The 59,655-nt window shown below is 52.4% G+C and overlaps 1 protein-coding gene and 1 long non-coding RNA gene across 9 annotated transcripts; one reads left to right on the top strand and one right to left on the bottom strand.

The window, feature by feature from the left end:
* Positions 1–6,488: 6,488 nt before the first annotated feature.
* LOC125398217 (uncharacterized) lies at positions 6,489–11,605 on the bottom strand. The gene is made up of 3 exons (XR_007231332.3): positions 11,411–11,605; positions 10,609–10,754; positions 6,489–10,435 (listed from the first exon to the last, which is right to left on the bottom strand). It is a non-coding gene; the product is annotated as an uncharacterized LOC125398217 (long non-coding RNA).
* Positions 11,606–11,815: 210 nt separating this feature from the next.
* Positions 11,816–57,970, top strand: Kif21b (kinesin family member 21B). 8 transcript variants are annotated; one of them, XM_087906472.1, is made up of 36 exons: positions 11,817–12,146; positions 25,278–25,500; positions 25,807–25,989; positions 27,992–28,141; positions 28,228–28,362; positions 28,699–28,869; positions 29,233–29,348; positions 29,837–30,032; positions 32,018–32,207; positions 32,942–33,005; positions 33,103–33,321; positions 33,687–33,768; positions 34,144–34,261; positions 35,057–35,248; positions 36,883–37,082; positions 38,799–38,906; positions 39,419–39,487; positions 40,474–40,706; positions 40,902–41,049; positions 41,272–41,466; positions 41,562–41,663; positions 42,673–42,838; positions 43,014–43,065; positions 43,245–43,302; positions 44,116–44,321; positions 44,400–44,477; positions 46,251–46,364; positions 48,193–48,231; positions 50,236–50,372; positions 51,221–51,401; positions 52,449–52,613; positions 52,887–53,004; positions 53,710–53,880; positions 54,436–54,635; positions 55,120–55,309; positions 55,699–57,970. In XM_087906472.1, exons 1-35 carry the CDS (start codon positions 12,106–12,108, stop codon positions 55,217–55,219), a joined length of 4,920 nt encoding a protein of 1,639 aa, XP_087762598.1. In that variant the 5' UTR covers positions 11,817–12,105; the 3' UTR covers positions 55,220–55,309; positions 55,699–57,970. The 8 variants fall into 8 exon arrangements, with proteins under 8 accessions (XP_087762605.1, XP_087762598.1, XP_087762599.1 ...); XM_087906473.1 differs by having other exon boundaries at positions 11,818–12,146; positions 33,690–33,768; XM_087906479.1 differs by lacking the exon at positions 35,057–35,248 and having other exon boundaries at positions 11,816–12,146.
* The last annotated feature ends 1,685 nt before the right edge of the window (positions 57,971–59,655 follow it).

The following is a 59,655-nucleotide window of genomic DNA, read 5'->3' as shown; positions in this document are numbered from 1 at the left end:
AAGAGCAGGGAATGGAATCGCAGCAAAGATAACAAGGCATACCTGCAGTGTATAGCTAAAGCAAAACAAAGCTGGGGCTGCCTTGCTGGACCGTTTCCCCTCCACAGGGCACTCTTTCCTTCTGCCCATGCCTTCATTAACTGCAGGCCAAGTGCCTGCTCCTGTGGCTGTTGCTATAGTAACAAGGCTGATTTGCTGTGCAGCCTCCTGGTGAACATCCCCCCCCCCCCCGCGGGCTTCTGAGTTCCTGGGGCCTGCCCTGGGATGGTGACACTTGGTGACCTGAGCATCCGGGCCCCAGCTAGACCCCACAGCTTCCTGGAGCCCTGTCAGTGAAGCAGTTTCAACCCCCTACCCCTTTCCTTGAACCTCAGCTCCGATAGTTTGCCTTGTCCACCTCACCCACAAACAGAAGCCACCGGAAGGCCCTCCCCTCAGTCCCTCTAACCATACTGTCTACCTACCCCCCTTCTTCTTGACCTAGTGAAAGCTGGATCTTTGCTCCAAGCAAATCCCTTTTCCTCCCCAGTCATTCCACCTTCTCCTTGTCTCTGCACTGGGTCCTGTTTGTGTCGTCTTCCAAGTGTGGCTCAGATCTCCCAGACACCACCCTCTCGTGGGTGGCTGTTGCTCAACCACAAGCGGCCATCCTTACCTCTGAGCTTCAGTGTGCCCGTCTCTCTAGAATCTTCCTGAGCCCTCTGACCATCCTCCAAACCTCTGTTGTGCTGTCATTTCCCTGGACATTGGCAAGCTGTTTAGAACCTGGCTCCCAAGCGTAGACAACCACCTTCCCATTCCAGAGGGAACGGCATCCCTACTGTAACTTCATTTTATCCCAGCTAGAGGCTAAGTTCACTGAAAGCTGGAACTGGGCCCACCTTGTTCACAGTGTTCTTTATCAGTCACCGGTGGCCCAGAAGCTGCTTGTTAGGGAGGTGATACAGAGAGCCAAGATGTGTAGACCCTACCTGCTCAGCATCACCAGCTCAGCCACCTTGGATATCCATCTAAACTGGGGACAGGTGAGAGGGAAAAGCCTGTCTTATCAGGTATGGTGGCTCTGCCTTTAACCCTAGCACTGGGGAAGGAGGGAGAAGTAGGTGTCTCTCCGTGAGTTCAAGCCCAGCCTTGAGTGAGTTTCAGAACAGTCAGGGCTACCTAGTGAGATTCGGTCTCAAAAAAAAAAAAAAAAAAAAAGCAAAACAAAACAACAACAAAAACAAAATCCTCTGCCTCCAAATGTGCCAGGCTGGATTCCACACTGCAGCCTCCAGGATGAAGGAAGTACCAAACCCACCCACGGGTGCTTACACTGTCTCCCATTCACCTGACTCATGTCTAGTGAGGTAAGATGCAGCCTACATAAAAGTGTTTCTGGTGCTATAAAACGCTATCAAAAGCTGCTATACTCAGATGAAGGAGCTGGGTATCTTTACGGCACTTACGATATACAGAATACTAACAATAAAACAGGCCGTGTCTCAATAGTCTTGCTTTTATTAATATATTATGTATTAATGTATTTAGTCTTCTTAGCAAGTGGAAAAAATCATTATCTTCATTTTGCAACTCTGACACAGAGGTATACCTTACCTAAGTCTGTGCACCTAATAAGAGGCCACAAAGGGAGCTAAACCTAGGCAGTTTGGCATTGTATTCCAGTTCATTAACTAAAACACTATTTGTCAAATCTATGCTGGCCTCCCAGCCTGACTGGCAGGTGCACGTGAGCTCTGAGAAACTACTTCTCCATGTCTTGGAGAAGTTCAAACAATTTCCTACACAGTACACACAATGTTCTGATTCATTGTGTGCAGGTCCCATCCTCTACCCAGCTTCAGTTTACCTAAAGACTGGTTTCCAACAGCGCAGCCAGACTGCTCAAATAAAGCCCAGGAGGAAAGGATGGTGGTGGAAGGGAGCTGAGCAGTGGGCATGTTGCAGAAGAGACAGATGTCCCCTCAGAAGGACCACCTAACAGTACTATGGGGGCAGGCAGACCCCCCCCTTCTGTCACTGGGAGGCACCAGTGTCTGCCAGGTCCTTCTCGACTCCTGACAATTCTATGCAGATTTGGGCCCCAGCTGCTGGATGGGACAGTGCCAGAAGGGGCAGGAGTGTCACTGGTGAAAGGGGTAGGCATAAGATGAACACAAAGACTGGAGAGGAGGGGAGCCTCCTCCATCTGGAAGGTGCAAAGCTCAGATGGAGTTTCTCTGGAAAGGCCAGAAAAAGTGGGCCCAGGTCCGATCCCATCAAAGCCAGGAGAATGCTGTCTCCAGTCCTGGGGCTTCCTGGGGCCAGCTCTGGACAGGGCTGCCCTTCAGGATTTATTTATCGTGGTAGTAGAGGTTGAACCCAGGGCCTTGTACGAGCTAAGAAAGTGTTCTCCCTCTGAGCCACTGTCAGCCCATTACCTGGTGTTTGCAAAGGAGAGAAATGGCCACACTGCAATCATTAGAGCAACCTTGGGATTCAGATTTTTGGGACCTGAGTCATATTCCCTGACTGCTGTGTCACATGAGGGCCAGGGATTTCACTTTGCCCTTAAGTCTATTCCTGCTCAACCTTAAGGTATAGATGTAACTTTGTAAGGGCCATGTCCAAGTTAGGGTTTCTATTGCTGTGATGAAACACCATGGCCAGAGCAACTTGGTGTTTTGGTTCTATTGGATACTGTGTGTGAGGTTCAGGTCTCTAACCTGACAAAGTTGACTGGAAGGGGACAACCCTAAGCTTTTAGGGGAAGCTGAGAAGTGACAGCCCTCTTCAGCACCAGGCTAGTTCCTTTACAGGTCCCATGACCAGCTTGGTGTGTATCGAGCTGATTCCTGCGTCAGCCCACGTAGGAGGCCTGGATTCTCCATGTGGTGTTTCAGAGACTGGTCCCTGCTCTCTTGGCATCTCAGATTTCAGCCACATTTTACTCTCGCCTTGGGGCTGACAACTCAATAACGCTGGTGACAGCCTCTCCACGCTGTGCTCTTGCTGCTGGCCTTTGTTTGGAAGTTGTTTGCACCTGCTCTGACCACCAAAAATGGCTTGGGAGAGAGCTCACCAAGATGGGCGTCCTGTGCAAAGCATGTTGGTAGTTTTGCTTTGATTCGATTTTTGAGACAAGGTTTGGCTATGTGGCACTTGCCGGTTTCAAACTCAAGTCTCCTGACAGCTGGCATTACAGCCTTGTTCCTGGCTCTCTAAGTGGGGGAAGACTCACTTGGACCGACCTTGGGAGATCTGATATTAGCCAAGGCCTGCCCCCAGCATTCACTTCTCTTCTTGGTTAGCAAAAGGGACCCACATCAGCCCAGAGTGGAGAGCTGGGACACAGGGGCTGGGCCTCTTCCTCTGGACTTCTTGTTTTGTATTTTAGAGACAGGGTTTCTCTGTGTAGCCCTGGCTGTCCCAGAACTCACTTAGTAGACCAGGCTGACCTTGAACTCAGAGGTCTGCCTGCCTTTGCCTCCTGGGGGCTGGGAGGAAAGGCGTGCACCACCTGCCCCTCTGGGCTTTCTCTAATTTTGGTTTTGACTTAAAAGTCTTTGCTCCACCCAGTCTGAGCCTTCCCTTTGGGTCCTTCAACTTACTTTGGAGATTACAGAGAGGAAGAAAAAGAAAAAGAAAAAAGGTCCCTTCACATTTTGCTGCACCCTCCCTTGACCTTGCTGACACTCTGCTTAGGGCAGCGCACCTCTTCTGTCCACTGGCGCAAGTTTCAAAAAAACGCTGAGCTAAGGAAGGACACAGGCAAACTTTTGAAGGGTGACATCACCTCGGCCAGCTGACTGTCAGTAAAAGGGCCTTTGAATTGTTCCTAAAAACAGGCCATAGACCCAGCATATACTGCCCAGGGACTGGTACCCACCACTGTTCCAGTACCATCTTCAGGCTGGCTGCATTTCTGGAGAACTGGCACCTTCAAGGTTAACCTGGAATGTAAAGTGTTAAGCACTTCTGGGCTGGCTATTTGCTGGGTAGCGCCTGGCCCAGACACATGTCTACGAGAGCCAAGGAAATGGTGCGTCTGGGGAGACTGAAAATCAATAACTCAAGGACAGGAGTGGCCTTTGAGGGCCTCATCCGAGGGGAAAGTGCTGTCAACAGGAGAGCCTAGAGCCTCTGGAGATCCGTTTGAGAAGCTTGCTGCTGGTCTTCAGGTCTAGCGGGTTCATCTGGTCCCCTGCCCCGCCACCGCCCTTCCCTTATCTGGCTTGTCCTGGCTGACCTCCTGAAGTTCTTCTTTCTACCCTGCTCCTGCCTCATTCTCTCATTCCTACTTCCCTGTCACTGCCCCGCTACTGGGCAGGAGAGGGGATCTTTTTGAGCCCCTATCCCATGTGCTTCAGGGGAGAGAGGTCCTCAGGGGTTTAGGACTGCAGCCTTCTGCCTCCATGACCCCAGAAAAGTCATAAGTCACTCTGCACCTCTGAGCAAAGAGGAAATTGAAGTACGTTAGCTTTTAAAAACAGCTAGAGTGGGCAGGAGAGAGGCTCCGTTGGTAAAGTGCTTATTTAAGCATGAAGACTTGAGTTTAGAGTCCCAGTCCCCCGAGTACAAAGCCCAATAATGTGGCACTTGTAGGGAGTCCCAGCTCAGGGAGTGGGATAGGAATGGGCGAGACAGTGGAAGCAGGTGGATCCCCATGGCTCGCTGGCTGAACTAGCCTAGCCAAATGGGTGATCTCGATTCAGTGAGAGGCTGTCTCAGAAAGGGCGGCGAGCAATTACGGAAGATACCAGATGATGACCTTTGACTTCCACATACAAAGCAGCCTTGTTGAGGTAAAATTAACCAAGTAAGTAACACATGTCCAGCACATACAATGGTTTGCTTTGCCCTGAGAAATGCACATAACTGTCAGATCATCTTTACCTTACATACATACCAACTGTTATTTAAAAGCACGGCAGGAAAGAGAAAGAAGTCATGCTCACACAACCGAGCTCAGGTGGCGGGGGGGTCTTTTAATGGCGGAAGGTGAATAGGAAAACGGGGGAGGGGAGAGGAGAGCTAGGCCTCTGGGGACAAGAGCAGCCAAAGAGGAAAGAGAGATAGAGGAAAAAGGAAGAGACAGAGAGACAGGCAGAGAAGCTGAAAGAGAGAGAGAGATGGGAGGTAAATGTTTAAAAGAGAAGTAGTGAATGTGCACAGGAGATGCTCTTAGTGACTGCAACTAAGGACGTATCCTGTCAGGACCCCAAGGGCAGGCCAGTACAGATGCCTGAATGCAAACACCGACTACTCAAAAGACTTTCTTTGTGGCCCTTTGCAGCCCCTCTTGACCTTTTCATGCCCCATAGCCCTCCTTCTGCCAGGTTACCACTGATCTATTTTCTGATACATCAGGTTCACTCTATTTTCTAGGCTATTTCTATCATTATTAGGAACATGTGTGCTGTTTGGTTTGCTTCTTTCCCTGAGTACCACTGAGACTCATCTAGTCTACATCAGTTATGTGCCAGTAGCTCATCCCTTTTCATTGCCGGATAGGATTCTATCATGACTATACCTGCTTGTGTACCCATTCCCTGCTGGTGAGCATGTGGGCCGATAGCAAAACCTGTTGTGTTCACGCCCGTACACACTCAAAGCAGGTGAGTCCGCAGGATACACTGCTCACTTTCTTAGCTCATTAGCGGTCAAGGGCAGGTCCAGCTTTTTCCATCATGGCAGTTCAACGCAAGATGAAATCACCATCCTCTTGCTTGGGTTTGAACCCTGTTCTGTGAGTTGCGCCATGACTTGACTGGTTGTTTTGTGGGGATAATGATTCCTCCCGGGGTTGTGAGCATTATATTACTGCATGAAGTGGAAACGTTTACCACATGTTCGGGCCAACATTCAGAAATGGGAGCTGTTATGATCTTGCTTGTGCCTCTGAGACTTTTACGCTCTAGAACAGGTTTGTCCTGTATCTCTGAGCAGTTCCTGTGGCCCTGAGTGGCACCTCCATCTCACTGGAGAATAACTAAGTCCCAAAGGAATAAGGGTCCTGAACAGGGCCAGTCTTTGAGCTAGAGATGAATACAGCTATGTCCTGGGATCCGACCTGGGGACCATTCCTACTGACATGACAGGCAGAGGCAGAGAAAGGCCCTTGGTGTTTTCCAGTGACTTCACAGGGTGGCTCCTGAACTCCCGGGGAACCATGGGACCCCAAAGGGTTCATATTTAGCCACACATTTCTTCAGTCACCACAACCTAGTGACGGAGAAACCAAGTCAAATCCTAGTCAAGTCAGGATGAACGGAGATAGATGTTCAGACTTCTGTGTCCTTCCATCTGCCTCTAAACAGCTGAGGAGATCAGAACTCAAAAGGGGTTTCTACCTGTGTGTGGGCCAGGGCCCTGGAAATCACTCGGGCCCTTTGGTGTCTTTACAGATGGGAGATCTTCAGTCTCTGGGTCTCTGGGTCTGCTTTCACTAACTGTATCAGAGCAGGTTAGGCTCTGCCAGGACCACACACAACTCACAAGGTCAGCAGTTGAAGACAATAAAAGTTTATTTCTCGTGCATGGTCTGTGAACAACACAGGCGTGACAGTGACGATGGCTCTGACAGCTTCACTTTTTATTGGTTAAAGTCACAGGGCCACTTACGACCCAGGGATTAAAGACATGGAGGCCTTCCCTATGCAGGAAGGCTGAGTACAGGAAGTATGTGAACAGCCCTAACGACTACTACCCTAGCCAAGGGACCTTTGAGCCCATTTCCTCTTTTGCAAAACAGGCATGATAAGTGTATACCTCCTAGATGATCGTGAGGGTAGAGATCATGTATGTAACACAGTCCAACGTGGTTACAGGGTGAGAGTACAAACTCTCCCCTTTCAGAGGGCCGGCCTCCAGGGAGGTGGTCCAGGATTACCTGTGTCCGAAATGGGCCATAAGGTTAAAGTTTCTTCCTGGAAAGCACCCGGTTCCCACTGTGCTGCTGCACAGATGGTGGGTAAGTTCCTGCAGCTTCCCCTCTCCACCCAGCAGATCTCACACTGGCTGTTCAGATGAACCTAGGACTCCAGGCATGCAGGGCAAGCCTCCCATGGTTGAACTCCATCCCAGCCCCCACGATGACACCTCATCCTCATAACCTGTGTCCTGTCGGCCTTGCTCACACTCCTGAGGGTACCTCTCTGGCTGGTACTCCTTTTTAATAAACCCAGCCCTCTGCCCAGACAGAGGTGGCGTCTGCTGGAGAAAAGATGAAGAACCCGAGGACAATGTGAAGGCTTGACACCTATTCTGAGGCAAGCACTGGATGGGAGGTTTGGTGCAGGGTCCCCCACTGTAACTTCATAATGGTCCCGAGATGAGAACGTGATTCTCCTCGAAGTGGGAGCTAATGCTGGGTATGGTTACATCACTGGCCCAGGGCTACATAGCTCATAAGAGGAAGAACTGGGATGGGAGCCCAGATCTCTGTGACTCAGAAGATCACAACTCAGCCTCTGGGCTGTCTTTCGTTATTTCACTCAGACCAAAGTTTTGTCAGGACTATAAACTTACGACAGTCTAATTTCAGATGTTTAGCCTTGGGGTCCTTACCATGCTGCCATGGAGCCTGCCCTGGGACAGCACAGCAACCAGACTTCCAGCCTTGCAGCTCAGCCCCAACTTACTGTACTATGCAACTTTCAACAAGTCTCGTTACCTCCTTTGGGCCTCAGTTCCTTCACTTGAAAATAAACTAGCGGTAAATGTGTCCTGGGGGTTCTTTTTGAGTTTAGGACTTGGTGACATTGAAAATTGCCACATTAATACTGTTAGAAGGTACAGCGAAGGAGAAGGGTAGGTAAAATCACCATGTTTAATTAAGAACCATGTACAGGAGCCAGTGGTGGCGCACGCCTTTAATCCCAGCACAGAGGCAGGCGGATCTCTGTGAGTTCAAGGCCAGCCTGGTCTGCAGAGCGAGTTCCAGGACAGGCTCCAAAGCTGCAGAGAAATCCTGTCTCAAAAACCAAAACCAAAACCAAAAAAAGAACCATGCACGCACGGCAGGGTTGTGGTGCATGCCTTTAGTCCCAGTACTGTGAGGCAGAGGCAGACAGATCTCTGAGTCAACACCAGTCTGGAATACAGAGTGAGTTTAAAACAGTCAGGGCTACATCGAGAAACCCTGTCTCAAAATCTGGAGAGAGAGAGAGACAGAGAACTGCGTACAATGAGGTATGCCTAGAGTTATCTAGAAACTGAGGCAGGAGGATCATGAGTTTCAGTGCTACCTGTGCTTTGTGTCTTAAAAATAAAAGAAATAGATATATTTTTGAGGCTACATAGAGCATTAATTAAATCCTAATTATATTTGAAGCCAAAAATAGAGTTTGTTTTAAGACTGATAGATGTTTGAAACCCACAGCTCTCTGCCATCCTTGCTATTTATAACAGACTCTGGTTTCCTCTGTGGCTCAGCCTGTCTCCTCCTAAACACAGGAAGTGAGGCTCAGTTCATGTCTGCACTCAGATCTCCTGAGTCTGCAGCTCAGTGGACCTTTTCTGGGGTCCTGAGCTTCCTGTCGGTGGGAAGAACGGGCCCTGCCTCTGGACGGACACTGAGGTTGCAGATGGACATCTGCTGAGGACACTGTTGAAGAATAGGCTGAGGCCCCTGCTCCCACGGAACCCCACACAGCTGCTGGGAAAGGCCTGGGATTAGAACTCAAGTTCTGTATCCACCACCACCATTTACACCAGGGCTTATTTAGATTTTACAAGGCTATTGCCCCGGGGCCACCCCTGAAAGGGGGTGGGGAGAGAAGACTCAAGTTGAGACCACCTTTGGGAACATTTCTGGTATCTATGGGTATCCCCTTCAGTGTTTCTATTTGTTCCCACAGCATCACTGTTAAAAAGTGGAATGTGTCTAAGAGAGCTCTGGGCCAGATGGCTGCCCTAAGTCACTGCTGGAGTATTTTAACTACAGTTGCGTGGGAGCTTCCTGACTTGGAGGGGGCTTCCCACACCTCCCCTAGGATCCCATCTGCCCAGACGCCCACAGCTCCTGTCAGGAGAAATGATGGAGGACCCAAGATGCCTGGGGGAAGGGACTCAGCTCAGAATAGGAGTCGAGGCTTATGGCTTATACTCTAGTCCAGTTAGGGGCTTGGAGCCAGCTTGCTCTCTCTTTCTCTCTCTCTCTCTACTCCCCCACCCCCACCCCGTGTGTGTATGAGTGTGTGTGTGTGTGTGTGTGTGTGTGTGAAGTTTTGAGGGCTGCATATGTACACAGTAGCTGATGCTGAGAAACATGTGTGTGTGTGTATGTGTGTGTTATTAAGGGGCTGCATACAGTAGCCGATCCTGAGAGATGTCATGGGTGTGTGCCAGGGGTGTGTGTGTGTGTGTGTGTGTGTGTGTGTGCGTGCGTGTGTATGTGTGCATGTGTGTGTGTGAAGCATTGAGGGCTGCAGACAGTAGCTGACCCTGAGGGACCTCAGGGTTTAGAAAGAAGAGAAGGAAGAAGAGCAGCTGGGAAGAGGTAGGAGGTGGGAAGGCGACAGAGCAGCAGTAGTGCTGAAGCCGGATAAGGCTCAACGAGGGCAGAGACTGTTTTAGGCTTTCTCTGACCTGATCTAAATCTCTCCAAACTGCAAAGCATAAGCTTCTTTCTCACCTCGGATCCCCATATGACCTCACTTTGGAACAGCGGAGCCTAGGAGGCAGGGTCTGAACCTCCTCCACCCAGCTGCTCCTTGATGGCCCAGGAGGGAGCTGCTGGGATGTGTGGGGGTAACTGGAACCCTGAAACTATCTAGGAGGCCCAAATCTGCAGTCCATGTGCCTCCTTGCTCACCCTGGACGTCAGAGAATGCAGGGGGGGACAGCTCTGGTGGCATTTCCCAGCAGTGGAACTATGAGTCAGAAGGGTCACCTACTGGTGGAAGTCTGGGAAGACCTAAGGTAAACAGGAAACCAGAAGTAAGGACCAAAGAAGTCCAGAGATGGATGGGAGGGAGAGCGTTTTGATGAAAACACAACATTATCATCCAGGAGGGCTAAGCCTGTAGCCTGTGGCTCCTTTAAGGAGAGCTAGGCCGGTCCTGCTCCCTTCCCCTTAAGCATTCCCTTAGTGGTGATGGGAAGCCTAGAACTACAGGCGTGAGTTCAAATCCTCGGCTGCTTATAAGACTCTATTTTCCCACTTGCAAAATTGAAAAGGAGCACTAGAACCTAGCTCACGAGGTTGGAGGATGAACAAGAACACACACAAGAAGTACCTGCCTGTGCAGATGGCTCACAAGCACCACTCACCTCCCTCCATCCATTTCAGTTGGAGGATGGGGAGGTCTTAATGCCTCAATGCCCTGCCGGCCTCTTGTTCTAAGACATGTGGTTCACTGGCGTCAGATGCAGATATGAATATGCAGGATTCCACCAGGATCCTTATCCAGACCACCCCTGCCACTCTGGAGCATGGCTCTCCTCCTGTTTGCTGAAAGAGTAGAAACAATACAGTGATAGAACTTTGACATTTCCCTTTAAAATTATTCCAGGCAGGGATCTGGGCTCCTGGGCAGAGCAGTCACAGATGGAGTAGGGGGTGGGGACGGTTGTGTGTGACAGTACCAAGAACTGGATCTTTGAGACCCTAACCCACACCCTTACCAAAATCTCTGAGGTGATTTCATCATCTGAGGCTGATGCAAGAAGCTGGGGAGCCAGGCTCCCCTGTTTCCCCTCCCCCAGAGGTCTCCATCCACATCTTGAGCTGCAGCTGGGTCGTCCTCTTGGGCCTTTTCCAGAGGAGGGAGCTGGGTGAAGCCAGGAAAGGGAGGGCAGCTGGTGAGGGGCCCTGTGAATGGCCCTAATGTTGAGAGTTGGGGGGCAGGGAGGAGTGGGGCTCAGAGGGAGGGGAGGTGAACTGGAAAGGGAACTGTGACTTCACAGCCTCCTCTCCTCCCTCAAGGCCTGCTGTTAAAGTCTCCAGGGCTGCCCCCTGTCTTTTATGTAACTTTGTGTTTGTGGCTGCTGACCTTCACCTTCCCTTCCCACCTACTTTGCCATCCAGCCTCATCCAGGTATCTGGAATTAAAGCCCTTTTGTTCCTACCACTTCCTAGGCAGCTCTGGCCTCCCACATTGACCCTCTGCCCCCGTGGTCACAAAGCAGAGTGTGAACCAGGCCCAATGGGTCATCTGTGGGTCATAAAGGTCAATGGGACCCTAGTCTAGTAGGAAGAGTCTGAGCTGGCCTGCAATCAAAGCAAAAGATGGGCTTTTAAGATGTTGCAGGGTGGAGTTGGGGAAATTTACTAAGACATAAACAAGAATCCCCTTCAGTAAAGGTTGACGAATTTACGGGAATAAATGCAGAAGGGATACTTTCCTGTTTTTTTCAAATTGCGAGTTGCTAATCACTGTGGGATGCTCTTGGGTGCAGCACACTGCCCAGAGGCCAGGGTTCTTACCCACTCCAAGCCACAGATTCGCTGTATGACCTTGGGCTGTTCCTCTTTGAGTCCCGTTCCCCATTTAGGAAAGGAAGGTGTCCCTGAGGCTGAGGTACCACGAATTCAAGGGCCGAGGTTCCCGAATGGTCAAGTTCCAGGACGAGTACATCATGCCACTCCCGCCTTCACCCCCAAGCCCTCCAATCCTACCAGCCCCTCCCAGCAACCCGGTGGACGCGAGCCAAGAGGTCCCTTTAAAGGCTCAAGTCCCGCCTCTGCTGCTCGTTGGGGCCTTCTATTGGCGGCTCCAGGGAGGGGAGGAGCCCTATGCGGCTCTGAGGGGCTGGGGGTGGGTCCTGGGGCGGCTCGGCCCCCGCCCCCTTTGTTCGCGCTGCGGCGGGAGGTGGCGGCCAGGGTGGGAGGTGTGTGCGCGCGTGTGCCGCGCTGTAGGGAGCTGCGGGTCTCACCCGCCCGCTGTCAGCCAGCTCAGCGCCGCCGCGCGATGGCTGGAGGAGACGCGCGGGACCAGCCCCGTGGGGCCGGCCGCGGGTGAGCCCCTCGCCGCCTCCCGCGAGCATGTCACCTCCAGCCTGCGAGGTCGCTTTCGCTAGCAGTGTCCGTGCCTCCGCCTCCTGCAGCCACAGCCGCTGCCTGGAGCAGTGGCCCCCAGACCCCCACCCCTGATCCGCACCCAGACCTAGTGCCAGAAGACCATGGCTGGCCAGGGCGACTGCTGCGTCAAAGTGGCCGTCAGGTGAGCGCCGATGGCGATGAAGGGGCGTGCGAGGAGGGGGGCTCGGGCTTTGTCTCGCGTGGACTCGGGGCGGGGGGCGCGGGCACCGCTCGATCTGGAGCCCGCAGTCCAGGAGGAGGGGCCGACGCGCGCTGGCCCGGCTGCCTCAGGGGAGCAGCAGCCCTGCGGACTGATGGAGGGTGGCTTTGTTTGGGTGGTAATTTCTGGCCCCTCTTGGGAGCCCTTAATGATCAGAAAATCGAATAAACAAGGAAATCCGGTATTTCACACCCAGCTCTGGCCCAGGCCGGAGCGTCTGTGTGTTTCCTCTTCGCCTCCCCATGAGGCTGCTGTCTCATTCTGGGGTATAGGAGGGAACTCCCCCCTCCCCCCATCTACCCTAGTTAGCTAGTTCTCTGCTCTTGATCCAGCTCACCATCCTGGGAGCGGGTACTACAGACAAAGATCGGTTGTGGGACCCATGAAAGGGTTGGAATGGTGCCTCGGCCTTCCACAGGGTGCCAATGGCTTTTGGAGAGAACCCTGCTGGTCCTGCCCCAAAAGGAGATGGAGTTAGCAGAGGGAGGGAAAGGTGTATCCGAGGGACTACCCCGAAGGGGTGAAAGGGGTGGCACGACCCGAATGCTACATTCACAGCAGACACATAGGTAACACTGAGCAAGCCGGGAGGACCCCTATGTTTATCTGGAGTCCCATTCCCAATACCAGCAGGCACTAGAAGTGATTGGGCAGACATTAGGGGGAAGGACTGTGACTGAGTGGGGCCTTTTGCACACAGGTGCAGGGGCAGGAAATGCTACAAAGTTGAACCATCTGTGTTCTTTGTGCTGGGTGGAGATGCTGTTCACTAGCTCCCTTGATTTGGTTCTGGGGTCTTCTCTTTGAGGACATACTGAGAGAGTGCCTATGTAGGAGCTGGTCACCAACTCAGGCATGTCCAGAGGAGCGCACATCTCTGTTCCAGTCTTAAAGAATGGGACGGGGGAGTAGTCAAAGCCTAGGGTGGGTCTCTGAGACCCATCTCCAGATCCCCGGGGTTAGAGATGACCCAGATTCCGGGGATCCTGGGAAGCTGCTTCTAGACAAGATCAGAGAAAGCAATGGAATAGCTTCCCTCTTCCTGCTTCAAAGCAGGTGCCTCCAGCCACCTGACCAGCCCTGTGTAACCCAGAGAGAAGGCACTGGGACAGCGTAAAGCTCCGGGTCTGAGGGAGGGAGGCGGAGGGCCTCCGGTCCAGCCCCTCCTACAGCACTTAGACCAGTCACTTGTGCACTCTTGTCCTGGCACTGAAGAGCCTGAGACAAAGAGGAGCCCTGCAGGTGCCTGGTGGGCTGGTGGGGCGGAGCCAGGCTGCTATTGAGGCTGACATTGCAGCGGGAACCCTTGGAGGTCGAGGGAAACGTATGGTGAGGGTGGGAGTGAGCCGCGTAAATATGGTATTTACAGCAGGCGGGGAAAGGCGAGCTACCCACCATAAAAAGAAAACGGAACCCTAACCCCAACCAGTATGAACCAGAACTGACAGGGCAGGAGGTGGGGTGCGCTATCCATGGGGGCTTTCCTTTAGACTCCACTTTGCAGGAGAGGGCCAAACAAAGGCCCTTAGCCCCTCGGTTCAGACTCCCCAGTCTGGGCCTGGCATGGTAAAATATGGAGTTCCTATTTCAAGAGCCCAGGGGCGTGGGCCCCTGTGTAGAGAGTCAGGGAGAAGCTAGTGTTCCCTTCCCACGACCACTATCAGGAGGTTCCTGGGACCTTGACCACAGCGAAGGGATGGTGCCTGCCCTCTGCACCCAGGTCTTTGGGACGCTTTTCCCAGCTGGGGTCACCTGTGTAGATGAAGTTGTGGGGCAACTGACCACAGTGAGAACTCCGCCCACTCACAAACCACTACCCCCACACCCGCTCTTGATCAGCCAGCCCGGCACACGCTGGACCTCAATGGGAAGAAGGCCCTTCAAGGCAGACAATGCCTGAACCGGACCCAGGTTCTAATCAGAGAGCTGAGGGTGCGACTGAGCTGGGAAAGGGAGCAGAAGGTGCCAGTGATGTGCTTTAGGGGAATTCTCCGTGACCCACCTTCAGAAATCACTGGTGTCACTGAAGGGACTGGGTTTGGGGCTACCGTCCAGTGGCACATTTATGAGAAGGAGCAAAGATGTGGGATTGCCTAGACCTACCCACTACCGTAAGTTTCCTAGCTGCTGCTGGCAAATTCAGCTCTTTCTGACTTCCCGGAAGTCCTTCCTCATCTTTGTAAATTCCCATGAGAATCACGTGTTTAATCTGGCCTTGGGAGCAAGCAAGACAGGGTTGATCAGGAGTGTGTGGGAGAAGAGAGGCCCTGGGATGTTAAAAGGGGACCCTGGGGCTCTTGGCTTGTAACTGGGTTGGAGCTGCCCATGTCCAAAATGCTGCGTGGAGGCCTGGACTGCTGGAGTCAGAGAGGGAGCTTTGAAGATGTGGGGAAGAGGGCCAGGTATGAGCAGCCCCCAGATCCTCACATTGTGGTCTCCCCTGCTAGGTGGAGTCAGACCCATGTGCCCTGAATCCAGGCCAGTCAACCTCAGGCTAGAGACTCCCAACCAGCCCTCCATCCGCCTGTGGTCCTTTTAGCCGTTAATCCCTGTACTCTAAAGGCTGAACTGGTCTTTACCTGGGGTGGGGGGGTGGGGAGAAGGGTCAGAGAGGGAGGAGGCATAGCTGTAAGCACCATGCTGCAAAAACAGAGGCCTGCAAATGGGGGGGGGCATAAGTGAGGGGGAACAGCCAAGAAGTGCAAGTTGGCATAGTTAAAATTGGGGATGGAAACCAAGTTGCATGGTAAATTCATTTAAGCCCCCAGCTCTGGGCCGCACCCTAAGGAGAGTCCTTGGTATGGCCTAGCCCCTTCCCCTTATCTTTGCCTGTCTCTGCTCAGCTTCCTTCCTTTAGTGTGCTGGGGAGGGGGAGGTGCCTTGGCTAGCCCCACAACCAGCCCTTAAGGCTCCTGAGGGACCCAGGGGGCAGTGGTAGACTCCACCCCTGCCCCCTCGCTGGGACTTCTCACTGCAGCTACAGCTACTTCCCAAGTATTAGGCGGCTCTGAAATCTTGGCTGCCTAAATTTTTAATCAAGGCTTGGTCGGGCAGCCAGGAGAGTAAAGACAGAAGAAGTTGTGGGGTCCTTACATGTGGGGTGCCTTCAGGGTCCCAAAGCTAAGCAGTGCCATCCAGTGCCAGCCATGCCCCATGCTGCCTAACTTATAGATCTGGGAACTGGGCCCTCTACGGGCTGCGTGGAGACCTGAGGAGCTTGGTAGTGGCCTCCTGTTTCAAAAACAGTACTTCTGTCATCACAAGGAAGTGGAGTGTAGCAACCGCAGGCCCCGGAAATCGGCCCCCTCCACTACCCAGCCAGCCTGTTTGATTGGATCTTCGCATTTGAAAACAGCAAAGCAGAGGTGGGGTGGGGCTGGGGCCAGGGAATCCACCGGGACGACCCAAGCCTGACACCCTTATTCTTAGAGCTCTGGGGGCAAAGGGCCCAGGTTATGTAATTGTCTGCTGGGTGGTTGGGTGGGTCACACAGCCCCTTCGCTCTTCTCTGAACCTCATTTTTACCCATTGTGGACTAGGGACACTTGGCTCACTCTGATCTGCCCCTTGTGCGGAAAAAGGCTTAGGGTGAAGGAGGAGGTGGAATGCCCTTGCCGGGAACGAGATACAGGAAGACTCCTGGTACCCTGAAGATGAGTAAAATGTTTAAACGAAATCCCTAAGTGTCCTTAAGAGGTGTTTCTTAGTTTAAGTGATAATAATCTGTTCAGTAAAAATGAATTTATTTACATCTATTCATTTTCTTTTGAGCAGAAGTATGCTCTAGTGGACATGGGGCAGTGACTAAACACCATAATTGCTTAAATTTTTGCTCGGTGTTGGGCACTGGGCCTGTGCTGTCCTGCTCAGTTGACCAAAGAACTGATGCTGCTCTCAAGAGCAACACAGGGCAGCAGGAGTGGGGAAGCCTGGATCTGAGCTCTGGCCACACTCCTTTGCTAAGACATGCTTAAGAGACGTCCCTAGTCTGCCCCAACTCACTTCTCCGTCCCGCTGCTAATTGGCCGAGTGCTGTGCTCTCTGGCTTCAGTTTCTTCAGAAGCTTCACAGCCCTGCCTTGTTGTGGTGAAAGGGGATGTGGGAAATACACACGGTGTTGAGCAGATGTACGGCAAGGGTGAAGCGCTCTAAATTTGCCTTAGCGGTTGCTGGGCATAGCTGCCTGTCACCACCATGACCTGAGCTCCGAAATCCCTGCTGTCTTCTTTGGCATTCCAGAAGCTTCTGTTCTCCTCTTCTTGGGTCCCTGAGACTGTCTCTTGCCTGAGCGCCACCATGTCACGCTCCAGGCAAGGAAGTTCTAGCAGGGGTTCTCAACCTTCCTAACGTTGGGACCTAATACAGTTCCTCGTGTCACGGCGACCCCCAACCATAAAATCATTTTGTTCCTACTTCATAACTGTAGTCTCACTGCTTCTATGAATCATAATGTAAATATTTGTGTTTTCTGATGATGGTCTTTTTGGGGTCGTGACCCACAGGTTGAGAACCACTGCAGGGTAACCATCCGGTCCCTAGGCATCGAGGAAAGCAGTGTCTCCTAGCCTCTACCTTGGAAAAGCTGGAGCTAACTGCTTCAGCTGAGAAGATTTGCGTGGGGTGGAGGCACTCCGAGGGACCATGAAGCCATGGGCAGGTGGTAGCCTAACGGCTGCACCGTCCTGGTCTCGAGTGGACTCTTCTCCGACCTCCAACTTGTCTATGGTGTGGGAAGGAGGGCATGTTATGGCCCCTGTCCCTGCATTCTCTGCTGTTTACCTTGGTAGCATGGCAGTGGGACAGGCTGCCTGCCCTTTCTTTAGGCCGAGCTGTCCTATTTCAGTGAGGTGCATCCTATCAGAGAGCCAGCTGCCTACAGATTTGTAATAGGGAATGGCAACAGGGCCAGAGGCGGGAGTGGGGGGGGGGAAGCTCACAGCCCTCTCTTCCAGCCAGCCAGCCAGCTGCCTGTTGCTTGGCATTCCTCAGCTGGGGAGTGTCCCCTGGGCCCAGCCCCTACTGAGCTGCCCCCCACCAGATGCAGATGCCGGCACAGCTCGGGATCTGGGCTAAGCATGATGCTGCAGTGTCTCCTGTCTCTTGGGAGGTCATGGAAAACCCCTACCAGATGCCCAAGGATAGGAGTGGGACAGAGAAACACAGCTGAGGGGCACTTCCCTGACTTGGGCTTGCCCTTTCCACAGGCTCCAAAGACAGGGGAGACCTGTCTCAGGAAGCGCCTGGTGCTGATCACAGCCTGGCAGCTTGACTGGCCAATCCCAGGCAGGGATACCTCCCCCTCAGACAGGGGCTAGCCTTCTCCCAGCCTCCTGCTCTCTGGCTTCTGACACCTCTCACTTGTGGCTTGCTGCTTCTAGGCCTGCCTGCTTTCAGTTCTTCTGGGGTGTGCCTCTGAGGCTGACAACACGGCTCTCCCCAGGTGTCTCAGAGCAGGTGTCCTCCCCTGTTTACCTCTGGGTGTGACTCAGAACTCAGCAGCCAGGACTCTAGGATGGACTGAAAGGGTAAAGTTGAGGACATGCCCTCCGGAGGGGAGGGAGTAGGGTCGGATCCCTGAACACCCCAGTGCCTCCTAAGGATTTTGCGGAGTGTCATGCCCCCTCCTTGGGAATCTCAGAAGCAGAAGTCAGGCAGAGAGTGTTGACTGACCCTTTTCACCAGGTCTACCAGGGTCTCATAAGCCCATGCCCTTTGACCCCACAATACAAAGCCGATTTGTTTGAGGTGCAGAGCCAGCCCAGTCTGTTCCCCAAGGACTGCCACAGGAGGACTTCAGTTGTCTATGAAAAGCCAGGGGAGGTTCCCATAGGCAAACAGTGATATCCACTGATTCTCATGGGGTCCTGGTGACTCTGCCCCTAGTAGTGCTTCCTTTTCCCTCCCTCTGCGAAAGAGTCAGCATCCTGAATTAGGTCTTGCCACCCTGATGGAGAGAAGACTAGCCCCGGTGGGAAGATGCCTTGTCTAGGCTAAGTCAGCTAAAAGCCCCTGAGCGTCTGAAAGCCAGACTCCCCTGAGAGAGCAAGGATTTTGTTTCTAGCAGTCTTCCCCAGAGCTGGCAGGTTGCCAGGCTGCCTAGGAGAGGTGTGTGTGTGTGTGTGTGTGTGTGTGTGTGTGTGTGTGTGTGTGTGTGTGTGCTATAGAGGGCACAGGAGGCCTGCTTTCTACAAACGGCCCCAGCTCAGCCTCCTTAGCTACAGAGAGGTAAATGCTTTCCTTGTAGACAGGCAGGCAGGCAGGCAGCTGCTGGTGGGATCAGCAGGGATTCTAAAGGGATCATTTTCCTCTAGCCTGACCCCTCTGGCCCTGCCTAGGGGTGGCCTGGTGCAGCAGGACTGGGCACAGACAAGGCTGCTTTGAGTTTCACGTGCATCATTATAGACTGGGGACTCGGAGCTGGTGAAATGTCACCTTCAGAGTTTCACGTGTCCCCTGCTTCACAGTGTTGTCACAACACATTGCCTGTGTTCATGTGCAGAAGTGCACCTGGCACCCAGGTTCTCCGTAGATGTTCAGGACTGTCCTCAGAGGAGGCTAAGGGGTGGGAGAAGCAGGGAAAGATGGCCAGGCTGCTGCCCCCAAGGAATGATTTCCTACTCCCTCATGCTTGCCTTCCCAGGATTTAACAATCTCTACAGGCAGGAAGTTCTTTTTGCTAGCTTATCTAAATCCCTCCGGCTGTAGCTAAGTTCCCCTTTGATCTTGCCCAGTCACTGCTGAGGAAGAGCTGGCCCTTGGCAGGTCACAGAGCCCAGTCAGTGACTCTGTGTGAAGGGCAGACTAGAGACCACGAGGCTCCTCTGAGTCTTTTCCCCTTCCTTTCCCTGGCATATGTGAGCCAAACACACACCATGAAGAGCCGGCAGCTGGGCCACCACTCCACCCTGCCACACCACCGTGATTGGAGTTAGGCATGAGGAGTCAGGCTGGGCATGAGGAGGGAGCTGGTGGGCCTAAACTGCCTTTGGTTTCAATCAAGCTTGACTAAAGCGCAGTCAGAGACTGGGTGATAGACTCCTTTATGTCCCTCTGGAGCCCTCCCACCAGCCCCCAAGGGCTCCTTTTCAAGAATCTAGAAAGGCCTCATTATAACAAAACAGATGTGCTTTTAGTTCATGGGACTCCTTCAGAAGGATCTAGCATGTTGATTATTTTAGCCATCTGAGAGGTAGCTCTAGTCCAGGTCTCTAGTTCTGAAAGCCTTGGGGGTAGGTCTGGGGAGAGAGTGTCTCTCTGTTCAGAAGTCCCTCAGTTGCAGATCTTACACAAGTGAGTGTGTGTAAGCTAATTTGCCCAAACGCTACGGAAAAGGCAGCCTTGTTTCTTATTAGCCAAATGACCTTGAGCTAGGGGACAGGATAGAGACAGATGCTATTCAATGTTATTCAACTGTGAACTGAATGACAGACTGTGATCACCGTGTACCAAGTGACTGATGACATCTCGTTGTCTTGTAGCTAGGTAAGTGGGAGTCCTTAACCGAAGTTTAGTACTTGGTGAAATGGGTTCCAGGTAATGTTCCCACAAAGAAAGGCCGTCAGGGATCAGATTCATCATCATCTTTATTTAATTTTATTTTGTGTACATTGATATGAAGGTGTCAAGTCCCCTGGAACTGGAGTTACAGACAGTTGTGAGCTGCCATGTGGGTGCTGGGAATTGAACCTGGCTCCTCTGGAACAGCAGCCAGGGCCTCTCCAACCCCTCATCATCATCTTTAAGAAGCTTCTGAGGACCAGAGAGATAGCTCAGCCTGTAAAAGTGCTTGCAGCCAAGTCCAATAACATAAGTTCAATCCCCAGGTCCCACATAGTGGAAGGAATAAAGACTCCAGTGGTTGTCCTCTGGCCTTCACATGTGCACCCTGCCATACATGCACCTATGCACATGCATGCATGCATACATACAAACATAAATGTTATTTTTTTTAATTTAAACTTCTGAACCTGGAATAGCTCTTGGTTATTTTATGTCACCTGTTATTTCTCATCAATGAAAAGTCTTTTTAAGTGTAAAAACTGCACCCTTGGAAGCCTTGGCTGAAGACTTGGGGAGAGAGTAGATTAGGAACTCTGGGGGATGCCTAGCCACTAGCTGAGTGGGTGGGAATAGTTTTAAAGCCCAGTCAACCTCTAGGAGCCCAATAACTGGGCGGAGCTTTCAGGAGGGGCATTGGCTGACTTTGTATGACGTCACTAGAGGCCGCGAGGTGATTCTCCTTCTAAACTTTGGGGTTGGGTGTGGGGTCCCTGCCATGTGCCCGGATGCACTCAGTTATTACCCTCTGCAGAGAGTGTGTTTTGCCCTTGATAGCCCCTCAGCATCCCCTGGCCTGCCCCCTCGCCGTGTCCTCTGCCCTTTGCTTCCGCCCTGTCCTGCTCCCGAAGAGCCGTGGAATCGCTGAGCTCAGCTCTTCCCTCAGTCCTGGGCTCCAGCTCGCCGCCCTCGTCCCCGCCTTTAAGTCTCTCTGCTGCCACTAAGCGCTGCGGGGGTGGGGACAGTCGCCCACATCACGCCAGCCACTGCTTCTTTCTGAGCAGAGGAAGCGCGGCGACCTCAGCCGCGGTGCCAGATCCTGCCTCTGAAAAGCCTTGGCTTGCGCTGCCCTGCCTGCCGTTTGCCAAATGGCGAATAGGCCGGCTCTGTTCTGGGAGATTCCGGGGCGGCGGTGGTGCGGGCTTTCGAAGAGGGCCCCACGGCCCTCCTTCCCTACAGGGAGAAGAAAAGGATAGAGGGATGGTCTGCTGTGAGATTCATATTGTCTGTCCCTGGCAGAAATGTCACAGGATTTTTAGGCTGAGAGCCTTCATTGATAATAGGCAACTGGCCTGCAGGTCATAGTGTGCCAATTTAATTGTTTTAAATGTCGCATTTTCCCACTCCCAGATTTTCTATTTTAGGATATATTCTAATCATACAGTGATGGGTTTCAATATGCCTTTCTCGTGTATTTGTCTCATGTACTTTGAAATCTTCTTATTCTCTGAGGTTTCTTCCTGACTTCTGCTAGACTCCAATCCTTTTCTCTTCAAGTCTTATTTTTAAGTTCAAATACTACATCTATAAAGAAAACATGATTAGAGTTTTCTGGGCCCAACTTAGCAAGAGGCTCTCTAGTCCATTTCCTGCAAATGACATGATTTCATTCTTCCTAGTGGCTGACTAGTATTTCATTGTGTATATGTGTATTTTCTTTAGCCAATGATAGGCCCTGATACGCACCTAGGTTCATCCCACAACTTGGCCATTCTGAAAAGATCTGTAGTAAACGTGGGTATGTTGGCATGGTGGTCTCCTACCTTTGATTCCTTCTGGAATATACCTAGGCGTGGTATATCCGGATCATCATATAGTCTGTCTTGATCAGCTGAGTCTTTCTTGCCTTCTCGTGTTCTGTGCTTAAGATGTGTGCCCCACTTGCCTCTTGCTAGTGCTGGCCTGCTTGGTAGCTCGCAGGGACCGTGGTACAGCTGGAAGAATCTGGCAATTGACCCCCGACCCCTCCTTCCACGCCACTGGGAAGAATTCAGCTTTGAGTGATTGCCATCTGTGCCCCTCCTCCCCAGCTATAAAGAGAAACTTCTCCTTCCATAGATCACTGCCACTTTGAGGGCAACCCACAGAAGTGACGTCATCCAGGGTGGAACCAGTGGAGGAGGCTATTGGAGGGGAGGGTGATGCAATTCTTAAAAAGCTAAAACTGATGCTGGAGAGATGGCTCAAAGGTTGAGAGCACTGTCTGCTCTTCTAGAGGTCCTGAGCTCAATTCCCAGTGTCCACATGGTATCTCACAAACATACAGAATGAGATCTGGTCCCCTCTCTGGCATACAGGTATACATTCAGGCAGAACACTATATAGATAATAAACAATTCTAAAAAAAAAAAAGCTAAAACTTAGAAACCTATATAATCCAAATCAGGCTGAGGCTTAGACCATGAGAGGATAGAGACAGGACAAAGTCTCCTGTCTCTGGCCTATTGGGCTAAGGGTTCAAAATCTCCACCAGGCACCAAATATGAGCTCAGCTGTCACAGGACCGTGTGCCCTTGAGGGCAGGGCAGCCCAGTGCCCTGGTTGGCGCTGCCTGAGTAGACATGCTCTATCCAGCTCTGACAATGGCAGGAGGGAGGAAGTTTCTAGCAATGTGGGGGTGGAGTGTTTAGGGAAGGAAAGCAGCGAGGGAGGTAGGGGAGAGCCTGTGGTCTGAACCTGGGCAGAGGCTGAATGCCAGCCTTCTTGTCTTCTACCTGAGTGACTGAGCCATGGTTCCTGCTAGGAAGTGGGGATGATACCCTAGCTTGTAAACCTCCTAGGTAAGGGAGTAGTGGGTGCTGGCTAGTCCGCTACCCACACGCGGGAAGGCCTCTGTGAGATCTTCATTCTTTTCTTGCTCCTGCAGCCGCTTGATATCCACAAGACTGACACAGTTGCCCTCTTCCAGATCAGTTGTTCTGAGAATTAGTGACTCACCCATGGCCTATGTCCTTTGTCTCCTATTTATTTCCCCTCCCTGGGCGAACCTCACAAATTGCATCCTGATGTTTTGAATAGACTTAGCAAAAGGCTAAAGGCAGAACCCCTCATATCAGGATGTGCTGGACCAAAAATAGAATCCCAGAGAGACCCCACAACTCTTGACACCTAAAGCCCCCGTTGACCCGATGTACACGCTCCCAGACTGCTCTTCTCCCCTCTCTTCTTTATCATGCCCTTGGATGCTCTGGCGGCTGGCTACTGAAGACCTTGGGAGGCCTCTGACGCAGGCCTGCTCCCTCTGTCTCTAGGGATGTTGATTCAATCTTCTCCAATCGCCAATCGCCGGCATTGCCATCTGCCTTCAGTAATTAAATGGTATTTGAACTGGGTCCAGAAATCCCATCACAGGCTGCCACGTGGTAGGGAGGGTATCTTCAGGAACTCATACTCGTCTACACGGTTGGAGGGTCCTCCCAGGCTGCCGCAGTGTGTCTTCCGTTCACCAAAGAGCACCCCCCGTGCCTGGGAGGAAGCTTCCAGTCTTAGGCTTCACAGGCCCAGGACGGAGCCAAAGCTCCAGTTTCTGTGTTATGCCATGCCTCACCCTCGGCCGCTGCCCATGCTTTCCCAGGGTGTCTGAGGCTTCCCTCCACTCTCCAAGCCCTACTATAGGGCTGTGGAAGGGCTAATACATTCAGCCTGCATGGGCTTGGAATGGCTCCTCACTGTCTGTGACTCGGAATGACACCATTGGGTTTCCTTATCTGTCAGAAGGGCTCTGGTAATGACCTCCTGGGGTTGGGCGGTCCAGAGTTAAGATGTGTCAGTCCATAGACCTTGCCCTGCATGCAGTGAGCTCTGTGTGTGTCAGTTGCAGTGGTTAGGACGGAAGTAGATGTTCAGGTAGGTGGAGCCTGCTGGCCCTAAGGTCTGGGGAGGTGGTGAGGAGGCGGGGTTCTGGTCTGGAGGTCCAGAGTGAACATATGAGAATCAATTTTGCTCTTTCTGTCAGAAACTAGTTTCAATGAGTAGGTAAGAGGCTGGGAAGCTGGGTTCTCATCTTGGTATGGCTCTTAACAGTTATGTAAGGTGGAGACATCTTTGGGCTTCCATTTCTTTCTGGAGAGAGCCACTCACTAAAGTGACTTTTTATACCTCAAAGAAAATCCTTCGGAGGAAAGCCAGACTCCCACATATGGGTGGAGACTTACCTGAGTGCCCACCCCCTCTTACCCCCTTCCCACACCTGCCCCACCCCAGTCCACACATCCACAGCGGAGAGCAGCCACAGGCTTGGGAGCTCCTTACCCAGCTGATAGCTCTGAGTGGGTCTTTGGGGGTTGGGGCAACTGGAACAAGGACAAGATGATGACTTGGAGGCCTGGGCTCTGTAGCTAGGCACCTCTGGGCCTTGAGTGGGTACTGGCCTGGCCGCTCTTGTTCCTTTCTTCTCCTGGTAAATGTTGGCTTAGGGAGAGGGGCCTGACAAGCAGTTCATTGTAAGTGTACAGCCCATCGGTGGGGCCGCTGTGTGAACCCATGGCAGTAGAGCCTACCCTCACTCTTGCTTTAGGATATCTGAAGGGTGCTTTCTGCCAGTCCTTGCATGCGCATGCTTGCTGACTCAGAGTTGGTTGCCATGGGGACCTCATCATGGTGATGCAGCTTAGAAAAGGAAGTGAGGGGTGGCTGGATGGAGACAGTTCTGCCAATGGCTAGCTCCCCACTCCGTACTGGTGCCACCTCTCCCTCTAAATGACTCCTGAGCCAGAATTTGGGATGTTGGCCCACCCTGCAGCTGGCTCAGTGTCCCTTCTCATTGCCTTGACAGGGTACTTTGCACTTGACCTAGGCTGCCCTGATTGTGTTTGGTCTGGCCCCTCAACTCCTGAAAGAATCAGAACTTATGTCCAAGAGTACCACTAGGCCCTGGCACCTCGGGAGATGGCTGCTGCCCTGAAGACCCTTGCAGCCTCCACAGGTCTCAGCAGAGGTGCTGGCCTTCTTCCAACCTGACTCTGGCCCAGAGGAATGTGATCCAGAGTTGTACGGAGTCACCTGGCCTGTCCCCCTCCCCCCAGCCTTGACCCTAAGCTTTAGCTCTCCAGAATGGGCCAGCTATCATCTTGCAAGAGGGATACTGACTTCCAGGCCCGTGGGGGCAGGGGGTGCCTTCACCCAGGTTTGGCCCCTTCCCTCTCTGTTGTACAGCCTTGGGTCAGTAATTGAGACAGAAGCTGAGAATGTCTCAATGACTGATCCAATGTTGTACCACAGGCAATCAGGCAAATCAATAGATCCCTCGCAGGTTTACAATGAAAAACACATGAATTCGTTTAAATAGAACATACTTAACATACATTCAGAGTACCGAGCATTCAATCAATGTTAGCAACCGCTGGTTTGGGTGATGCTCACATATTACTGAAGCTGTTAACCTGGGGCTCCCGACCTTGCTTCCTTTCCTGGCTTGTGGGGTTGGCAGAAACATGGCTGGTAATGCGAGAGGAGGGCCTGCCACCTTCACCCAGCTGCTCTTCCCACCTTGCGCAGGATCAGACCCCAGCTGTCAAAGGAGAAGATTGAAGGCTGTCACATCTGTACCTCCGTCACCCCTGGGGAGCCCCAGGTCCTGCTGGGGAAGGACAAGGCCTTTACCTATGACTTTGTCTTTGACCTGGACACCTGGCAGGAACAGATCTATTCAACCTGTGTGAGCAAGCTCATCGAAGGCTGCTTCGAGGGCTATAATGCCACGGTGCTGGCCTATGGACAGGTGAGCCACCCCTGCCCCAACCAGTGGCCATTTCAACCTCAGTCTCCCCTCCCACCCAGTGGGGAGATAGGCCCACCAGAGAGCAATCAGTTGAGAGCCAATTGTGCAGTTTTGTCTGGCGTCAAAGTTATGAGTGTATGGCTGGTTAGCTGAGACAGGGCTTTCATCAGAGAATTCTATAGGGTTTGATTCTGGGTTCGAAAAGGGGCAACTTGACTGGAGGTAATGGGTAAGAGCCCAAGCCAAGGCTTGCTGGTTCCCCAGAGGGCACTAGTCACTACCTGCTTTCTGTCTTTGCCATTGCAGACAGGGGCTGGGAAGACATACACTATGGGCACCGGCTTCGACACAGTGACATCAGAAGAGGAGCAGGGCATCATCCCAAGGGCCATTGCACACCTCTTCAGGGGCATCGACGAACGCAAGCGGCGGGCACAGGAACAGGGCGTCACTGGGCCTGAGTTCAAAGTCAGCGCTCAATTCCTGGAGGTACTGTGGCCTTGGAGGGTGGTGGGGAAGGAGATGCGATGAAACCTAAGGCCATGGAAGCTGGAGGCTCCAACAGTGCTGAGAAATGAGCCTAGGGAACCCTGGAGACAGCTACAGAGGGTAGTTCCCTGCTGCTGGGAGTATCTAAGCAAGGGTTAGAGAAACACTTGGGGGTAGTTGAAGTGTTTCCTGCTTCAGATGGACCCTGGCTGTTTCTGGCCCTGCCCTAGGGCAGGTCATGTGAGCATTCTGCTCTACTTCTGCAAAGTGGGCTTGACCTCTTTCTAGGGATGAGTGAGTCTGGCATGGAAGCCTGTACCTGGAGCACGGTAGGAGCCCTGCTCTGTCACTGTTCTGGCCCCACCAGGCCCTTCCTCTGCCTCCAAGCACCTACCTGTTTCTTTTGGACCAAGATGCATGGTGGCCTCTCAGTACAGAAGGGTCTCCGGCAGGGGCTTTCCTTCCTTCTAGTTCTCCAATTTTGGGAGGTATCAGCCTCAACTGTGAAGCCACAAGCTTTGTGGAGTACGTGAGGGCATCTCTGTGCTCTTTCACATTTGGGCTGTGCTGTCGACTCTCATCCCATAAGTAGTTGCTCTATCTATCCCGGAGATGGCCTTCATGAGGGGAAAGGTCCAGGAAGGGGATTCGCCTTGGCATTTCTCACAGGAACCCGACCTGGCCCCTCTGAAACATGTGGTTGGGCAGTTCTGATTCTCAGGGTCTAGTTTCCCTACCAACAAACCCTGCTCTGGTGTGTTTGGTGGCTTCAGAACCACCCCGTCCCTCTGCTCCCAATCTTGAGGCTTTAGTTGAACTTTGTTTGCCCTCAGAGGGATGGACAGGGCTGAGACTTGTCCCTGTAAACTGCCCCAGTGTCTCTTTCCAGTGCACTCATGGTTGCTGCTTTCCCCATCAGGGACCTGCATTTTAGTCCTTTGGGTTCCACCTTTGTGTATATGCATGTATGTGTGTTCATGTGTAGTTTCATACGCGTTCATGAATATGCATGTGTGTACACGAGTATGTCCGTGTGTGTGAATGTATGTATACGTGTTTGTTTACATGAGTGTGTGTTTCTTGTTGTCTGTACAGCATTGAGCTTTTCTCTGTTTTCTTCTCGTTGCTATGGAGAACTTCAAAGAACACACTAGTAAATTTCAGGCCAGAGGGTGAATCCCAAGGAGTTACCTGATGCAGTGTGTCTACCCAGTACAAGATAGACAGACACCACGGCACTCTTGTCTCCGCCATCTTGTCCTTCTGTTTCCTCTTCCCCTTCCTGTGGGATATTTTTGCTCTTTAAGGCCATCAAAGCCTCGGATGTTTGCGGTGCCCTGCTCGCTGGCTCTGTCGGACTCTGTTGGCTAATGCCCTTCTCCCACTCTGCCTGCCCCTGCCCCTGGCCTTTGACATCATAGCCTCTCCCCACAGCTCCGCTCACAGCACATCTGAAGTGGGGTGGCCATGCCTGCCTACCTGGTACAGAAGGTTGTCCCACAGTGCCCCTTCTTGCTCCCTCTGCTCCTGAGCACTGGGCAAGGCACATAGCCATCCTTTCCCCATCCAAAGATGTCATCACTTCTACCTCAGGGACCACAGTGCTCAGAGCGTCCATCTCCCTGGACTCTTGGAGCTTTGCCTTCCTTCATCTGAAATCACAGCTTTGTGCCATCTCTGCCAGACTGACGATGTAATGAGAGCCTCCCAAGTCAGGCTCATGTCTTCCCCATCCCTTACCCCTAGGACTTGCATCCCTCTGTCCTTGGCCTCAGCCTCCCCCTGGAGCTGAGAGCTGCTGGATGCTGTTCCTTGGGGAGTAGAGCAGCAGGGGGAGCATCAGGATAGCACTGTCTAGGAGGACCAGGGTTCTGCGAGTTAAACTCCAGAGCTTGTTTGTTTCCACTTTAGCAAATTGAGATGGTATAAAAATACGAGAAAGCCCCTGGGGCTCGGAGGCATGGGCCATGGGAGCCCAGCCACGATTTCCTTCCTATCACAGCTCTACAATGAAGAGATCCTTGACCTGTTCGATAGCACCCGTGACCCCGATGCCCGCCACCGCAGGTCCAACATCAAGATCCATGAGGATGCCAATGGTGGCATCTATACCACAGGTGTCACATCTCGTCTCATCAACTCCCAGGAGGAGGTGAGCACCCTTAGACATGTGCAGCTTTAAAGGCCAGAGCCCTACAGCACGTGGGTCCTGAGTCCTCTCTTTGCATCTGTCCCCAGTTGATCCAGTGCCTGAAGCAGGGCGCCCTGTCACGCACCACAGCCAGCACCCAGATGAATGTTCAGAGTTCCCGGTCCCATGCCATCTTCACCATCCACCTGTGCCAGATGCGCGTGTGTGCCCAGCCTGACCTGGTGAGGTGCTCTCGGGGGCCCAGGAGCTACATGCTCTAGGTGTATCCTAGGGACTAGATGGGTTAACACTGGACTAAGCTAGCACTCCAGGGATGGGGCTTGCCTCTTCCGCTCAGTTTTTCTTCCTCTTCAGCCTCTCACCCATTTATGCAATGGAGTAATGGTTACCAATAGTGTATGCAAGTACAGTGTTTGATCTCCGGTGCTCTGCATGCATGCGGGCTTGGTACTGCGCAGCCTACCCTCACTCTTGCGGATGGTGGTGCTGTGGGGTGGAAGGCCAGCAGAGGAACAGCAGTAGGGCTTGGGTGAGCCGGATGTCACATTCTGCTGCAGGTGAATGAGACGGTGACTGGGCTTCTGGATGGAGCGGCCCCCACGGGCACCGAGTATGAGACGCTCACTGCTAAGTTTCACTTTGTGGATTTGGCTGGCTCCGAGCGGCTGAAGCGAACAGGGGCCACGGGTGAACGGGCCAAGGAGGGCATCTCCATCAACTGTGGTCTGGTAGGCACATGGAGCCAGATGGCGCAGGCTCAAGCAGGCTGTGTACTTCAATCGCTGCCCAGTCTTCTTTGAGCTTCTTCAAGCTTCTTCTAGCTCCTCCTCCTCCTCCTCCTCTTCTTCTTCTTTCTTCTTCTTCATCTTCCTCTCCTCCTCCTCCTCATCCACCTTTTCCTCCTCCTCCTCTTCCTCCTCCTCCTCCTCCTCCTCACTCCTGTTAGGTCTTCCTTTGCCCTCAGGCTTCAGTTTCCATGCCAGTCTATAAGCCCACCCAGGAGCCTGAGTGCTGCTGGTGTCAGAGGGTACAGATGTTTGGGATTATGCTCACCCTGTATGACTCTTGAGCTCAGGCACTTTCTCCCACAGCTGGCCCTGGGCAATGTGATCAGCGCCTTGGGAGACCAAAGCAAGAAGGTAGTGCACGTGCCCTACAGGGACTCCAAGCTCACTCGGCTGCTCCAGGACTCTCTGGGGGGCAACAGGTATCTGGTGACCACTGTCCGGGAAGGGTGGGAAGTTCCTAGATGAAGAATACTGATGTGGGCTTAGGGCCTGACTCCCAGGACCTAGGGGGCCGTCTCAACCTAGGCTGCAGGCTCAGAGGCAAGAACTTTGTTCAGTGACTTGTGGCTAGGTAGATTCAGTTTCATTACTTCACAACAGTGAGAGACAATCCTAAAGGAAGCCACATAGCCCAGTGAGACAAGTGGCAAGTATCAGGCCTACAGAGAAGCCATGACATATTTACCTTGCCAAGCAGAGGATTCTACAATTAGTCATCACCCTTGCTAACTGCTTTCAAGGATTTTCCTCTTTGGCCAGGTGGTCCAGGGTCCCACACCCCAGGTTCCAGGTCCTTTAAGCATTCAACTAGGGAGGGGATCAGGGTAAAACAGAACTTCTGCTCTGGAACAGTACTTCTGGGCCTGGCTTGGTCCTTTGTTCTCACCCAGCCTGGTTGCACCCTTAGCCAGACCATCATGATCGCCTGTGTGAGCCCCTCGGATCGGGACTTCATGGAGACACTCAACACTCTCAAATATGCCAACCGGGCTCGCAACATCAAAAACAAGGTGGTGGTCAACCAGGACAAGACCAGCCAGCAGATCAGCGCGCTGCGAGCTGAGATCGCGCGGCTGCAGATGGAGCTGATGGAGTACAAAGCGGTGAGCACTCCAGGCTCCCCCAAGCCCTCCCAGAAGGAGCTGGTCCCCCCTTCACACCCTGCCCTGTAGCATCCCACAGCCAGGTCCTGAGTGGGCCTCCCGCCTTCCCATCACCCACCCAACATGTCTGCTAGACGTCACTGTGCATCAGATATAGTTCCTAGTCCTGGGTTTTAGGGTGAATCCAGCTCAGACTGAGCCATCTAGACTTAGAATACAAAGTCTAAGAAGTAGAGCACCTTGGTGGTGTAACATGGATCTTTCGTTCAGGGAAGGTGCTTCCCAGGTGCTTTTATGTCCACTGAATATACCGTGTTGGAATCGATGAGACCACTTCACTATGGTGGAGTCATTGACAATGAGGGCACAGGGTCTTGCAGAGGCAGAGCAGCCAGCCTGCTTGCCTAGGTAGTCAGGCAGGGCTTTATGAATTGGGCCTTTTATGGAGATTTAAAAGAATGACGTATCAACAGAAGGAGGAGGCCAGCAGGCATTCTGGGTAGATAGTAAGTCATATAAAAACAACAGAAAGAGGGATAACAGGTGCTCTGAGGGGGCGTGTCTAATTCTATATAGCCAAGGCTGATGTCACCCGCTGGCGGCCCCTAGTCTGAATCTGTCACATAGATGGGTGGGTTTGGAATTGGTTTCAGAAGCATGCAACTTGTTTGGCAGCTTTTCTGAAAGCCAAGAAGGAAGTTTCAACTTCTGTGGAAAAATTTGTCTCTACCAACAACTGGCACTAAGTTGGCTGGAGTGAGTAGCAATGTTTCTTATATGAAGAAATTTCATAATTCAAGCATAAACAAACCGTACATTTGCAATCGTATCCTGTTTGTAAACTGTTAAGAGTCACTGGCCTCCTTTGCAACTCAGGACACAGAATCAAGGCAACGAAGAGGTGGCAAATCTACACTGCTAAAATTTTACCCTTACAGTAATCCTCTTTGACCAAGCAAAGATTATAGTAACATTCGTGGGCAGAAATAGAGGGGACTTAAAGGGGTGAAATTTATTAATTTACAACTTTTAACTTTTTACTTATACAACAGACAGCTCTGTGAGCCCAGTGTCTTGGTGACAGTGTGCATAGTTACTGATTTTAGCTTTAGGGTAGACAGTAACCGTGAGAGCAAAGATATCAAAAGAGAGACCACCTCTCCTAGACTGTGACTTTTCTCTACCCCAGTGCCCACCACTCCCTGTTGTCTCTGTGTGCCAACTGCCTGGCAGGGTTTTGTCACTTGGATTAGCATTCTTGGAGAATGAAAGCAAGCGATAGCAAGGTAATTCGCGAATTTGAGCTTTCTAGCGGCTGGAGAACTGTGTGTGTGTTTGTTTGGGAGACAGGGTTTGTCTCTGTAGCCCTAGCTGTCCTGGAACTCTGCAGATCAGGCTGGCCTTGAACTCACAGACCTGCCTGCCTCTGCCTCCCGAGTACTGGATTTAAAGGTGTGCACCACCACTGCCAGGCTTTTTTTTTTTCTCTAAAGAGGAGTCTCGTTACGTAGCCCAGGTTGGCCTGGAACTCATTTTGCCCAGGTTGGCCTTGAATTTGTGACCTTCAGAGTTCAAGGCAGTGAGATTATAAGAAATGAGCCCAGCCGGGTAGTGGTGACGCACACCTTTAATCCCAGCACTCAGTAAGTAGATGCAAGTGAATCTTAGTGAGTTCAATGCCAGCCTGATCTATAAAGCAAGTTCCAGGACAGCCAGGACTGTTACACAGAGAAACTCTGTCTTGAAAAACAAAAAAGGAAAACAAAACAAACAAAAAACAAAAAAGAAGTGAGCCCCCATATCCAGTGCTGTGTTAGCTTCTGAGCCTTGGGAGACAGGAACTACGTTAGGAAACCTGGAGAAAGGGAGAGACCAGAAGTGCCACTCTGCCCTGGGAAAGGCTCAAGATGGGTGGAAGAGGATTGTCACTGTACCCCTCCCATGAGATTTAGCTCCTGACTGCTCCTTGCCTGTCTCCATCCCAGGGCAAGCGGGTTATTGGGGAAGACGGTGCTGAGGGCTACAGTGACCTGTTTCGGGAGAATGCCATGCTTCAGAAGGAGAACGGGGCTCTGCGGCTTCGAGTGAAGGCCATGCAGGAGGCCATTGACGCCATCAACAATCGGGTCACACAACTCATGAGCCAGGAGGCCACCCTGCTTCTGGCCAAGGCTGGTAAGTCTGGGTACAACAAACTAGCTCAGAACAATAACATGCCTCCTACCGCTCCTGCCCCCTGATATCTAGCAGGCTGTGATGGCCAGCCAATGCATAGATTAGTTCGTTCATGCATTCCCCAGCAATTTAGCATGGCACACTCATAGCTTCTCTTGTTAACATGTAAGAGACACATAGTGCATTAAGCAAAAGATCAAACTCCACACAGCAGACCTTCCACCCACATCTCTGCTTTCAGAGGGCTCCTTCCTGAGCAGCCAGTGCGTGTTTTCCCACACTTTCTCAGCACATTTGTTTTAAGTATAAATACGTTTAAATATATCATTTGTGCATGCAAATAGTATGCATTGCATTTTCTGTAGATGAGGTCATGCTTTCTATTTTATGACTTCCTTTATTTCATTTAGCATCGTGTCTTATAAATCTTCATAGTCAAAGCCACTTAATTTTTAAATGACTACATGATGCTCCATATGTGATGTTGAATAATTTATTGAACAGCCACTATTGACGGACGTTTAGATTGTTTTCAATTTTATGCCATCATCCAACAGTGCTTGGATACAACGACGGTCATGTTCAAGTATTTCCTTCACATAGATTCCCTTATGGAAAAGCCTGTGTGAGCTACCATGCTGGAAGCACATCCAAGGCCACCAGTCTTACAGCCTTGGCCCCAGTCCTGCTGTAGTCACCTGTTTTCCTTATTGCGCCTGTCTTCTCCGTTCCAGGTGATGGCAATGAGGCCATTGGTGCTCTGATCCAGAACTACATCCGGGAGATTGAGGAGCTGCGGTGAGTAAGCCCGTCCAGTGTGAGCAGGCTGGACGGCCTTGGTGAGGCTAATTTTACATGGCTCACTGGGTCCCACCCACTCACTCTGTCCCCACAGAACAAAGCTGCTGGAGAGTGAAGCCATGAATGAGTCTCTTCGCCGAAGCCTCTCGCGGGCTTCCACTCGCAATCCCTACTCCCTGGGAGCTTCTCCAGCAGGTCCAGCCTTTGGGGGCAGCCCGGCCAGCTCCATGGAAGATGCTTCTGAAGTGATCCGTAGGGCCAAGCAAGATCTGGAGCGGCTGAAAAAGAAAGAGGTCAGGCAGCGGAGGAAGAGGTAAGTGGGGTGTCCACCTTCCCTGCAGCTAGAACATTGGAAGGTGGACACCCCCCCACACACATACACACACGCACCATCCAGGAGAACTGCTCCCCACCCCAAGTACAGGGAGGAACACCCCTATGCAGCCTCACCCCACTCCTAGGGGCATCACCAGTAATGCACATATTTGATGTGGAGCAAAGATGCCTCCCCAGCCTTCTCTTGTGTGCTTTTCTGCAAGGCTAATCCCAGGAGATAGAGCAGAATTGGGGGTGGGTGCTAGAGAAGTAGATTGTGTTCCCTACAAAGCAGGAACCGAATCCTACCACCACCGCCCTGTGGCATTAATTTTTAATCCGGCTTCGTTTTCATTCCCTAAGCAGCCCAGAGAAAGAAGCCTTCAAAAAGAGGGCAAAACTCCATCAGGAAAACAGTGAGGAGACTGAGAACGAGGCCGAGGAGGTGAGGGCTCCCCTGGCTGCTTCCTCATGGGTTTGTCACCATGTTCCTGTTGGGGTAGAGATTCCATCAATGTTGTGTGGTCGGGGCCAGAGAGTTGCCTTTAGTTGATCCTTGAGTTTCTCGATAATGCTGACTTGTTGCCATGGTGATCTCTATCCCTCGGGCCTTTGCTTCATCCCAAATGGATGACACTAGACTGAGCATCCTCCACAAATGCTGTACTCATGTTACTAGGGGTGGATGGTCTTCCCAGAGGAGGGTGTGGCTGGCTCCCACCCTTGCTGATACCCCTGAAGTCTTGTGTCTGGCCCAATCTCTGTCTTGGGGCTCCCATCTCATGAGGCAGGCGCTGCCCTAATGGTACATTGTGCCCAGGAGGAGGAAGAACGAGACGAGAGTGGCTGTGAGGAGGAGGAAGGGCGAGAGGATGAGGATGAAGACTCGGGCAGCGAAGAGAGCCTGGTAGACTCAGACTCCGACCCTGAAGAAAAGGGTGCGTGGCCCAGGACTGGGGAGATGAATCGCTTTGTGGCCAGTCCCCTTGGTGGGGCTGTCAATCAGATCTTGGCCCCTAAGAAAAAGTTCAGATGGATCGGGTGGGGTAGGCTGGCTGGGGTGCTCAGAGACTGCATGTCTAGACAGGGTTCGGACCCCTGCCTGTGACGCCAACAAAAGCAACAGTAATGACAAGTGATGGGAATCCTTAGCCCCTCACATGGCCACTACTGTGCTGCGTTTGACGCTTCACAAGGCTTGATAAAGCCAGTGCTCGCCACTGCCTTGTGCAAAGGTATTAGACCCCCCCGAGTTACCTCTGAACATGCTCAGAGAGGTTCCTGACCCACTTTGGTAGATCCAGAAAGGGGTAACCTTCTGAGTGAATGACTTTGGCTGGTACCAGGATCCTCTCCTTCATGTGGAGACATCTGTCCTTCATCTCTGTCCTGTTGTCATCTCACCTGCAGCCCTACAAAGGTGCTCTGCGTTGCTTTACCTTCCTTCACCCAAGCAGACCTCCATGTCCTCAGTCATGGTGACATAGACCCATGGGCCCATCAGGGTGAGAAAGGCGTTAGACTCCCTCCAAGCTCTTGAGACCTGAGGAGCATTTCTGAAGCCGCTCATTGAATGCGTTGCCCCACACGGCAGCCCTCCGCCTGCCTTCCTGATCACTGATGGCTCACTGCTGACAGAGGACGTCCTCTGTCCCTGCACTGTCACAGTCTGCTCCCTGGCTCCAGCCCCTGGCATGGGGCTGAGTCTGGCTCTGTCTGGCCCGGCCCCGCAGAAGTGAACTTCCAGGCAGACCTGGCGGACCTGACCTGCGAGATTGAGATCAAGCAGAAGTTGATTGACGAGCTGGAGAACAGTCAGCGGCGGCTGCAGACGCTCAAGCACCAGTACGAGGAGAAGCTGATCCTGCTGCAGAACAAGATCCGAGACACGCAGCTGGAGCGCGACCGCGTGCTGCAGAACCTCAGTGAGGCCAGCACCATGCGTCTCTTTCCCAATCAATCCCCTGCTCTGTCAAGAGACAGCCAGCATCATTCTGATAACACCTGGCCTTCCGCACAAGGGACCTCTGACCAGCACGCTGTCACCTTTTGCCCATAGTTAAAATGTTCTTGTATTTAACCCAGCTTCTCTGCTACTTTTGATTGGTTTTTAAATTACACGTGTGTGTGTGTGTGTGTGTGTGTGTGTGTGTGTGTGTGTGTGTGTGTGAGTGTGATTATGGCATACACGTAGAGGTCAGAGGGCAACTTGCAGAAGTCCGTTCTCTCCTTCCACCATCTGGGTCCCAGAGATTGAACTTTGGTCATCAGACTTGGCAGTAAGTGCCTTTATCTGCTGAGCCATTTCAACAGTCCCCCCTTTTTGAGACAGAGCAGCTCAAGTTGGCCTTGAATTTACAGTAATCTTTATGCCTCAGCCTCCCTGGTGGTAGAACCGTAGGCAGGTTCCACTTTACCTAGCTTTTTTTTTTCACCTGATACATTAGAAATCTTTAATCCTTAGTCTCCCTAGGCATGTGACTAAGACACCTCCTGACCTCCCCCACCCCACTATATCCTCCCCCCACCCCACTATATCCTCCCCCCACCCCATTTTATCCAGTTTATAAGACTTCTCAAACTGTGCCCCTCTACTGCTCTTGAGCCTACTCGTTCCGGGATTGACTCAGTCGTCCACTTATTTAGCAAGTGCTAGTTGAATGTTCTAGAACAGGTGTTACTCTAGGGACTAGAGTTGTTTTAGTGTGTGAGATCCTGCTCATGGAGTGTGCACTCTAGTACAGTGACAGTATAAAGTGAGCAGAATTGTTAGCAGGGCTGGCAGAACTAAGTCAGTGTTTTGTTAATATGGAAAAGAAAGGGGATGGGGGACTTAGGGATGGCACAAGCCGGGGCATGGAGGGCTACATGGAGAAGGTAACCTTGGGGTAAGGTTCAAGAGAGATGAGGTAGCTCAAGAGCAGAGCTAGCAGTGGGAAGAACATTCCAGACAGAGGGAACAGAAGCTGTTAAGCCCCCGAGGCAGTCGTGTGCCTGGCATGTCGGTGGATGGAAGTTGAAGCTAGACCACTTAGGAGGCAGATTGGACAGGTGGTAAGATGTGGTCAGATTCAAGGATCTCAAAGGTAGTGTGGACAGGAGGCATGGTGGATAAAGGAGCCGTGTCTTAGGAGCTGAGCCTCTGGGCAGGAGGTGGTGAGGTTTTCAGAGATGGAGTGAAAAGTGGAAGTCTGGTTGGTCTTGGACCTGCAGTTGGGGATGTTGCCTTCTGGTGTGAGCATCTGATGAGGAGCCGGCGTGTTCCTTCCACTCAGTTCCATTGCCATGGCTCTTCTTGTTAGCCATCCGCTTCTTGCTGGCATCACCTTTCCAGGGACCGTAGTCTCATTCTGAGAACACTACTGAACAATAGAATGTCAGAGCAGGAAAGAGCCTAGGGTTCCTGCTGAGCCCACATCCTCATTGTTCAAATGAAGAAGTAGGCTCAGGGAAGAGGTCAACCAGAAAACAAGAACCCCAGGCCTGTCTCTCCATTGAGCCCCCATTTAGTGGGAGCCGTGGAGCCTGCAGCTCCGACACTGCTTTTCACTGTTCTCAGGCACCATGGAGTGCTACACGGAGGAGAAGGCCAACAAGATAAAAGCGGATTATGAGAAGAGGCTGCGGGAGATGAACCGGGACCTGCAGAAGCTACAGGCTGCTCAAAAGGAGCACGCCAGGCTACTCAAGAACCAGTCCCGCTATGAAAGGGAGCTGAAGAAGCTGCAAGCGGAGGTAGCTGAGATGAAGAAGGCCAAGGTAGGCAGAGGGCATGAGGAGTGGGGTCGAGGCGCCTTTGCGGTGGCTTAGAATCCATATTCCATGTTAAAGATTATCACTGCTGTCAAGTGTGGGTCTTCCACTGAACACAGCATCACCGGATTCAATCCTGCCCCAGCCATGCACACTTCTTCCTTGTTACCTCAGCTCAGTCAGTATTGGGTTCATTACAGGTAGCCTGCTCAATGCTGCTGTTGTGTTTGTACTAATAGTTGCACTACTAGTATATATGTATATATAGTTAGTATATTAGCACTACACTGTAGCTGTACTAATAGTTCTCATCTGTACAACGAAGCCTTAAAGCTTCATTTGGTACTCTAATCACAGTAATAATTGGCACCATGGCCAGCTCTTGGTTAGGCATCTTGCATGCTCAGTCACATTCCATCCTTAGGAAAGGAGGATAGCATTCCCATTATGTTCCTGGAGATTTGAGGCTCAGGAAAGAAAGTGACTTCCTGCTACCAGGACATAGTGCTGGGTTGTAACTTCTGCCCTTCATGTTCCAAACTGGTGTGTGTTCTTGGTGGCTCTGGGCTCTCTTTTCTACTTGGCCACAGCCCACAGGGCACAATGTGCGTGCGGGGTCTGCTCTGTTGATATCATGGGCTCAGGTCTTGAACTTTGGGTATCTAGGTGGTTTCAGCTCCTGCCTGGGGCTCACAGATCCTTGCTCTGTGTCTATCATCCATTGCCTTCAGATCTTCTATCTTAGCTCTTAGCTTCTGGTGTCTCCAGCTCTCCACAGCCCTGAGCTAAGCTCTAACAAAGCTTGGCAAAAGTGCTAGCCCCAGCAAGCTGAGTATCTTGGGGACTCATGGAACAGGGGCCTTTAGGAACTGTGTCTTGACTGCTGGCCCGACTGATCCTGAGCGGTACACACAGGAAAGACAGAGTTAATCGATTTTAGAGGAAATGAATGTGTACCTGGGTGGGCTCTGTCCTCAGAGAGGTCCAGTCCTTCATCCAGGACCTGGCTCTGTCCACCTGACTATGCTCTTATGATCCCAGGGCTACAAGGGGAAAAGAAGAACCCAGGGTTAGCTCAGAGGTGCCTTAGCAGGGCCCCCTTCTTCCCTAGAGTCTGCAGATCTTGACTGTGAAGCCCACAGCTTCGGGGTCTCCGGCAGTTTAGGAGAGCTGCAGAGCAATGTTGCCTCGGTACTGAGGCCCATTTCACCCCTGCCCCGTGCCAGGCACTTACTCACCTCCCTGCAGTGAGGAGTGCAGGAGCTGGAGAGGAGCCTGGGTTTGGGAAGTAAGATGACCAGGCTCCAAATCTAGCCAGCTCTTCCTGGCTCTGTGACTCTTAGTTGCTTTGTCTTACAGGCTCATTTCTTTCTTGGCAAAACAGGAGAGAGGCCTTTCTCATCTGAGCCTCATAAGGATGGGGTCTGCCTTGTAACAAGTTCTCTTTATGCTGCTGTCGCTATAAGATTGGCCCTGGAGTCTCAGCCAGGCTGAGGATAGTGACTTTTAATGGGGGCTGGGATAGACTTTGAGTGCTAAGCTTCACCTTCTTTAACAGCTTGTCAGGGTATCATAGGTCTGAAATCTTAGGTTTCAGACCCCCAAGTCGGTGATGCTTTGAGGGCTACCTCCCTGACCAGTGTCCTCACAACCAGCCATGACTGCGCATATCGGTCACTCTGGCCCAGCCCTGCCTCACCTCCGCTGGCTCTGCCATCCCAGGTGGCCCTCATGAAGCAGATGCGAGAGGAACGGCAACGGCGACGGCTGGTGGAGACCAAGAGGAACCGGGAGATCGCTCAGCTCAAGAAAGAGCAACGGAGGCAGGAGGTAAGAGCTCCCAGGAGCTTTCCGCCCCCCTTGCCTACCAAGTACCCTCCAACCCCCAGTTCCCACTGGCCCAAGTGACAACAGCCTTGCTTGAAACACAGTATAGCCAATCAGAAAGGCAGAGTTACTGTTGGCTTCTGTCCTAACCCCTGCGTGGTCAAAAAAATAACTTGAGTCCAGAGAAGGACATGAATTTTCCAAGGTCACTAACAAAATCAGCCACATTGGCGCTTCAGGCCCGGAAGAAATAGTCTAGGAAGACTGGGTCTCCAGTCCCGATTTGTGTTCATGGTAGGAGGTAAGACCAAGAGAGTTAGTTAGCCTCGTGGCTACCCCTGGTAGAAGGGTGCAAATCCGAGTATCCATTTTACCTACAGCTTGGCACTGTGAGCATCACCCCACACGAGAAGGTCTTGAGCTGTTGGCTACAGAGCGCCCAGCCCGTCTCCAGCCCTGTCTGGACAGCCAGAGTGTTGTTGGTAGCTGGATGTGGCCCAACCCTTTTCTTTCAGTTTCAGATCCGGGCCCTGGAGTCTCAGAAGCGCCAGCAGGAAATAGTCCTGAGGAGAAAGACCCAGGAGGTGAGTGTTCTCACCAGGCCAGCTGGATAGACAGGTGCGGCTCTGGCTCCCAAGAAGCACTCCTCTAAAGCGATAAGAGAGAGGGCGAACCCTTGCTACATGTGGCCTGGATCTCCTTCCGTTCAGTGAGCGCAGCCTTGCCAAATTGTAGTAGCCTGTGGTGAGAAATCACTTCTCGACCAGTGAGCCGAGCCTAGAGGGCAGAATACCCACATCCCATCCCCAGTGTCTGACTGGTCATTTTAAAAAGAGAAAAAAGCCAGATGGTGGTGGCACACACCTTTAATGTCAGCACTTGGAAGGCAGAGACAGGCAGATCTCTGTGAGTTCGAGGCCAGCCTAATGCAAAGTGAGGTCCAGAACAGCCAGAGCTGTTATACAGAGAAACCCTGTCTCAAAAAGCAAAAAACAGAACAAAAAGAGAGGGGGGGGAGAGCAAGGGGGTACTAGAAAGATGACCCAGCCAGTAAATTACTCACCACGTAGGCCTGAGGACCTGTACGTTAATCCCCAGCACCCACATAAAAACTGGCACGGTGGAGAAGGTGGATCTCAGAGCTTGCTGACCAGCCAGTCTATCTTATTAGAGAGCTCTGGGTTCATTGACAGACATTGCCTGCAAACACAGGGGGAGAGAAATAGAGCAAGACACTCAGGGTTTGCCTCTGGCCTCCATGTGCTTGGGGACACATGCACAGGCACACCCAGGTGTGCACATGCGTATACACCTTCAAGAGCATGAGGGTGAGAAAGTAGGAGAGAGAGAGAGAACGAGCATCTCTTGTGTTTATTTTACATCACGGACTTCTTATCCCTTTACAGCTCCAAGCTCAGGCCTATACAGAGTTGCCTCTGTTCTCCCCAATGCTCAAGCCAGGCTTTCCTGAAGCTCTGGTCTTCCTTACTCACAGGGTCCCCTTTTCTTGTCCCTCTGAGAGTCTTCCTTGCTCACTAGGTTCCCCTCTTCTTGTCCTCACTTTGCCCAGGTCTCTGCACTTAGGCGCTTGGCAAAGCCTATGTCTGAGCGAGTGGCTGGGCGTGTAGGATCGAAGCCCCCCAATCTAGATTCTGGGGCCGAGGTGTCTGCCAGTACTACCTCGTCTGAGGCTGAGTCGGGAGCTCGCTCTGTCTCCAGCATAGTGCGCCAGTGGAACAGAAAGATCAACCACTTCCTGGGGGACCACCCTGCGGCTGCTGTCAATGGCACCCGCCCAGCCAGGTGAGGAGTGTGAGCAGTGTGAGCAGTGTGAGCAGTGTGAGCAGTGTGAGCGGTGCCTGTGAGCAGGACAGAAGTGTGAAGATCCGGGAAGTGCCCTGGTGCCTGGGTTGTCTGCTTCAGAATCTGTGTAGGAGCTCAGTAGAGCTTCAGAAGTTCAGAGCAGTCAGCCGAAGCCCCTTTGCCTCTGCCTCCCAGGAAAAAGTTCCAGAAGAAGGGGGCCAGCCAAAGCTTCAGTAAGGCGGCAAGACTCAAGTGGCAGTCCCTGGAAAGGAGAATCATCGACATTGTCATGCAGAGGATGACCATTGTCAACCTGGAAGCTGACATGGAGCGGCTCATAAAGGTGGGGCCTCCTTTCTCATCTCTTCCACCCCACTTTCCACCTGTCCATCACATGCCACTTCTCTGGCTCCTCACCCTTTTCCGTCTCCACCTCTGCTCCTCATGCGGATCTGACCTCTGGATGATCCCAGACAGATGGTGACTTGGTGTAGGAGCTGTGGGAAGGGCTTGCCTAGGTGTGAGATGCCTCCTCCATCACTTTCCTCCTTCCCCACCCCCACAGAAAAGGGAGGAGCTATTCCTCCTACAGGAGACACTGCGGAGGAAGCGGGAGCGGCTGCAGGCGGAGAGCCCCGAGGAGGAGAAGGGGCTACAGGAGCTGGCTGAGGAGATCGAAGTGTTGGCAGCCAATATCGACTACATCAACGACAGCATCACTGACTGCCAAGCCACCATCATGCAGCTGGAGGAAACCAAGGTACCCACAGGACACTCTGGCTGGGTGGGGTGGTAGCAGTGAGTGGGCTCGGCAGCCCTGTGTGATGGGTGTTTCTACTTTTTGGTCTCAAAAAGGAGGAGCTGGACTCAACAGATACGTCAGTGGTCATTAGCTCCTGCTCGCTAGCTGAAGCCCGCCTCCTCTTAGACAACTTCCTCAAGGCATCCATTGACAAGGTGAGCTGGCAGCTCCCCTGGAACTGGGCATGCATTGTGTACCCTGGTGGTGAAGCCCACGGGTTTGGCTCCTTCCCACCTGCGTCATTTACAGGCTGGGACAAGCTACTGAACCTGCAAACCTCAGGTTCTACGGCTATAAAACCGGAGCACTGACAATACAGAGCTTGCAGCTGGCTGCACAGAATGCTGCACGTATGGGCTTGGCTTCAGTTATAGGTGGCCAGGCCCAGCCACAGCAGGACCGGGCTTGGGTCTGTTGGAGGCAGAGGGGAAAGTGTGTGTACATTAGGGATTGGGGAACAGGAAACAAAAATTGCATCCCACCCTTGGCCTACCAGAACACCAGGAGTCACTGGGCCTCTCTCCTCAGTGACCAGAGAATGTGTTTCTTCCTGTCCTAGGGCCTGAGTCTTGGGGACAGACGCCAGCTAGTGTCCATATAGTTAACTGGAAGGAGGCTGAGAGGCCATCCTGCCCAACTCTTAGCCAGACCCCCCAGTGGCTCCTCAGTGTTGCTTTCTGTCTTAGGGGACTGTATCAATGTGCTGGGGTACCATGACAAAATGTCACAGACGGGGCGGCTGGTACAACAGAGATCTAAGTCTAAGATCCCAGTGTTAGCAGGGTGGTTTTCCTGAAACCTCTCTCCATGGCCATGGTTTCTTCCCGTGTCTCCACATGACCCTTCCTCTGTGTGGCTTGTCATGATCTATTATTATAAGGACACCAGTCATACTGTATTAGGGACACACCTATGACCTCCTATTATCCTGGTTCCCACTCTAAAGGACCTGTCTCCAAGTACATTCACATTTTAAGGTAACAAGGGTTGGGACTTCTGCATTAAATGGGGGATTGTAAGTCCACCCATAACGGAGTATATTGCTAGGGTGGCCTTCACTAATGCGTGTGTGTGTGTGTGCGTGCACGTGCGCGCACGTGTAAAGGGCTACAGCATCAACCATAGGCCAGGAGGAGTAAACCGAACCTTGTTCTTTGGCCCCAGGGTCTACAGGTGGCCCAGAAGGAAGCGCAGATCCGGCTGTTGGAAGGACGTCTGAGACAAACAGACATGATGGGCTCCTCGCAGAACCACCTGCTCCTGGATGCTTTGCGCGAGAAGGCCGAGGCACACCCCGAGCTGCAGGCCCTCATCTACAATGTGCAGCAGGGTAAAGCTTCATTGTAGAGAGGGCTTTCCAGCTCCCCAAACTCCCCTGCCTCAGAATTCCCTCAGTCTTGGTCTGATCTAGCGGATGAGATGCTGGAGAAAGACTGTGTCCCCTTTCCACGTACTCTGATGGGGTCTCTCATTCACCTTCCTTCTTCCTTCCCCCACCCCCTCAGAGAATGGCTATGCCAGCACAGACGAGGAAGTCTCCGAGTTCTCTGAAGGAAGGTGAGTTTTCAACCAGGGAGTCAGCAGCCTTGCTGCATGCACCTGGGGATGGAGGAGGGGTCCCATAGGACCCCAGGGCTAAGCTTGGATTTGCAAGCTCTTTGGGACCCATATAGCTAGATCCTAGAGAGATACAGTATAACTATCATGATCCTAAACTTCCTTGTTTTCTTCCTCAGCTTTTCCCAGTCATTCACCATGAAAGGCTCCACCAGCCATGATGACTTCAAGTTCAAGGTAAGTCCTGTTGGAAATGAGGCTTTAGGTTTAGTAGGGCAAACCCCTTACATTCTGATCCCCATGACCGTAGTTCCATGCCTCCAGCCCTAATTCAGTTTTGTCCATAGAAGAAATGGAGATGCCAAGAAGGATCATGCCTAGAACTGGGGAGGGGGGGGCACCAACCTAGAATTTGCTATGTAGACCAGTCAGCCCATTCTTTTCACCGTGGGAGAAATGACTAGACCCGCTGACAGTCTATGTCTTCTCTACCTAGTGAGATCACTATACCCAGAGACAGAACATCTCCCTCCCACCCAAGACTCTGAGTCAAAGCCAGCTCCAGATCCCTGGTTATTTTCCCTGCAGTATTTGTTCAACTGCATGGAAGTCAAGAGTGGGAAAGTTTTCTTAATGGTGACAGATTGACAGATTAGTGATAAGGATGAACTTATTAAAGTTATCAAGACTTATTAAAGTTGGCTGTAGGGAACTGCAGACTGAGCAGTGAGTTCTGCCTCGTCCTGGAATGATCTGATTAGGTCAGTCTGATGGATACTCTGTGGTTTGTGTAGTCTAAGGGCTTCCACCAGCAAATCTCCCTCAGGCCAGGCAGTATCATTTTCCTCAGGATTTACCCACTTCTCATGTGTTTGCTTCCATACTGGAGGTTAAGCCCACCCTGAACTAGATCTTCTTGGCTGTTTTAGTTAGAATCTCAGCCTCCCCTGTACTTGGAATAGTGAGGGCTGTATCATCAGGCCCCATTCTTACTTCCCCTTTATGGTCCATCAGTTGGGCAAATTGGTCCACTCATCCTTCCTTTCCTAGGGTGAGCCTAAGCTATCTGCCCAGATGAAGGCTGTGTCTGCGGAATGCCTGGGACCCCCGCTGGATAGTTCCACCAAGAACATCACCAAGTCCCTGGCCTCCCTCGTTGAGATCAAAGAGGATGGAGTGGGCTTCTCTATCAGAGATCCCTACTACCGGGACAAGGTCTCACGCACTGTCAGCCTGCCCACCCGAGGCAGCACTTTGTAAGGAGGGGGATCCGGGTCATGGGTCAATGTGGGCAGAAAATTAGGTCTTGGATTCACTGGATCCTTCTTTTCTAGCCCTCGGCAGTCTCGAGGTACCACGGACACATCCCCTCTGACCCGAAGAAAGTCTTATGACCGGGGGCAGCCTATCAGGTGAGAAAACACGTTCCAGAATCTGCACAAGTCACTGTCCGGTCCTCAGGTACATGAATGGCTCTGAAAGTCTCCTCTGTGAATCATCACACACACTTGCTAATGCGGCCCTTTATGGCAACAGGGTCATACACTCCATCTTCACAGCTAAATGGTGAGGTGTCTGGGCTCAGAGTGATAATAGCAACCTGTGAGAGGCAGGAAAACCTACTCCAGACCCCGGCCTTCCCTCTTTGCCCTTAGCTCTGGCTTGCAAGTGGCCTTGGTTGAGAGGAGTTGAGAGGACTTCGCTATACGTGCAGCCTAACAGCCTTTTCTGTGAACTCAGAGAACACACTGAAATTGCAGTCAGAGGACTCAGTTGAACTGAAGATGCCGATCCAAAGGGAGGGGAGTGTAATGGTGGCTTTCCAAAGGGGGAATGGACAGGCCACCGAGGTCACAGACCCTTCCCTGAAGGAACTGACAGTTCTCATGGTTCACAGTTCAGCTCCTGGAGATTGTTCTGAACACCGAGTCGGTAAATCAGAGCCAGAATATTCCCTCCGTATGGAGGGTCAGGCTCCCCTGGGGAACTGATCATGTCTTCAATGATGTCTGCATCACCTTGTTTAAAGAAAGACCTTAGTTACTGTATACAGATTGACAGTATTGAGCTCAGGCATGGCACTGTAACCCAGGCCCTAACAAAGCTTGTCTGATCTTTCTCAGCTTTCTAATGCTTAGCAGTGTTGGAGAGGACTGTTGCAGTGTGCTTTGGAACTGTTTCAGGAATCAAAGTCTCCATATAATTGGACGTGGTAGCTGACACTTGTGATCTTAGCATCCAGACAGAGGCCAGTCAAAGCCTTGCAAAGTCAAGGTCTATATAGTTTGTTCCAGGCCAGACAGGGCTACACAGTGAGCTCAAAACAAACAAATTCAAACCAAAACCATCACTAAGAAACATAAAAATGCGATAATAAACAAAGGCAGTAACTGGAGCATCCCCAGGACACTTGTTTCCAGGATCAGGGTGGAATCAGCCTCAGCTGGAAGTGAACACACAAAGTTACTCAAAACTTCCACTGCCCCATGTAAGTCTGAGAATCACACAGAGAATAACCAGGGGCATTGATTGTGGGATTAGAAACAAACCTCAAACAGTAGATGAACCTTCAGCTACACCATGAGGGTGTGATTTAAGCATCTAGGGGATGGAGAGATGTTGGCTCAGTAATTAAGAGCACTGGCTGCTCTTCCAGAGGACCTGGGTTCAACTCCCCGCTTCCACAGGGGTTCACAACCACCTGTAACTCCAATTCTAGGGTGTCCGATGCCCTCTGCTGGCACTGCACACACATTGTACACTGATATAAATGTCAGCAGAACACCCACACACATAAAATAAGATAAATATTTAAAAAGCATCATCTAGGGCTGGAGAGATGGCTCAGTGGTTAAGAGCATTGGGTGCTCTTCCAGAGAACCTGAGTTCAATTCCCAGCAACCACAACCACATGGTGGCTCACACCATCTACAACGGGATCTAATGCTCTCTTATGGCTTGGAAGTGTACATGAGAGCACTCATCCATAAAACTGAATTAATTAATTAGATAGAAAACAAAAGCATCATGTAGGCTCTTGGCTAGGGAAGGAGTTCTGAGGTCACTACACAACAGGCCCGGTCCCCTGGGGCTTTATGGTGGGACAGCAGCTGGAAACCCAATACTGGGTGGACTTGGAGATAAGGGTGTGGTCACTGATGACGTCTTCTGTTCTCATTTACCAGGTCCACAGACATGGGATTCACACCTCCATCCTCACCTCCCACTCGGCCCCGCAATGACCGCAACGTTTTCTCTCGTCTCACCAGCAATCAGAGCCAGGGGTCAGCACTGGACAAGTAAGAGCAGGCCTGAGAAGAGCCAAGCAGGGCACTGAGGCTGGGAGGGAGCCTGTGGGGGGGCCGGTCAACTGGGTAGACTCCAGCCAGTCTGTTTCAGCTCCTCTGAGCCTTCATCTTTTCTGTACTCATCAAGGGTCTCTCCTTTCCCCCCCCGAGCATGCTGGGGTGCCAGGAAAGGAAAGGATGGAGGTTACGTCAGTGGTGGGGACAGTCAGGAGTAGCCGCCGTGGGGGCAAGCATACCAGAGGGCATTCTAGAATGCCCCTTTCAACTGCTTCTGTCTTCGCTGTTCTCTGAAGCCCTTTCTTAAGCTCCAGCTCCTGATTACAAAAGCTTTACGTAAGGTCCCAGTAATCCTTGAGCGCTTGCCCAGTGGACAGAGACCTCTGAGTCATCGCCGCGTGGCAGGCTCAGCTCCACCTGTGTTCACAGCTCCTGTTAGGCCATCGTTGCTATAGGGTCGTTCTGTTCAGTCATCCCTGTATTCGGAAGGTGCTCAACCTTGCTTCGCAGTCTGCTGTACATGCAGGATTCCCTAGGAACTGTCAGTCAGCCCAAGGATTGTCTGTCTTCCCTGATTTGCATAAGAATGTGGTCCAAAGCGGAGTCCAGGGGCCTTTGCCTGGAAGGAGGCCCAGAATCGGGGACTGCTGACTCTAGCTAACCCTGACAATGGGACTTTTGCCTTCAGGAGGACCCCATCATTCATGGTGTCATTTCTGTGCTCCCCCCAAGCCCACTGTGGCCATCTTCGGCTCTATAGTTACCCAAAGGGCTCCTTTCTTTCCTCTGAAAGCTTTCCTGCCATGAAAAGCAATGATGCTATGACTTTCAGGGGAGCCCCAGATTATAGACTGCTTACTCTTTGTATGTGATTCCTGCTCTGCCCACCCTCTCACAGAACTTCCCATTCTGGCTCAAAACACTGCTCCCTAGATGCTAAACCCATGAGGGGCAGACCCAGCAGGTCAGCATCCTGGATACAATTCTTGCCCAAGCTTACTTCATCTCAGCTCCTACTAAAGAAGCTATGGATACGCCTGGCCCGCCCACCATGATACACCTCTCCCCAGTGCCATGCAATTGACGTGATTGATTGGTCTCGGTTTATTATTTATTTCTTTATCTTGCTTTTGATACAAGGTCTTGTCGTGTGTCTAGACTAGTCTCGAACCCTTAGCCTTCTGCTTTACTCTCCCAAGCGCTAGGATTACAGGCATGTGCCACTACATCCACTTTGTCCTCTCCTACCCCCCACAAATTGGAGTAGGACTCTGCCCGTCCTAGCCTGGTCTACAGGCTTTGGTCCTATCCAGTGCTCCAGTCTTGGGACCTACATGAAATGCAGAGTCAATTTCTAGACATAGTCTGAGGGAGGAAAAGAGCAGCAGGGCCTTCTTGTGTCCTTGGCCAGGCTTGAGCATTGCCGGGAAGGGGGGGGTAGGGGTAGAGCTGGCCCCAGCTTACACAGTGGGCCAACCAGAGAGCTTGGAACTAGCAAAGAGCCCTGGAACCATCTCCCCAAGAGTGGGCTGGCCTCCCACACCTCCTATGGCCCTCTCCTCACCCCTACCCTGCTAGCTGAGAGACCCCCTGGTGATCCGCTGCTGGGGAACTCTCCCAGCTCCCAGGACAGTCTGTCCCCACCCCAACCCCACCACCCTCCTCGAAGGCCCTCTCCCCCTGCCTCTCTCTGCCTTCCCTGAAGAGAATAACCGCCCTCTGACCTCCCTGTTCTGTTGATGCTGCTGCCGCTGCTGCTACCGCCATTCCTATGTGTGTTTTCCTCTCTCCCCTAATCCAGCTAATTTTCTGCCCTTCCCAGGTCTGATGACAGCGACTCCTCTTTGTCGGAGGTCCTGAGGTACACACAGAATGTCTCTCATGTTTGATTCCCTTTCTTGCTCTCTCTTCTTTCTCTCTTTGCCTCATGCTTCACCAGCCCCTCCTGCCTGTACCCCCTGTCCTCAGCATGCTGCCCCTCCTCTCCTAGCCCCTGCCTCTTCCACATCCATGGCCCTCCTGAGACCTCTTCTTGCCCCATGGTTCCTTCCTCTCATGGTGACCCCGTGGCCTCAGACTTTGCCATGCCTGGCTAGAGCTAAGGGCTTGTGGTGGGGGAGGGTGCAGCTGCTTGTGGCTGGCCCTGTTCTCTTCTCCCTCCTGCCCTGGGCAAGGTGGGGAGGGACATGGAAGCCTGGGTTGGACTGGAGTGGGAGCAGAGGTACCGCAAGGACCTTGTCAGCTTGCTAATCTTTACCGAGTGTCTTTGGCTATGGTGGCTGTGCTTGCGGTTCTTGTAACTTAGCTTGTGTTGGTGGGTGAGTCTTGCAAACTTCAGCTCTGAGGGGCACCCAGGGGGACAGTGCCCTGCTTATATCTCCTAGCACACAGCTTGTGGCTGTCTATTACCCATCAGCCCACAGGACAACCAGAGGCTGGTGAGCACAGAGCCCTCACAGCAAGGGGTAAGGTTTAGGACCCTGGCCAGCAGAAGGCTCTTGTACAAAGGCCAAGAGCTCCCTCTAGCTCTCCAGGCATGCTCTCTGCCTACCATACTCTGCCATACCGTGGTTAGCACCACTGATTTATCCTGTGCAATGAGGCCTTGCCAGTAGATGTTACTAGTATATACCAGCCTTTTAGATCACCGACTCCTTTCGAAACATTTTCATGACGATGTTGGCCTAACTCAGCCCAAACTGGCATCACAAGCTGGCAGCCAAAGTAGGGAGCTATTTATGCATGTGCTTATCTGGCATGTGGGCATGTCTGATTAGTGTCCTGGTGTTGTACCTGGCCAAGGCAAGTCTGCAAAACCATGCAAGAATGCTACAAGCGGCATGTCAGTCATCTCAGTAACTCCACCCCCACCCCAGCCATTGTGCCACTGTCTGCAACAGCGTTCTCTTTAAAGAGCTAGAATGTGGTTTTTGATGCAACCTAGCTGGGTCTCATCATTAAAGACCTTCCTGAGAAAGACAAACTCACCCCCAGAACCCCAAAAGGTAGATATAGCAAAACTCTCATACTTCCTTGCCTCGTTCTTATTCCTGCTCCCAGGGCATTGTGTAGGATAAGCAGGTACCATTCCAGGCCCAGGCAGCTCACTCCAGAGAGGTTCAGGCATCCCAGCCCCCAGCTGGGTTGCAGTCCCCTGGAGTTTTTAGGGGATTTTGTTTGTTTGTTGGCTGGTTTGCTTGTTTGACAGGTTGTCCTATATGTGCCAGGCTGGCCTTGAACTCCTTATATAAACCAGTCTGGCGGCACACTCACAGCCATCTTAGGTTTGAGCTTATCAAGTGCTGGGATAACAAATGTGTGCCCAGCCCTGGTTTATCCCTTTGTAAATGACAGGCACAGGTCTGACCATGCTGGCCCAGCTCACGTGACTCTGTGTAGGTGCCCGTCTGCCTCACTACTGCTAGCCCTAGATCACTGGCTGGCAAATGAAGTCTGGGGAGTGTGACAACCTGTGTGCACATCCTTCCTCTCGCCTGCCTCCAGTGTTGATCGCCGAAGAAGCATGTAGACTGATGGGAGCCACAGAGGCCAGTGCTAGCACTTGGGCCTCCGTCCTGCCCCAGTGGGGCTGGCTGCATATCTATCTTTGGCTTCAAGTTAGGTAGCCTCTCCCGATCCCGTTCCTTCCAGCGTGCCTGGCATGGACTTCTCCGGCAGCCTGAGGTTGGCAACCACAGCTCTTTCTGGCTCCCAGACCTTGGTGGAGTTTTGCCAGCAGTCATTGAATCTCTTATTATTCACTGTCCCCTCTCAGCCCAGACCCCTCTGTCATGTGTGCCTCAGTCAGCCTGGCCACGATCCCCATGGCTGATTGGCACATCCTCTTTCCCTCTCTCCTGGGAAGGGGCATCATCACCCCCATTGGCGGAGCAAAGGGAGCACGGACGGCCCCATTGCAGTGTGTCTCCATGGCCGAGGGCCACACCAAGCCCATCCTCTGCCTGGATGCCACCGATGAGCTGCTTTTCACTGGGTCCAAAGGTGCGTGGAGACTTGAGGGGCCAGTGGGGCTAGGTTCTCTCTCCCACCACTGCACATTCCTTTTCCAGAGTGGGCTGTGAAGGCAGCAGCCTACAGATCCCCTCCCCCCCGCCAAGAGTTGAGGCCATGCGGAGAGCTTGCCACTTGTCTTTTGCCTTGGCTCTCCCTGACTGAGCCTACTCCCACATGATCCTGCTGGCTCTCCCTGCCCACCTCCTCCTTTAGGGATGCTTTTCTGAAGTCCAGCCTCTCCATTCTCTGATACCTCCACTTCCTCCCCGATATTACCCGGCACCCAGGTCATCTCTACCGCTGCATCTGCCTGTCAGTGTCTCTGGTTCACAGTCCTACAACTGATCACAACAAAAAAGTTAAAGACTTGACCAGAAGAAAGAACAAATTTGTAGCGTGCATGCATAATAGGGGCCTGTGTATGCATATATGAATATATGTGTACGCATATAAGACACACATAGATTTATCCACCCAGGAGAGGGGATAGCTGTCCACTGAGGTGTGGTTGATTGGTTCTAAGTTTCCCCATGTTTGCTTGCTACTTGGTCATGTAGTAAGTAGTGGATTTGTAGCAATTTTCTTTCAGCCCAGGACACCTCAGCAAGGATCAGAGAACTCACCGTTACTTAAAGTTCTCAGCCCCTTCTCTGTCTTCTGAGTTTTTTTTATTTTTACTTTTTTATGAGATTGCACATGCATGCATGCTTCTCCCTCAGACTCAGAGTTCCGAGATGTCTCTCCCTAACAAGTGGGACCCCTCCCCCCTCCCCCGCAGGAGCTTCCTGGCTCCTAATGTCAGCTCCTCGCTATTGTTGTTTCCCTGTCTCTGGCAGACCGTAGCTGCAAGATGTGGAACCTGGTAACAGGGCAGGAGATTGCAGCTCTCAAGGGTCACCCCAACAACGTGGTTTCTGTCAAATACTGCAGCCACTCCGGGCTGGTGTTCTCTGTGTCCAGCTCTTACATCAAAGTGTGGGACATCCGGGACTCGGCCAAGTGCATTCGGACCCTCACGTGAGTGCTTCACTACGCCCTGCTTCACGGGGCTGGGTTTGAGAAAAGCACTTCGCCACGTAGGTGTGCACTAATCATGGCACGGCCTGATGAGACAGGCACAAAGGCCCATTGAGTGACTTTGACTCCAGAGGACAAGGTGGTTTAGGGGACAGTTTCTGCATAGTGGGTTAGTGAGCCTCTGACCTGCCTGGCCCCTCCCTACCTTAGTCTCAGTCCTCCAAGATAGACTGCTTATAGCCCTAGGAATCCGAAACACCAGCAGGAGCAGCAGCCTCCAAAGCCAGCCAGCTACCTGCCTCACAGATGAGCCACCCGCCGTTGTCCTCAGCAGGGACACAGACTCTCCAGAAGTCAGGTTTTGTTCTTCTGTGTGCTTTAGAAGCCACAGATTGTTTAGTCTGATACTTGAAAAGCAAACACAGGGTTTTTAGGGCTGCAAACTTACTCAGCACGATGCAGTAGTCACAGATAATTTCACACATTTGACTGGGATCTGTAGAATGCAGACCACCTAGAATGAGCCCCACTGTGTGTCATGAGCCTGGGTGATGCGTCCATTGTAGGTTTGCCTGTTGTAGCAAAGGCTACATGGGGTGTTGACTATGGCTATTTTGGGAGGGAAAGAGGTCGATGGGAAAATTAGCTTCCACTCAGTTTTGCTGTGGATCGAAAGCTATTTTTTTTAATGACGCCTGGGGGAGGGGTAGTACACAAAATGAATGTTATCACCTCTTTCAATGGATAAAGAAACTGAGACTCAGAGAAGTTAAGTGATTTCTACATGAACCAGGTTCAAAGCCTGTCCCTTGACTCTTACAGTCTGTGCAAACTGTCCACGCACACCAATGGGTCATAGCAACATGTTAGCTAGAGTGTAGCTCTCCCTTTTTTCCAGCTTCTAGGGGAGGTTGTTTTGCCTACGTCGAGAAGACATCCTGGGAGAAGTGACTTTTCCAAGCTGGTCCAAGTGAAGTTTATTCGTTTTTCTGGCCTGCGTGAGTAGACTCTTGTGACCTCTGGCTTTGCTTTCTTTTCTCCGAGTAGGTCCTCAGGCCAGGTGATCTCAGGAGATGCTTGCATAGCCACATCCACGCGAGCTATCACCAGTGCCCAGGGCGAGCATCAGATTAACCAGATGGCCCTCAGCCCCTCAGGCACCATGCTGTATGTGGCCTCTGGCAATGCTGTCCGGATCTGGGAGCTTAACAGGTCAGTGAGATGTCAGGAGAGTAGGCCCAGGGAAGGTCCACAGGCCTCAGCATAGTGTGGACCAGTCCAGTGTGGGCTGGACCTCAACTGTGCCTCTGGTTCCCCAATCTGTGCGCTTGCCCCCTGCCTCTGAAAACCTTGGTCTTTGATCTTGCTTTGAAGGGGAGAAAGACTAGTCTGTGTCTATTCCAGGCCGGATTTCCTCCATCCCCCTGCTCTAACCTAGGTGCCCCTCCAACCGGCTATCCCTGGTTGGGCCTCTCCCCACTGTAGGTTCCAGCCCATCGGCAAACTGACCGGTCACATTGGCACAGTGATGTGCCTGACAGTCACCCAGACTTCGAACCAGCATGACCTCGTGGTGACTGGCTCCAAGGACCACTATGTGAAGGTACCTGTAACGGCCTTGACAGTAGCTGGGGTCTGACTGGAGCCACCTCTGCTCTGAGGCCTGAACGATGCTGTTCTCACTATTTCTGCCTATTCCACCTTTACCCCTTATTTCCTGGGCAACACATAAAAAACAATGAGACTGGGCTGGAGAGATGGCTCAGCGGTTAAGAGCATTGTCTGCTCTTCCAAAGGTCCTGAGTTCAATTCCTAGCAACCACATGGTGGCTCACAACCATCTGTAATGAGGTCTGGTGTCCTCTTCTGGCCTTCAGGCATACACACAGAAAGAATATTGTATACATAATAAATAAATAAATATTTTTTAAAGAATGAGATTTCTGGGAATTGCTGCTGGAGAGAGCACCTCAGAGAAGACAGGAAGATGTGTGTGAGCAGTCAAGGGCATAGACTTATTCTGTAAATGGCGAAAAATTAGCAACCTAAATGTGTAAGGATTGCAGGTAGAGCCTCTGAGTAAGGTATGATGCAACAATGAAGATGAAAAGCAGGGAAAAAATACAAAATATGCAAAACCCAGTAATTTTTTTTTTTTGCTCTCTATGGATCTAGTTGGACACTTTATATGGCCAGAATGTGGAAAGAAGTGGATGGAAGGGAGATGGAGGTGGTGGGACTATGGCAGTGTTCTTCCAACAGTGCTCAAGGCCTGCCTCAAACAAGGCTCTGCCCTCCTCCTCTGCAGATGTTCCAGCTGGGCGACTGCGTGATGGGCACCATCAGCCCAACCCACAACTTTGAGCCCCCTCACTATGACGGTATCGAATGTCTGGCCATCCAAGGAGACATACTGTTCAGTGGCTCCCGGGACAACGGCATCAAGAAGTGGGACCTGGAACAGCAGGAGCTCATTCAGGTTCGGGGAGGGGAGGGGAGGGGAGGGGAGGGGAGGGGAGGGGAGGGGAGGGGAGGGGAGGGGAGGGGAGGGGAGGGGAGGGGAGGGGTGGCCCAGGCAGAGGCCCCAGGCAGACCTTAGCAGGGCCCCTCCAAGACTGCCTGCTGTCTGCCCTGCTGTCTTCCCTGCTGTCCCCGCCCTCCTCTCCCTGCGGTCTGGGTTGGTTCCACTGGGACCCTCTGACCCCTGCTCCCCACTAAGCCCTCGCTTCCAGTTTGAATGTGAAGCAACCGGTCCTGTGTTGAGCCCTTGACTTTAGCCTGGCTCTGCTGGAGGCTGAAGACTTTTCCAGCAGGGCAGATTCAGAAGTTTGAATGTGGGAACTGTGCAGAAGGACCCATCTGGGTCTTTGAGTCCTCTGGCACAGCTTAGCTCAGCCTGGCTCCTGGGAATGCTGGGGTCTGTCCATCTAAGAGCTGTAGATGCCAGGAGCCAGGTAGCCAGAGGGATGTGTGTGTTCCTGGGGCCTTGGGGCACGCCTTTCTCTACACCTTATCAGCCCTGACCCTCCCACAGCAAATCCCCAATGCTCACAAGGACTGGGTGTGTGCCCTGGCCTTTGTGCCTGGCCGGCCCATGCTGTTGAGCGCCTGCCGGGCAGGCTTCATCAAGGTCTGGAATGTGGACAACTTCACACCCATTGGTGAGATCAAGGGCCACGACAGCCCCATCAATGCCATCTGCACCAACAGCAAGCACATCTTCACAGCCTCCAGGTGGGTGCCGGCCGGGCAGGGTGGCCTCTTGTTCCCCTCCCTCTTCCCAGAGTCAGTACCGTGACCGTTGGCTCAGGGCTGTGCAGCTATCCCCACAGGTCCGATTCACCCAGCAGAACCCCACAGAGCCCTCCTCTCTAAACCTCCTGTTCATCTTCACTGAGCACTAAGCTCCCAATGTCCTGGGTGCTGCATAGACAAGGGATCAGGGAGCCCCTGGGCCCTGGGCCAGGACTTGGCCTCCCAGCAATCCCAATCTCTCTCTCACCCGTGCAGGCGCTAAGGCCTGCCCTGCCACCTCCAAACCTCTGCTTCTTTAGCTGCATCTCTGCCCCCACCCCGTCAGGCAGTGCCAGGTCCTCAGCCCCAGGGGCACTACTCAGCCCGGTTTCTTCTTTTCTCTCCTTGTCCCCACCATGCCCCTTCTCTCCCCTCCCATCTCTTCCTACCTCTCCTCTCCGCCTCTCTACCTCTCCCCCCATAGTGACTGCCGAGTAAAGCTGTGGAATTACGTCCCTGGACTCACCCCCTGCCTTCCTCGCCGAGTCCTGGCCATAAAGGGCCGCGCCACCACCCTGCCCTGACCCCTCTCCAGCCCTCCCCTTTCCTCTCTCATTCTTCCCCTCTTGCCTTTTCCTGTCTTTCCCCACCTCGATCTGAGCTGCTTCTTCACGGTATGAGACTGTTTTACTCTTGACCTTCTTATTCTCCCTTCGTGCCCTGCCTGGCCCAACAGATTGCACCACAGCCCGTCTTGCAAGCATGAGCGGTGGGAAAGAACCCTAGGTAGCGGAGAGCAGAGGGGGAGGCATTGAGGCCTGGACAAAACAAAACAACGAGAAAGCCCAGGACGCCAGTCTTGCAGGGTCTTAGAGACCATGGCCTGGGCCCTCCCTTTGCCCAGAACCCTTCCCTGTGCAGTCAGGGCCCACTGCTCCTGAGCAGTGTTTGCCTTAGCCCAGCCGTACGTGAGGGAGGTGGGGAATCTGCCCAGCCTTTATTTTTGGGGGCAGCCGGCTGGGCTCACGTCACTGGCTGAGCATCTTCACTCTGTCCTCCCCAGTGACCTGACAGTGAAGTTCTGGAGCATGCGACGGCTACCGGCGGCCCACCCTTGAAGTTAGGACTGAGGGCGGCTAGACCCTCAGACCCGGCAGCCTACACGGCATGGAAAGGAAGCTGTGGCCTGACCTGAGCGGGCCAGCCAGGTGCACTGAGGACGGAGGGCGTGGCCCTTCTCTTGCTCTGCTTCCTCTCACTGTCCCCTCTGTCCCTCCCCTGCCTCCTGAGAAAGGAGAGGCCGAGGAGGGAATAAGCTGTGAAGCCAAAGGGCACGATCCCTTCCCCCGCCCAGTTCCTTGCCCTGCACACAACAGGTCACGCTGTCTCCCGCTGAGGCAGCCCTGCCCTTCCTCCCCGGCCCTCAGCCCAGAGTGGCACTGGGAGGGAGAAGAAGTCCTCCTGTCCTCCTGCCCTCCATCTCTCCTCCAGTGAGCTAGCCTCTTCCGTGTCTCCCAGCCCCACCTCTGGAGCCACTGCACCTGCCTCTGAGCCCACCAAGGTAGTTCTCAGGTAACCAGGGAAACCAGATGTAAGCAGCTGAGTCCTGCAGCTGACCCTAAAACCCTGTGGCCACCAACCACCAACCTCAATGGGGCCCAGTCATTCCTCGGGGCATCCTCTGCTGAGGGCGTGGTGGAGCTGCTTAGATGATTGCTCTGGGGAGAAGGTCAGCAATACTGCAGTTATCTAACTTATTGGTTTTTTTATTTTTATGTTTTGTTGTTGCCTCCTGGAAACTGACTTGAAGTTTCTTTCCGTCTTCTCCCCTGCACTCGTGGTGGGGGAGTCTTCTCTTTGGCGCTCCAGCCCCCTGCCCCACCCTCTGCTTGGTGCGCAGAGGAGGGAAAGGCCTTTTCCATTTTTTGCAGCTCTGGCCTTTGCCCCAGCTCTGCTCCACCCCGGCAAACCTTCTAGAATAGTCGAGGTCTCTAGGCCGCCTGATGCCACCGTGCCTTCCTCCATCCTGAGGCCTGGCATCATGCTGGGCAGCCTTATGCCAGCCATGCCTGCAGCCCACATGTGTCTTTTCCTTATGGGCCTTGTGCCCACAGACCCTGAAGGTCAGAGAGTCCACCCAAGACCAACAGCCCAAGACCAGGGAACCCATGCTCCCTAGAGTCCTATGTGGTCCAGATTGGTAGACTGTCCACTAGGTAGCAGCTTGGGTAGTAAGGCTACTAACCTAATCCCCCAGCTAATTATGTTTCAGTCCTCATGGGGACTGGAAGCCCCACAGCTTCTTTTCCTTTGGTTATTCTAGAAACAGATTTTTCAAGCCTTAAAACCAGCCTGGGCCAAAGGCCCTCCCTTTTAGATTAGCAGAAGGAGGCTCACACTCCTTCCTTGCTTCTCCCATGGGGCTGTGGACTCAGCTGCAGGGATGAGGTGTAATCTGTGTCTGGCGCCCCCATCGGAACAACTCTGAATTTTTAGGTCTAGACCTTGAGAGGGGTCCAATCCATCCCTCACCCCTGGCTTCCCCTGCCCTTAAACTGGTCCACACTTACTCCATTGCTTCACTGATCTCATACTTCCTGGTCTCGTTCCGGGAGCCGTGAACCCCAGCTCCGTTCAGAGGACATGGTGACTTTGAGGACTTTGGATAGTTAGCGTAGCACATCTGCAATTGGCTCTTCTCTCTTTGTGGCCGGGTACACTGATGCCTGTCCATGTGGCCCTGGGATGGGAGGGTCCCTGCTGAGGACAGACCCTCTCTGAGCCATCCCGGAGCTGTATCGGAGACTGAAACTAAGATTATCCCACCTGTCGGTGGCCCCTGTTGGACATGGTGTTAAGTCTGGATACGTGGATATTCAGAATGATACGCCTGGAAAGCGGGTCAGCTGGAACCTGGACAGTCTGTCTGCAATGACCAGAGATCCTCCTTCCTCTGCTCATCCTGAACATGCTAAGAGACTGCCTTAGCACTCAGAAATGACCACGTCTTCTCCTCCACCCCTCTCCACCTGAATGGAAAGCCTAGACCTTACGTCCTGTAAGAAAACCCAGAACCCATCTGCATGAGTGTTTACAAACTCCAGAAACACATGAGACTTATCTGACCCCATGGGCTGGGCTGCCCCAGCCTGGGGGTGCTGTACTGTATAGCTAGCTGCAAGGCCAGTTCTTGTACAAAGTGTGTGGTCTTACAGCCCCGCAAGAGGTGCTCACCGTCATTGCTCCTTCTGCCATTTCTGATGGGTCACTACCTCATGGCGGGGCTGCTATGCTGTCCCAGCGAGTGTCATTGACTAAACTTGAAATCCTTTGGAGCTCTAAGCGCTTTGTCCCCTGAGTCATTCTGAGCTGTGTTCTGGGAATGTCAGTGTCCTTTCCCGCTCTTTCAGGTGTCCGAGGTACACAGTCAGGGACAGGCTCCTAGCTCCACTCATTGCACAAGCGTCCTACGTGTTGGAAGCACAAACTGGTTGTGATTTGAGCACAAAGCAGGTCTCGGGGTAGACACTATGGGCAAACATGGGCCCAAGAGGCTTTTCCCAGATGGGCTGAGTCTTAAGTTAGACTAGAGATGTCCATGCCTGTGGCTGACTTCTTGTGCCCATCCTAAGACTTGAGGCCCAGGCCACATCTGTATGCTGTGGGGCCCTCCCTAGACCCCATACCCCAGGCCTATAAAAACCTACTTATAGCTGTACCCCACCATTCTGAGCCTGAAGAGCCTGGGCCCAGGCTCCCATCTCCTGAACTAACGTCCACATCCATGCTTCCGAAGCTGATTGGCTTCCGTCTGGATGGAACTTGTCTACTGTCCCTTCTCTCTTGGGCCTTCTCTGCACAATCCTGGGTCAGGACCCATTCCAGTATTAACCAATTCAGTGTTTGCACTTGTTGGAGAGACTTGACCCCACAGCAGCCAGGTCCTGGAAGGCTGTGCCTGAATCAGCCTCTAAAGCCTGGCAAAGCAGGAGAGGCTGACCCAGCCCAGCCCTTGATGTGGTCAGAGTGCCACCATCAGCTACTTGAAAAGGGACAGCTATGGATCTGGAAGAAGCCTCCCACCCTCGCCCCAGCTGCAGGCTTGGGCAAAGGGCAGGTTAAAGCACAAAGGCTCGCACGCACGCAGGATGCTGTCTCCCGGGGGCATTCTTGTGCTGCCCGTTGTGGTGATGGTGCAGGCAGGAAGCTGCTGTGAAATCAGGGCATTATGCTGCCAGTTCCTGGGGACCTCCCCCGGATTCTGGGCTGGGTGCAGTCACACGCCCTTGGCTGAGCCTGGTTGGTTTGTGTGGGCAGAACCTGCCCTGCAGGAGCGGTGAATTCCATCCTGCCATGTGGCCCAAACCTGTGGCATCCGTCCCTTTGCCCTTTCAAGTTGGAAACTGCTTGCTGCTTAGAACAATGGCCAGTGACTCCACTGAGCCTTCCCGAGTCCAGCCGTCCCCTCCTGACTCTTGGCTCTTCACCGCTCCTTAAGTGTAAGAAGAGACTCTGCAGGGCAGGTTCTGTTTCTTTGACAGCTTTGTCCTGTCCCCGGTGCCCACCCTTCTTCATCTCCAGCACCCGCCTGACTTCCTTTGCCTCCTGTGTCCTCAAGGCTTTGACAAACAGTGGGAAGTCGGTACTGCTGAAAGTCAGAAAAGACCACTGATGTGTCTTGGCGCCCCGCCCTGCCCCCAGCTCTTCCAACCGCTGCCCCTACCCAGGCTGCAGGGTCTCTCTTGGCTCATGCGCTCTCCTGTGACACATGGTAGCTCAAGGTGTGTATATGCTTTGTGCCTCTTCCGACGACTGTACATAGTATATGAAAGTTATTTAAGCCTCATGTTGTACATTTCTGTTCCGGAATTGGATGTGTGTGTGTTCTAAGATAAATAAAACTCGAATGACCATTGTCTGCAGAGGTGTTGCCAGCGGGCTGTTGACCTGTGGCTGCTGGTGCTTTCTTGGGGTGGGAAGTTACTTATGGGTAGGTATATGAGGCTGGCCTTTGTAACTG

Source organism: Myodes glareolus, chromosome 5 (genome assembly GCF_982192425.1).
Source record: "Myodes glareolus chromosome 5, mMyoGla1.1, whole genome shotgun sequence".
Taxonomy (NCBI): Eukaryota; Metazoa; Chordata; class Mammalia; order Rodentia; family Cricetidae; genus Myodes; species Myodes glareolus.
The sequence above is the reverse complement of the archived record's forward strand: the minus strand, read 5'-3'. Positions and strand labels throughout refer to the sequence as shown.

What these genes read in the sequence shown, in the direction of transcription:
- Kif21b (XM_087906472.1), top strand. Translation starts at nt 12,106, where the DNA reads ATGGCTGGCCAGGGCGACTGCTGCGTCAAAGTGGCCGTCAG. An exon ending in TCAGCGCTCAATTCCTGGAG is followed by an intron (nt 25,990 to 27,991) that starts GTACTGTGGCCT and finishes TTCCTATCACAG; the next exon opens with CTCTACAATGAAGAGATCCT. An exon ending in GACTCTCTGGGGGGCAACAG is followed by an intron (nt 29,349 to 29,836) that starts GTATCTGGTGAC and finishes TTGCACCCTTAG; the next exon opens with CCAGACCATCATGATCGCCT.